The 72,089-nt window shown below is 39.4% G+C and overlaps 1 pseudogene; it reads right to left on the minus strand.

Moving 5' to 3' along the window:
• Positions 1-26,002: 26,002 nt before the first annotated feature.
• LOC110917422 lies at positions 26,003-49,571 on the minus strand (annotated as a pseudogene).
• Between the last annotated feature and the right edge of the window lie 22,518 nt (positions 49,572-72,089).

Consider the following 72,089-nt stretch of genomic DNA (forward strand, 5'->3'; position numbering starts at 1 on the left):
ACGCCGGTACAGCGGCGTATAACCCGTTTGAGCAACCAGCTTACCCGGGTTACAATTACTACAATGCCCCTAATGTTGACTCGTATCTCGAGGCGACGAACTACAATGCTCTTCACCCCCAAGGACCCTTTCAAGTTGCGTACCCAACTGGGTACCCAGCATATGGGTATCAATGCCCGCCACCTCCTCAACCTCAGCCGCAGCCGCCACAGATCCAACCACCTCAGCAGCAGGAAATCTTTCAGCGGTTGCACAAGGTGAAGCAGTAGGTAGAAGAGGAGCGTAGGAGTCGCCGTGGGTTACTGAAGGGTTTGGCAAACCTAATAAAGGGGAAAAAGAAGAGGGATTATTGAAATTCCTTATTTATTTGTTTTGTAATTTTAATTTCAATTAAGTCCCTGCGTGGACATTTATTTATGTATCCAGTCCCTGCGAGGACTTGTATTTCCTTTTTAGTCCCTATGTGGACAAATTATTTATTTAAAAGTCCCGTATAGGGTAGCGTTGTACTTCTTTCAATTTAAGGAATGCTTTATTTTAAAATTTCATTGTCATTATATAATTATGAATATATTATATGAAATAAATCAAATGTCATTCCAACTTAATAATTGATCTGCCATTTAAACAAAATCTTAAAGGTAAAAACCTAGCCCACATGTCATTGTAAGACAGGGCCATGGTGGTAGATCCTTCTAAGAAATAAATCCTTGTTAACATCTGAAAACATGTTAACACTCCTGACAACAGTGATACGATAAAATCACACTTGTCATCCTTATATTGGACTTTTCCAATTCCTTATTCTTATTTAATAATTTAAACATCCATTAATGATGAAGTGCCTACGGGCCATAATCATTGTCTAGTAAGACAAAAGACAGTTGTAGTCTATGACTCCCTGTCAAGAAAGGTGATGAACTATGTTCAAACCTAAATGCCTCGATTCAATAAAATCATGGCTTATGAATTAAAATTGTCCTTGTGACAAGGCCTTTTGTATGCCACCCTATTATCCATAATAGTTTATGACTGGATAAGTTGAAATAAAAATTTAAATAAATTAAACTACCAATATGGTTTATAGTTACCATGGTTAATGAATCGTCAAAAATGACAATTCCATAATAGACTTCTGAATAAATCGTTGTCATCATTTTTATGTAGCAATTAAGCTACATGGCTGAATCAGATGAGGTAAACAGTCACCCAAGAGAAAGAAATGATACCACCAGAGTTAATGTAGCTGGTGCAGATTTGCAAGCAATGATAGATAATCCTGTCACTCAAGCCATGGATAGACAGTTTAAAGAATCAAGCGGTACTCATAGTAGGACCCAATATGTACCTCATACGAAACCACCTTCCAAGACACATGTATCTCATAAGGACGATTCTCATCATTCGTCGAATCAGATGAGTGTTCCATCCAAACGAATTGTGCTCAATCAGGAGCCACGTGTTAAGACCTGTTCCTACAAATACTTCGTCTCTTGCAAGCCAAAGGACTTTACATGGGAAAAGGAGCCATTGATTGTATGACTTGGCTCGATGAGATGGATATTGTGGTTGATATCAATGGATGTGCTGAACAGGATATTGTGAAGTTTATGTCACAATCGTTTAAAGGTGAAGCTTTAGCTTGGTGGAGATCGTTAATCCAAGCTACAGGGAAGATCCCGTCGTATAATCTGACTTGGGATCAATTTGTTGCTCTAATCAAGGAAAATTTATGTCCTCAGCATGAGGTTGAGAAAATTAAGACTGACTTCTTAACTCTGGTCATGAAGATCTTGGATTGTCAGACATATGTTACGAGCTTTAACACCATGTCCCGATTGGTTCCTTATTTGGTCATACCGGAACCAAAGCGCATAGCTCGTTTTATTGGGGGTTTAGCTCCAGAGATAAAGGGTAATGTGAAGGTATCTAGACCTACCACGTACAGGTCAGTGGTGGATTTGTCTTTGTCTCTCACACTTGATGCCATCAGAAATAAGTCGGTCAAAGCTTCGGATGAAGGAAAGAGGAAACGGGAGGATGAGAGTTCTCATCACTCCGACAAGAAAAGGAAAGGAAACTCAGATCACAGGAAGAGTTCTGAGTCTAAAAAGGGTAACCAACAGACAGATGAGAAGCCTAAATGCAAAACCTGCCAGAAGAGCCATTTTGGGAAGTGCAGGTTCGAATCAAAATCTCAGGCACAGTCAAAACCGAGTGGATGTGGGATCTGTAAGTCCAAAGAGCATAAGACTTTGGATTGCAAGAAGTTGAAGGACGCAACCTGTTATGGTTGCAACGAGAAGGGCCATATCAAGACCAACTGCCCAAAGTTTGCAAAGAAGCCTGAAGAGGCTGAAAAGACCAATGCTCGGGTCTTCCAGATGAATGCTCAAGAGGCCATTCAGAATGACAATGTTATAACAGGTACTTTCCTTATCAATGATGTTTTTGCTAGAGTGTTGTTTGATTCAGGTGCAGATAAGTCCTTTGTAGACAATAAATTTTGTAAGTTATTAAATCTGCCTGTTAAAACTCTAAGCATAAAGTATGAAGTAGAATTGGTTGATGGTTCCATAGAGACTGCTTCAACAATCTTAGATGGATGTTTTATATCCATTAGGAATCACTCTTTTCCGCTTTCCTTGCTCCCATTGAAATTAGCAGGATTCGATATAGTGATAGGCATGGATTGGTTATCTCATAACCAAGCCCAGATAGTATGTGATAAGAAGCAAGTGGTTATCAAGACTCCTTATGGTGAGACATTAACAATTCAAGGAGATACACAGTATGGGTTGCCTAAGCAAGTGTCTATGCTTAAAGCATCGAAGTGTTTGAAGAAAGGTTGTGTCATTTACATGGCACAGGTAACCATTGATGAACCAAAGCCCAAGATTGAAGACATCCCTGTTATTTCTGAATATCCAGACGTATTCCCTGAAGAACTACCTGGGTTACCTCCAGATAGGCAAGTGGAGTTTAGGATCGATATCATACCTGGAGCAGCACCAGTTGCAAGAGCACTTTATCGGTTGGCGCCTACTGAGATGATAGAATTGAGAATACAATTAGATGATTTGTTGGCAAAGGGTTTTATTCGACCTAGCTCGTCCCTTTGGGGAGCACCGATTTTGTTTGTGAAGAAAAAGGATGGATCAATGCATCTATGCATTGATTATCACAAGCTAAATAAAGTAACAATCAAGAACAGATATCCATTGCCTAGGATCGACGATTTGTTTGATCAACTGCAAGGGGCAAGTTACTTCTCAAAGATCGATCTAAGGTCAGGTTATCACCAGTTGAAGGTCAGAGACGAAGATGTTCATAAGACTGCTGTCACACCCCAACCGATGGCGGAATCATCAGAGCGCGGCACTGGGCGAATCAGATTGCTCAAAAGAATCCATAACAACTATATTGCGACAGTATTTAATGCGTTCATTATCCCATACTAATAAACAATACATTCACATAAGTTATCACAGATTTCTTGTCCTCTCGAACAATACAAATCCGACAACATAGAATTTAGGTGAGTTTCTAGACTTCCTAGCTTAATTTGATGTAGACTGCGACTAAACCTGCAACATACATTAAAACAACGTCAACACAAAAGTATTGGCGAGTATGCAAGTTTTGATAGAGTAGCATAAAACAGTTAAAAGTGCTGCGAATTACTAAATACATAAACGGGCTACCTCAACATATATGCATATAAGACTGATACTACCAGCTAAGTCACTCGAGCTGCAATTGCGATTGCTATTCATCCTAACTAGACCCCGTCGGGTGCTATAGTACTATACTAGTTAAGGCGGGACCTCGCGAGTATAAGTCCTAACACATATGTAAGTAGCATCACGTATAAATATACATAACAGTTATTCGCAAGTGATAAATAGTTCGATTGAATAATTCGTTTTGATAAATTCTATTTAATAAGAACGTATGTTACACCCAAAATGCGATAAAAAGGGGTTCGAGTATACTCATAGTCAGTGCTCAGCAAACACAACTTGGTTGGATTGAAGGGAGCGCATCTGAGATTAGCCTGATTGCAAATTGATAGTGTAAGCGATAAGCGACGCGTAAAACGACGCAAAGTACAAGTGAGTCGGACAGCAGTTCGATCAGATGGTAATCCGATCGGACAGCCAGTCGTGCAAGTGGTAGTCCGTTCAGACGGTCGTCCGGTCGGATGGCCGTTCGAGTGGATTGTTTCTTCCTTTGGGAAAGATGTGTTTGTGTATGATGGCTTGACCTTTGAAGTTTTCGTTGTAGTATTTTGAAAACATTGAAGTATCTCTACCTTTCAGGTCCGTCGATCAGACGGCTGTTCGATCGGGCGACAACCCGATTGGTGGATACTTTAGTGAGAACAAGTTCACAGCAGTTTGCCACTCGATTGGAGTGTAGTCCGATCGGGTGACAATCCGTTTGTATTGAATATGTTGAAAATTGTTTAAGTGTTGAAGTCTGAACACCACATGGTAATCCAAACGGATGACAATCCGATCGGACAGCAGTCCGTTCAATGTCCAAAATCCAATTTGTTGAAATAAAAGTCAAGTGTGGGACCCAAGGTGTACCCGATCCGATGGCAGTCCGATCGGACGACTGCCCTGTCCGTTCGGACGACTACCCTGTCCGATCGGACGACTGTCCGATCGGACGGCAATCCGTCCAAATGATCTAGTCATCCTCGGCACTTGATTATTTTGAGGGTTTTTGGCAGTTTTGATCGAGACGGTGTTGTGACGTGCTAAACAACAGAACCCCATCTCGAACCAAGGGACCCGATCGGACAGGAATTGTAGGATCAGTTTTGACCACACTAATGAGTCAATCAGAGCTAGTGCTTACTGAAAATGTGGCGGAAACACATTTTCAGCATGATACGATGATAAAACTGATAGAAAGGAGTAGAAAACAGAGAGATCTACACTTTAATCACTTTTACTTCACTTGATAACGATTGCCAAACGGTCAGCAGTTCGACGTACAGCACAAGACAACGTTACAAATGAAAGGAGCACAGGGGTATTTATAGATTTCTGGAACCGCTCATGTGACATGTCCACATGAGCGATCCAGCTTGGGTCGCTTTTGTGGACAAATGTCACAAAAGCGGTCCAGCAACATAACATTCATATGATTACACTTTTAACCCCTGAGCTATTACAAAATAACCTATCTAGACCATATACGTTAATCTAACTTCACAAAGACGCAGGCTTTAGACATTATGCACCAACAAACTCCCCCTTGGATGAAGCCGCAGTCTTTGTCTTGAAGATTGGTCTTCAGATAGCAGCTTTGTAATGTTCTTCACGCCCTTTAGGCTTCCTGCTTAATGCAACTCTGATCTTTTCACGCTTTCGCTTCTCTGCCTTCTCTTCTTCCTGTTGTTTCTTCAAAAACTTTCCTCTTTTCTCTTCCATCCTACGATTTTCACGTTCACGTTTAGCTTTCTTCTTCATCTTTTCATCCAATGCCCACCAAGACGATTTCCACTTGCTTTCGGAATTGATTCCTTTTTGAAAGCACAATGATACAACGCGTTGGAACTGTTGAGCTTGATCTTTATCTTCTGCTTTATAACGAATCTTGTGAATAAACAAGCATTCGATGTCTTTTGCCAAACAATTCACCAGCCACATCGGATCATAGACACGAATATATCTCAGCTCACTACCAGCTCTGTATGTAATGATAGCTTCAGTTGTAAGACAGCTATACACCCAATCAATGAACCCTTTGTAAAAATCTTGTTCCATTTCTGGCATAGGAATTGTCGTCATGGTTCTTGGAGGCTTTACATTCAGAATAGTTTCCCTTACACCAGTTTCAGGATCTACTCTTTCAACCCGTCTTGGACGATGATGTTTCCATTTCAGATAACCTCTTAGAGTCTCATACTTGATATATCCCCACATTGCTTTATCATTCTGTCTCACCTGATACTCCAATGTTCTCACCTGAGATAACTCATCGACATCCCACCATGGTAATGACATAATGTCATATAAACGTTTAAAGTATTGGACACCATATTCTCTTCTAATTGCATAGGCGTTGACTTGAGGAAGAAAACCCCAACTGATGATATCACCAAGAGAAATAGATCTATCACGTTGGAAAAACTTCAAAGGCCTCTTGAACTTTCTCTCATGATTGTCTTTAAACCATTTTGAATGATCTTCTTTCTCAACATTTGATTGACTTTCTTGTTCAGCTTCTTTTCTCAAGCACTCGAACACATTTTCATTCACCGCTTCAGTCACTTTCTGACGCAACTCTTCTCTGTTTTCTGCTGCGAAAAACTCCATTAACGTCGGAAGTTTTGATGTATCTTCAGGGACATCCTAATTATCAGAACAATCCTCTACTTCAACCCTATCGTACTGATCTGCATCCTCAACATAGTTATACTTGTAATCTTTCTGTTTATTGATATCAAAAGATTCCAGATCAGCTTCAAGATCAATTGGATTCTCGGGATTTACATCATTTAACATCTCCCTATACACATCTAGACATAAGAACAACGGTTCATGATGTTCGACAATCTGATTCTTACTCGACTCCCCCTTTCTCTCAGCTTCCCCACTTTCTTCATTAACTGTATCGTTTAGCAGATCTTCAACGACTTTTTCTTTTGAAGCTTCAGTAACTCTCACACCAGAACCTCCTGCAGCGTCATCATCATCATCACCTTTCGAACTGTGACTGCTTGCAGAATAAACAAACTCTTCCTCATCATCATCTTCATCATCCTCTTCTTCTTCGCCACCAATTAACTTTGGCGATTGAATTTCTTCTTCAACTATACCAGGAACTGAGGATATAGGCACTGGATTATCTATCACCATCGAAGGCACAATAGTCATTACAGAACTTCCTTCAACAGCTTTACCTTTATCTTTCATTTGCCTTTCTACTTCTGCTTTACGTTCAGCACGAAGATCCTCTAACTTTAACTCTTCATACTTCTGATCCACTGTTGTTTCTAACATGCTTTCCACAACTCTATTCAGCATGTAGAACTTGTGTTCATGCAACGCTTTAGCAGCCATAAGCTCTTTATTCTTCAACTTATAGTACTCGTTTTCACTTTCTCGACGACTCTTCTCCTCTTCTAACTCAGACACTCGAACTTTCAAAACATCAATTTCCGTCTGATCAACTTCAATCTTCAGTTCCAACACTTTGTTTTCACCTTCTAATCTCTGCACCTTACCAGCAAGAGACTTTTCTCTATCAGCAATCTTTTTGCATTCATCTGCCAACTTTTTGTTTTCTGCTATCACCTCATCAATTCTCTTTTCCAACTTCAAGACTTGAGAATTGTTTGCAAAATCAAAATCAACATCTAGCAGATTATCATGCGGTATCGCAAGGCCTCTACTTGAAGAACCAAATTGGGCTTGAGCGATTGGAGGTGTGCCAAAAAGATCTTGAGAAGAATAATATTGTTGATGTGGAGGTGGTGATGGTGGAAACAGTGGAGATGGTTGTCGTTGAGGAGTAGGTTGTCTGGGTGGTGTTGAATGTGATGGAGGGGTAGGTTGTTTTGGTGAGTGTTGTGGTGTTGGTTGTCTAGGAGGAGATTGATGTATTGGAGATTGTGGAGGTGTTGGTTGATGTGGATGTGTTTGTTGACGTGGAGGTGTAGATTGTGTTTGCATGATCTTTTGAGGACGATTTGACACTTTAATCTTTGGAGTACCCTTCTTTCGACCTCCAGCTTTCTTTTTACTTTTGGGAGTAGACTATGATGCTGAAACATGCTCTGGAGAAGGTTCATAAGGTGCATCTTCTTTCTCTTCTCTCTTTCTCTTTCTGAGTAACTTCTCCTTTTCTACCTCCTCTCTCATTCGCCTTTCACGTTCTCTTGCATCAACTACTTCAAAAACAGACCCACTAGAAGAACTAGTAGTGTCTTTATCAACATCGTCGCCTTCAACATCATCTACCACTTTCTCTTTCTCCTGTGAAATGTCAACATTATCAGTAAATAAATCTGTATGAATTTCAATATGTGCTACACTAGCTGCCTCTTGTTCCTTTTCAACGTTCACCTCAGGAACTTCTTCTTCAGACTCATCTACTAACACAGTTTCAGCCTTCTTCTTTTGTTTCTTCTTTGGCTTTGAAGAAGAACCTTCACCTTCAGCTACAGGAGTTACAAGTCTACGTCTGCGCCCAGACTCCCTCACATACCACTCATTCTTTGTTGGTTTGAAACCCTGAATTATCTTCAACTCCACAGCATACAATGCTTCTTTCATTTCTTCTTCATTTCTCCAGTTTTGATGACTTTCTGGATCAAGATCCACATAACTTGCATCTTTAAGTAATCCGAAGTTTTCAATCACCAACTCTGGCTCTGGATGATGAGGATGGTACTTGATCAAGTTCTTCAACGAGATATTAGACATGTGTGCTTGAACAAGAAGATCATCCTTAATGTCTCTGTCAATACCAGGATAAGCACGGTCAATCATCATTTGAACAAAGCGTGGATATCTCCAGACTCTAACATCTGACGCTAGATTCTCCACCATATAATGAAAAATGATGTGCGAGAAGTTGTATTTCTTGTTCAACACTAAAGCAGTTAACATATTCATTTGATAATCCCTCATCTGGTCATAACTACCCTTTGTGTGACTCAGGGAAATCAAAATACAATGAATCAAGAACTTGAATGATTTCTGAAATTTTGACTTTAAGTAGTTCCCAGTATTCAGCGTGCTTCTGTATCCCAAACGTAGCATGCAACCCTTCACCATTCGTTCAGGAAATATAGTTGGGTAGTTGGCCTCATCAGGGAAATTCATAACTTCTCGAACCAACGCTTCGGTCACTAGTATAGTCTCTATCTTTCCATTCACTTCCACTTCTGCTGAAATCACCTTGTTTTCCTCGTCATACTTTGCACTTTTCCAGAATCTGCTGATATGTGATCGATACAATGGCCTCTGTTCCGTCATCGCTTTCTTTACTGGTATACGATCCATATAACTCAGAATACTGCTGAATTCAGATAACAGCGGATATTTCTCCACATCTAAATCCACAAAACTGTTGTGGACTGGATCGAACAACACATTCGTAGAAGCCTGCATAACAACAACAGAAATCAATACTTAGAAAATTTTGAACTTTTGAAACTGACCAAAAAGCGATCCCAGATAAGCGATCCAAACTCATTTCACCCATAAAAGCGGTTCATAAACTGTACAACCCTAAAGACGATCCATATCTTTTGACTAAAAAGCGATCCTAGATAATATTTACACAAAAAGCGATCCGCCCCTGGTCACATAAGCGATACAAACCTAATATGTCTTAAAAGCGGTCCTGGAATGTACAAAAGAGCGGTTCAACCAAATACACAAAAGCGGTCCTAGAGTGTGACTTATGAGCGATTCAAGATAGGACACATGAGCGATTCAAAGTATGTTTTAAGAGCGGTTCAGAACAAACTTACAGTAAAAGCGACCCTATACTCAAAATATGTAAAACATTTCTAAATCCTAAAATTGATGCTACAAACATATTCTACACAAAATTCCGAACCTAAGAGTGTCCTTTAATTTTGTTAAAATATCCTAAAACACCCTAGATCTAAATCTAAACACATTCAGTGCCGACAACCCTTATCAAATGATCAAATTTCATCAATTAGTATGTAATACTACATCTAATATCATCATACGACACTGAATCAACAATCATTTCACACAAACAGGCTTAAAACATGAATCGTTCACACAAACAAGCCGACTGACATGATTTATCACATTTAGAACTGAAATTAAAAGATGGCTTACCTTGCCCATGATGTAAAAGGTAGTAATCTAACATGAACAAGTGAAAACAAGGTCAAAACAGCACGAAATCTTGATGAACACGATAAAACAGGTGGAATCGCCCCAGAGACAATTGTCGTATAAGCGGTTTAGGGTAATGGCAGAATAAGCGGACCCTGTTCCTTATATATGAGGGTCTGAACCGCTTATTCGTCATGTCCTATAAGCGGTTCACAATGACCATTTGATAAAAAGGCGGGTCAAGAATGTCATAAAAGCGATCCACCCTTAACTTTTTTTAAAAAAAATCAATTTTTAATCATTTTTCAACTTGTTCGATTTCACATGCTTGCACCCAGTTGACCAAGTCCAAGTTAATGACCTTGGAACAACTGATTGATCTTCCAAGTCCAAGTTAATGGCCCTGGATGATCAGATTTATGAAGTACTTTGTCGTTTTGTTTCAAAAACAGTTCAACTTAATGAACTTTTCAACATTTAAACTATTTGCACATTTTATCTGTAAAACATCATACCAGATCTTTGTTTGCAATCACAGCTTAACCAACCCTCATCAGACACCGACATGATCTGCATACGGGCTTTGAACTTTCAATCCCCAGTATCAGTTGTCGAAAATAAAATGAGAAAATAAAATCTTTTTGGGTTTAAAGCTGTACAAACTGAAATATATACACACAATATTTTTTCGAGCGTGTTAGGGGATCATATCAGCTGCCGACAAAACACAAGCACCGTTAAGCTTATTTCATTTTAAACAATTAAACAATTCGCGTTGATTGTCGGTATATTGATCCACTTTAAATTCTCACAGAATTTTCAAACTGTTCGGGATACGTTAATAGTGTTTTAGAGACTTAAACGTCAACGTGTGTTCCCACCTCAGTATATACTCCCGTATCCGGATCCCAGTATTCAGTCTTACAGGTGAATATACCACAACTGATATCTGTTAGGGGTAGATGCGAAACCGTGAGAGCTCAGGTCAGAACTTCCGTTCAGCAGAGAGATGACGGCTCGACTTTTCGGTGGGTCCCCTTTAGAGGATCTTTTGCATTTCAACAGCAGCGACTATCAATTTTATTGTTTCATCAGCATGCTGAGGGTGAAGCTTATATTTCAAAGCTTTTTGCAAAAAGTATTATTCGGGGACTAGGTCAGTATTTCCATACAGCAGAAGTCCCGGGATAATACCCCAGATATCACCGAGTATAAAGACCTAGTATCTCAGAATATGGGACCTTTCAAATAGGATTTCAGGGGTTACCTATATATCCTGGAGGTGTTCCCCACGAAAACGCAAGTTAAATTTAGTTTATATCCCAAACCGATCTACTAATTTTGTAAGAACCTACCGGCACATCTTTAGCGAGACTGCTTAATTGCATTTTTCATTACATATCTTTAGTGTACTGTGCCTATCTAGCTGATGTACTATCATTTCCCCTATACTACACAGCTCTTTTTGCATTTTTTAATGTTTTTGGATTTTTATGATTTTATCATGTTTTTGTATTTTTCTGCGAATATCTCCCCCTAAAACTAAAACATATTTTTGTGTTTTTGTTTTTAACGAAAAGCAGGAAATACAACTGTACAAACAAACAAAAATTGACAACTCGATACAGTTCAAGTCAGATCGCCGCCCAGCTCGGCTTCACACTCGATAACCCTCCCAGATTGCAGATTTTTTAACCCATTTAACTTTAAAAGATAATAAAATCTCTTTTTATCAAACGGTTTCGTGTAAAAATCAGCTTTCTGATCATCGGTGCTCACATGTTCAATCCGTATTAGTTTCTTTTCGTAACAATCTCGAATAAAATGGTGACGGATTTCTATGTGTTTCGTTTTTGAGTGGTGAACCGGATTCTTCGTAACATTGATGGCCACTTCATTGTCCACAAATATTGGTGTATCCAAGAATTGCAGACCAAAATCGCGCATCTGCTGTTGAATCCAGAGAATCTGAGAACAACAGCTAGAGGCTGAGACGTACTCAGCCTCGCAAGTTGAGAGCGTGACTGAAGTTTGCTTCTTGCACTGCCAGGTAACGAGCCGAGTTCCGAAGAACTGGCACCCAGCAGTGGTGGACTTAGCATTCTGCTTACAACTACCGAAGTCTGAATCAGCAAAACCAGATAATGTAAAATCACCCGAGCGAGGGTACCACAAGCCGATGCTTGGGTAACCCTTTAAATACCGTAGAATTCTTTTTACGATTGTCAGGTGTGATTGCTTCGGGTTTGACTGATATCGTGCGCACAAACATGTCGGATACATGATGTCGGGCCGGGAAGCTGTAAGATACATCAACGAGCCGATGATCGATCTGTATAATGTTTCATCCATCTTCACACCTTGTTCATCTGGACAGATACCATGATTTTGTGCGAGGGGGGTTGATGCAGGACTGCATTCTGTCATGTCAGACTTATCCAGCACGTCCTTTACATACTTTGATTGATGAATGAAGATTCCGTCGGGTAGTTGTTCTACTTGTAACCCGAGGAAGAACTTCATCTCCCCCATAGAACTCATCTCGTATTTCTTCTTCATCACAACTTCAAACTCTTTGCATAGCTCGTCGTTGGTGGAACCAAAAATAATATTGTCGACATAGATCTGCACAATCAGCAAGTGGCCAGCTACTTCTTTTGTGAACAAGGTGCTATCTACTGTGCCTCTTGTGAACCCGTTGTCCAGCAAGTAGGTCGATAGCGTCTCATACCAGGCTCTCGGGGCCTGGTGAAGACCGTATAAAGCTTTATCCAGCAAATGCACCTTGTCTCTGTTTAGCGGATCTGCAAACCCCGGTGGTTGCCCCACGTAAACTTCTTCTCGAATCTTGCCATACAGGAATGCCGATTTAACGTCGAGTTGATAGACTTTGAAATCTTTCCATGAAGCAAAGGCTAGAAAAATGCGGATTGCTTCAAGCCTTGCTACCGGCGCATAAACCTCTTCATAGTCTATACCCTCCTGCTGGCTAAAGCCCTGGACCACGAGACGTGCTTTGTTCCTAACCACGACTCCTCTATCATCACGTTTACATTTAAACACCCATTTTGTTTTTATCAGCTTCTGATTCTTCGGCAGATCGACCAGTCTCCAGACGCCCAGTTTCTCAAATTGTTGCAGCTCTTCCTGCATTGCATTAACCCAGCTGTCTTCAGTCAACGCTTCTTTGTAAGTCCTGGGCTCTATCTGCGAAATAAAACATTTGTATGAGACTTCTTTCTGCATATTAGATATATCAGAATAAAAACATGAAAAAGCTTGGTCTATCTGATGTCTTGTTTTGACACCACTCTGTAAATCGCCGATAATTTGTTCTGAAGGATGGTAAGACAGTGTCCGTGGCATTGCAGTATCAGGCACCACAACTTCCGATTCCAGATTTGAAATGTCGAGATCAACAATTTGTTCAACAGCCTCCTCTGATATCTCATTTGGTTCCTCGTCAAAGGTAGGAGCGGGTTCCTCCTCTGAGTCGTCAGAAACGTCAAATGACGGAGCTGGCTCCTCTGGTTCCTCTGGTGGTATATGAACTGTTCCACTTGGTCCAGCTTCATCATCGTGAGTGCCCACAATTGGCGTAGGAACATCTAGCGGTCTAGATTCCGGCTCGTGCAACTGACTTTGCTGATACAGATACATTAGAGCAATTTCCTCCTCACTCGGCTCGGACGGCAGATGAAACGATTCCCAGAGTTTGTCGTAGTCAAATAGAAATCTTTGTCCGGGAAGTTGTTGTGACGGCGTATGCTTCTGACAATCCACATGATGGACCTGAATCACCTTCCCCAGACATGGAACAAACACCCTCTTTAACGGGCTGGCGTATCCTACGAAAAATCCTTCATTCGCTTTTGCTCCGAATTTACCATCAGCATCGATGAATGTACACGGAGAGCCAAAAGGTTCCAAGAACTCAAGATTTGGCTTATAGCGATGTAACAACTCAAAACACGTCTTTTTATATTTTTCACTGTCAAAACTCTATTTAAAGTATAGCAAGCTGCTGACACTGCTTCACTCCAGAAGAAAATTGGAAGCTTGGAATCGGCCAACATTGTACGTGCAGTCTCGATCAGGGTTCTATTCTTTCGTTCAGCTACACCGTTCTGTTGTGGTGTGTATGGTGCACTGAATTCATGTAGTATCCCCTTCTCATTGCAGAACTCGTACATTTTGTTATTCTTGAACTCCGTTCCGTTATCACTTCGTATTCTTCTGATCGGCAGCTTGTACACTGTTTCCATCTTTTTGAACAAAACCATCAAGGCATCGAATGTTTCGTCCTTCTTTTCCAAACAAACAACCCACGAAAACCTTGTATAATCATCTGTAACCACCAAACAGTAAGAGTCTCCACTGATGCTTTTGACGTTGACCGGCCCAAAGAGATCCATATGCAATCTCTCGAGAGGTAACCGGATTGTGTTGATCATCTTTAGCGGATGAGACTTCCTTACCTGTTTACCTTTCTTACATGCAACACAATCGTCAGATAAATGAAAATTTTTAACATTCACACCTTCTACCAAATCGTTGTGCACCAGAAAGTTCATTTTACGAATGTGTATATGACCCATTTTTCTGTGCCACATAATCGACTCTTTTTCAGTTGCTTTAGCTTTTGTTACAAAACACTGTTTTTGTGGAGTTGTTGGTATTGCAGCGCTCATGTCTAAGATGTAAAGATCATTAACCCTAGGGGCGCGCAACAGAACCAACTCGTCAGGGACTTTAAACCCTGGTTTTAAAACCAAACATTCTGTTTTCGTAAAGTGTACGCTAAAGTCTTTGTCACAGATTTGCGAAATACTTAACAAATTGTTCGTCAATTCAACAATATAATTCACTTTGTCAAAAGATATGATGCCGTTCGAGAGCATTCCCTGACCAACAATCCTTCCTCCTTGGTTACCAGCAAATCCAACGTAACTTCCATTAATCGCTTTGACATCGTATAATAGAGCTAAGGATCCCGTCATATGCCGCGACGCACCGTTATCCATTATCCATCTTGAGAGCACAGACTTGGGCAGCTCCTGCAATCAATTCACAAACACATCAGTTAAACAATCATGCCCACGACTTTTTAACTTCTGACACGGTACCAAAAACCACATTGCATTTCTCTGTTGTTTTCGGGAAGCAAAATGTAACATTTGACTCAATTTCCTTTTTATCTTGTTTCACATTGTTATGAAGTTTGGGAAATTCTGACAAACACTGATCGAGTACAAACTCACATTTAACCACATCATCCTTTACACACTGTGACTCATTTTCTAACACATTTTCCATCTTTTTAATCTCATCAGATGGTTTAGATTTCGCGATCCATGACTGATTTTCAAAAGTTTTTGCTTTAGGGTAAAGTATCGAAGTCCTGGGGGACTTAGAAGACTCGCCAATTTCGAAAGTCGATTTCGGCTTATCCTCCGACTTCAATTTTTCACCTCGTTTGAGAATTCGGATCGACGAAACCATCACCTGTTTATCTTTTGCAACGACCGGTGATTTTGGTCGAGGTTTTTGAATGGTCTGTTTTGGCACATATTTGTTTTTATCCTTAGGTTTTTCAACCTTCGGTTTCTCAACCACTTGTTTCTTAACCGCTTTTATCACAACCGGTTTTTCGATCACTTTCTTACACTGCTTCGCCATGTGGCCGACTTCATTGCAGCGATAGCATACCCGTTTATCATACTCGACAAATGTGCTATTAACAGTTTCTGCTTTTAGTTTCTGCGCTGCATTGAAATCGTCCACGGCCTTTTGACTAAAAATATAATCTTTTTCAATCTCAGTGCTCGGTCCACAAACAAATACATCATCGATTCTATCTTTTGACTTTACCAACTTCTTAGTCATTTTCTTCTCAAAACCAAGACCTTTATTTTTAAACTGATTTTTCTTGTTTTGGTTTACCCACCCCCTCTATCTTTTCTGGACTAGTAGGACGTGACGAACCAACTGACTTATTTAGTTTTGAAAAGAAATCGTTTCTCTTTAACTCATTTACGCTTAGCTCAATCAGCTTAAACACTTTCTAAACATTCTCAAATTTAACATTCTGAAGCGGAAACTCAGTGTTGGAGTAAAGTTTGTCAGATCCAACAATAGTGTAAGCCACCATAATTAAATCATCATCCACACTTTTATCCGTTTTTGTCAAATAACGATCTAAAAAGTTTCCGTCCTCCTCAGAATCACTATCAGACTCCACTGATTTTGCTTTCTCAGATTTCTCACTATCATCGTCCAACACCTGATCAATAACATTTTTGATTACCTGGGATTCGTTGTCAGTGTCAGACGCAGTGAAAGTTATATCAATGTTATCAGGTAAATCATTTTCAAGTGTTTTTAGTTTTATGTTTAATGCAGCTTCCACCCCATCTGGATATTTCTGTGTATAATGATTCCACATTGGGGGTGGAACTCTGTTGAAGACAGGTGAAGCATGTGGCTGTTGTGGTACTATTTGCTCTAACACATATGATGATGCCACATAACTCATCAATTTCTTATCAATTCTATCATTTTCAATTTTAGTCAACTCAAGCTCTTTTCTCAAAGATGCGATTGTGTCTAAATGAAAATTCACTTCTCTTTGTTTGTCAAATAAAGTTGATTGTGCCAGCTTGGTTGCTTTATCGTTTTCAAGACTTTCATTTTGGATCATTTTTATTGACCTAGACAATGTGTCGTATGCCTCTTTTACTTGCCCTAAGTCAAACTTCAACAGATCTGCATGTTGTTTCAGTTCCAGATACATGGTGTCTTTTTCAAGACACTCCGTGCATGGTTGTGAACAACGTTGACACGGTGTATCAGAGATTGAAACTTTTTCTACTATTATCTCATCATCACAAACAGTTTTACCAACAGGATTTGACTCCGACTCAGACGACTTGACCATGTTGACTTCTAAGACTCCAGATTCCTCTTCTAGACTTGACATTTTATCGACTGACTCCTGAATGTCTGAATCTACCTCTTTTAGTTTACTCATCAGTGCTTTATCCGCAATCTCCTTTAGAGTTTCTTCAGTCATTTCCTTCGATACATCAATCATCTCCTTGACTTCTTCTTTCTCTGCTTCAAATCTCGGGCACGTTCCGGTTCTTGGATCTTCAAAATAATCTGCAAAAGAACCAAACACGTTAGGAGGTAAAATTGATTTCATAGTGTAGACAAATTCCTCCCGTCGAGATTGAAAACTAAGAACATCAGATACAGATTCCACGGCTTTTGCAGATTCTTCCATAGAAACATCTTTAACGACCTCCGGAACCTCTTGATCCACAACTTTAATAACCTCTTCAGCCACGATCTCAGAAACAGACTCAACAGCTTCAGTAACTGCTTTATCAACCACCTCAGAGCCAGACTCAACAATTTCAGTAACTTCTTTACTCGTCTCAGTAATCTCCACAACTTCAGCCATCATTGCTTGATCGTCTTTTCCTGGAATATATTTGTCCCAACTAAAACCAGACACAACCTTTTCATCATCTTGGTTAACGATCAACGCCTTCTCAGGTTTGTTCTCGATCTGAGGTCTTTGAACTGTAGGCTGTTGGTTTGGGGGATGATATATAGCTTGTCTGTAATAGTCAGTGGTAAACGGATTCTGATGATTTTTCACCTCACGATTCGGACATTCACGCTTGAAATGACCTTTCTCTTTGCATTTAAAACATGTAACTTTGGTCTTATCGAACCCTAATTTCTGATTCGGACCCGACAAACTGTTTCTACCGGTGATTTCCATAAATCGTTGAGCTCTTCGGACTAAACTTGCCATACACCACTTAATATCTATCAATTCCAGTTCTTCCGGATCGATCTGATCGTAATCTTCTTTAGTCATATCAGGATTTCCGATCCTACCAGCAACCAACCCTTCATATGCTTCCAAAACTGATCCCAATAACGCGATGTGTTGTTTGGCTGCATTTTCGGTGATTTCATTTCCATTCTTGATGTTAATTGCAATGTTACACTGCACTCCGGACACAACTGTCTGTTGATTTGACCCAGTAGAGCTTTGAGGAGAATTTTGATCTGAGACTTTGACATTTGGCTCATAATTGGCAAAAGGAGTCGATTGACTTGACTGATAAGCATTTGGAGTAACAGATGAAGTGTTGTCTGCACTAAAACCAGTTTGAATTTTCGGACTCTGAACATTCGATACTACCGGATTACTCTTGTAATACAAAGATACATCCTGTGGCATATTCGTTGAATTCATCTTCTTGACTTTCACCAATTCTAATTCATGAGCTTCAATTTTCTCTATGAATTCACTCAAACTATAGTTCACGAAATCCGAACTATTTTTCAACATCATCACATATGTTCCCCATTCCTCATAGGGAAGTGCATCGCACAATTTCTCTATCCACTCTTCATGGGTCTTCTCGATGTCCAACCTTCTCATCTCTAACACCAGATGACAGTACCTCTCTATAAGCTGCTTTGTTGATTCACCCTTAATCCCTGTGAAGATGTCAAACTCTTTCTTTAGCAATGCCGTTTTACTTTTAATCATTGACGCGCTGCCTTTGAATTTTTTCTCTAATGCTTGCCATATCGACTGTGAACTATTTTTGTGCTGCAGTAACACTAAAATATCTTCTTTTATTGCTTGTTGTAAGATGCTGATCATCTTTTTCTCAGCTTTGAATTCGACCTGCTCGGCAGCTGTCAGACTGGCAATTGTCTTTTTTATATTCACCCCATCTACTGGAGCAACATATTCTTATTCGATTTTTATCCAACTCTCTAAGTGATTTGCCTGCACCCAATTTTTGAATCTCTCAGACCATCCTGAATATTCATCCAAACTCATCAGTTTCGGAGGTTTCTGCATCGTTCCAAGTTCGTTTTCTAAACTGACATTTTGCATGATACTTGTTTGGCTTTGAGTAGCACCCACACCCGAAAACATGTTATAGAAATCCTGACTTTCCATTTTCAGTTGTAACGGAAAAATTTCTCAAACAGTTACAATAAGCGATCCTGAAGTTTGCACAAAAGCGATCTAGAAAATTTCACTAAGAGCGATCCAGACAGAAACTTTGGAGTGATCCTGAACAATTCACCTTTGAGCGATCCTAGAATCTGACTAATGAGTGATCCAGGAATTATTTTTCGAGCGATCCACAGGTGATTCAAGAGCGGTTCAGAAGATTGAACAAAGAGCGATCCACAAATGAATTTTTGAGCGGTCCACACAAGAATTTTTGGAGCGGTCCAGAACCTATGCTATTTAAGCGATCCAAAAGAGCGATCCAGCAATCAAATAGACCATTTTGAGCGATCCAGAACAAAGAATTACAAGCGATCCAGCTAAGAATGTACTTAGGAGCGGTTCATAAAAGCGAGTCACAGATGACGTCAGAGCGGTCCAAACTTCACGAGTGTTTTAGGTCACTTATAGTCCAAATTTTGATCCGAAACTTTCAAGGGTTTGTTATAACTGTGTTTCACACCTACTGTCCAAGTCTCAGTCCATTTTCGCCGCTAAATCAGTCCAGATCTACAAAAGTCCGTGAAAACCACTTCGTATCTAGCAACTAACTCGCAACTGGCTCTGATACCAATTGTAGGATCAGTTTTGACCACACTAATGAGTCAATCAGAGCTAGTGCTTACTGAAAATGTGGCGGAAACACATTTTCAGCATGATACGATGATAAAACTGATAGAAAGGAGTAGAAAACAGAGAGATCTACACTTTAATCACTTTTACTTCACTTGATAACGATTGCCAAACGGTCAGCAGTTCGACGTACAGCACAAGACAACGTTACAAATGAAAGGAGCACAGGGGTATTTATAGATTTCTGGAACTGCTCATGTGACATGTCCACATGAGCGATCCAGCTTGGGTCGCTTTTGTGGACAAATGTCACAAAAGCGGTCCAGCAACATAACATTCATATAATTACACTTTTAACCCCTGAGCTATTATAAAATAACCTATCTAGACCATATACGTTAATCTAACTTCACAAAGACGCAGGCTTTAGACATTATGCACCAACAGGAATCACCCAAATCTGACCGGTTTACTGTTTCATGACGGTCATTCTTGGTTAACTCAAAATTGGTTGTCTCGTTGTTAGAAACCAGATCTTAAACCAACACGACACTAAGAATGAGTAGAGGGTCGGTACAAGCTCCGATTCTATCGGTCTTGAGTGCATTGAGTGTAAAAGAGTTGAAAGAAAGTTGGAAAACCATCTTTCAATCCTTCTAACCATGAATAGGTGTAGATTTATGCGAAAACATTGTTTAATCTTGTGGAAATCCTTCAGATCTGAGTTGTTCTTGGTGGAATGAGGCCAAAGCTTGAAGTTCATAAGAACTCCATGATGACATCATCCTAGAACACCCCAAATCCGCTGATTTCGCGGTTAAAAGTTAAGATTCAAAGGTGAAAAAGATGAAGAAGGGTACGTGGATCATAGAAGTACATGATTTAGGTTGAAAACTTACAAGAATCGCGAGAAATCGAGAGGAAATAGCCCCAAAGCGTGCTGGTCGAGTGAGAGCTATCACATCACTTAAATAGTGATGTGACAAGGGCTATTTATAGGCAAGAGAGGAGAGGAGGTGGTGCTGTGCATCGAATCGGATGGCTGTCCGATCGGTTGGCTTGTCCGATCGGATGGCTGTCCGATCGGATGGCTGTCCAATCGGAAGGCCATTCGATCAAAGTGCTATTCGATCAAACGCCTCCGGCGAGCTGAGTTTTGGCGTTCCGTTTCGTTTGTTAAACGTTGCGATAGTTTGGTTACACATTCTCATCCACATTTCCTTATATTTATTATAATTAGTCACGTTGGGTCGTATATACATATTCATATTTCAAAGTTGCGATACAATAACCGGGTTTCGTTTCGAATGTGCATTACTTGCGACGCTTCACGGTCATCGAGGAGGGTAGAATAGGTCCTCACTCAACGTCATCGTGAACGTTAATGTGTGTGATGCGATGTGCGTTTTGAGTAATGAGTTGCACTACGACACATCACGGCTCTCAAGGAGGGTAGAATTGGTCCTCACTCGACATCTTCGTGGTTGTCAGCAAGTACAATGTGATGTGATAGCGATAAAGTATGCGAAATATGCGAAAATACTGTGAAATAGCGATGTATGCGATATAGGTACATTATGATCTGAATCTCTGGTGCCAGGCGTAACGAGTATAACGAGTAGTAACAACGCACGAACGTGCGGGTTGTTACAGTCTCCCCTGCTTTAGGAAATTTCGTCCTGAAATTAATCCACAAGAAGGGTCGCGAGAGTTGATGCGAATGAGCGTACCGATTGAAAGTGACGAGATAGCGAGCGATAGATAGAGAATTAACGCGTGAGAGCATTACGAAGACTTAAGCGAGAGCGAAGAGTTTAAGCGATTCGTATGATCAAGGCGATAACACACACAAGAATGTGATTCCAAAGCGTTTTAAATTTTCGAAAAGTCGATTAATTAGAAAAAAAAACTTGCTTACGAAAATCTTCTCACAGTGCGGCGTTAAACTGTTTCGATGTTCACGCCATCCCTATGAGTGGGGTTTTATCAGGTTACTAAAAGATGTTAGGGTGTTTAAACCCGTTTTACGAAATTTTCTTACCAGACGGTAGTAACTTGAGTCGATTGCCACACCATCGTTACATGAAAATCTTGTTTTGTACAAAGTTTTGATCAAATTTTAGAAAAAAATTTTGTAAGAAAAGATCAGTTTAAAATTTGTGTAAACAAAGCCTTTTTAATAGTACCAAAAATTTAAATTTAAGGTCGGCCCCGCATGGCACTTTTCCATGAAAGTTCGACAATATGGTTAAAACACTTATGTATAGGAAGTACCAGCGGTGTATACACCATGCTTTAACCATATGGTTTCCGTCTCGTGAGGTAGTGTCATACGGGTCGACATAGTACAGACAGATTTGCGATGACTTGGTCCAGACAAGAAAGGGTTGGATCAAGTCTTGAAAGCGAACTGAGTGATGAAATCGTTTTCGAACTCAGTTTAGTGACATGAGCGAGTGCGATAAGTGTATGCGGAAATTCGATAGCATAACACAACATAACAAGCGAAGACGACGGCGATAAGCGAAAAGCGATAAGCGGTAAGCGATGGTCGATGCGTTGCAAGCGATGGAAACATGCGATTTGATTTGATTAGATTAAACAACACCACAAATTTTAACTAACATTAGACCCCACATGGCCTTTTTCCACGGAAGTCTGCTAATATGGCTAAAACACTTATATATAGGAAGTACCAGCGGCGTATCCACCATGCTTTAACCATATGAGTTTCGTCCCGTGAAGCGAGGTCATGTGTGCCAACTTAACACAGATAGCGCAGATATTGGTAAGCGATAGCGATAGCGATTGCATTAAGCGTTACACGATGGAGCAATACACAAGCGATAGAGTGATACCCATGATACGCGATAGCGCGATGCACATAATAAGCGATTGAGCGAACACACAATAAGCGATTGAGATTACGAAATACCCATAATAAGCGATAGCGATGGCGAGGTAGATTCCAGCGATAATGCGGTTGCGAGCGTGTTGACTTGCGAATAGTCTTGCGATTACACGCCTTGGTTTGCGATTGAGATTGTTACGCCTTGCGATGTAGTGTAGTGTGTCAAAAATAACCACAATAGCATAATAGGTCTACGTTCCAACTCCACATGGCACTTTCTTCACAAAACTTCGGTTGGCACAAGGAAACACCGTCATATTTCAACCATGCGCCTCTGTTCCGTGAATAGGTGTCACACTTCGTCAGACATGGTCAAGACGCTTATATATAGGAAGTACCAGCGGCGTATCCACCACGCTTAACCATGCCCTGAACGTTAAGGCATCATTGAAACTCACTACGATCTTCGTGCACTAACCAAAATAATCCCGTGTGCACCCATGATTAATTTGATTCTTGCACGTTTATCGTACCTTATCTCAAGAACGCATAGTAGGGGTAAAATACATTATATAGTACATAGTGCCAGCATTAGATTGTGCGCGAGTACAAGAGAGAAATAGAATCCACATGTGTCGAGAGTTAGGATAAGTTCCACACAAAAAAGAAATTAACGGTGATAAGCCGTATTATTACATCAACATTTGAAGCAAAATAACGTTGTTGTGGAGTACTTTTGCAGAGACTGCGGTTGCTGCTGAAATTCCTCAAGGTTGCGGTCCCGTGCGGCAGTTCTGAGTAAAATGACCATACCAGTTGCAATTGTCGCAATAGCGACAGTTAGCTCCTGGCGGGTGATGATACGTACACATGAGGCACAGGGGATGGCTTCCGGTGTAGGTGCGCTTCACAAGAACGGGAACAAACCGTAGCGGTGTGGGGTTTGGAATTTCAACCACGCTTGGTTCCTTTCGCTTATGGCTGAGCTCGTTGCGATCCTGAGATGATGCAGTGTCGTTGGCGGATCCGTCTGATGATTCGCTGGAAATATCATCGGAGGAATCTTCAGAAGAATCGTCGGTAGAATCGTTGGATGAATCGATGACGATTGCTTGGTGAGCCTGCTTGACAGGATTCTTGGAGAAGGATCCGTCCAATACTCGTTTGTCGTTGATTTTTGCGGCCAAGCGATAGGTTTCTCTGATGGTAGCGGGTCTTGCAGCTTTGACAAAGTCGCCCACACATTCAGGCAAGCCGCGAATGTACTTCGTGATGGCTTTTTCTGAAGTGTTGACTTGACTTGGGCAGATTACGCTAAGCTGTTTAAACCTTGGAGTGTAGCCAGCATTGTCACCTTTGATTTGTTTAATTTCCCAAAATTCATCTTCGAGTTTCTGGACTTCGTGGGGAGGGCAGTACTCGTTCTTCATGAGCTCTTTCAGCTCATCCCAAGAGAGAGCGTAAGCTGCGGAGATCCCACGTTTGTTACGTTCAGCGGTCCACCAGTCAAGTGCTCGCGATTGAAAAATCTGGTAGTGCAAGTGGTACGAAAACCACCGGGACACCCACTCTGACGAAGGGTAACTTCGATAGAATCGAACCACTGGAGTAGTTGGGACACACCTCCTTCACCTGTGAACTCCATTGGGCCACAGGCTTTGAAGTGTTTGTAAAGGAAAGCAGATTGCGGCGCTTCTGTCTTAGAGTCTTTCGGGGTTCGAGAGTTGCTGAGAGAGCGCACTTGGGCAACAATTTGAGGAATGACCTTGGCCACTTCCTTGATCACAAGCGAGGCAATCCTCTTCTTGGCACTTTGTCTGGCTCTCCTCCTAGCTGTTCTTCTCGAGGTAGAGTTGTTGGAAGGCATCTAGACAGAGAGAGATTTGGAATGAGATTCGATCATAATGGTTTTGAGTTTTGCGATGCGATTGAGCGCGATCAAAACTTGTAGCGAGTAACATAATAGATTTCACATAGGAGCCACATAGGAGACATGAGATTCCTAAGTTCCCACAAAATTGATTTGCTTATATATAATTAGTTGTAGCTTATTCTCGTACATATACATGTCAGTATAGAATGCGCGAGGACGCGTTGAAAGGAGAAAGCGAGGGCGAGCAATTAGACATTAGTTTTGTTGCGAACATTCATTTTTCGTTTTAGATTGCGATGGTTGTGCGAGTTGTGTGTTTTGTAAAACAAGGAGCGAAAAGTGATAAATCGAGAAATCGATAAGGTGTAAAATAAGCACGTAAAGCGTAGTTAAGTTCATTAAAGAGTAAAACCGGCGAGTCGTATGCTAGAAAAAAATAGATAGAGTGCCTCGGGTGTTTAGGCGTCGACTACCCAAGGTAACCTAACTATACCCAACAAGTTCGCGCACGTGCGTTGCCCTAGAAGACTCATGCTTCCACTGGGATGTAGCTCATGGCATTCGTCTTCCTAGTCATCGCGTGGCCCGAGTTATCGTTATAGACGAGTCCTTGGTGAGAGCTTTTGAAACCCGTTTTATAGAGAGTGGAACGGTTTGTTAAGATACGGGATTCACCCCTAACTTAATAACTTCGCTCCTAATTGTGGTTATGCTCTTCGAACAAATTCGTGAGTTCCACTAGATTTCGAAATGGAGACTTTCGCCGAGATGTGGATGTCACTCCTAACTCGATGAAAGGTTCTCGTGCTAGAAAAATGCGCTGAGTGAGCGATCCCATCAAGAGTTCTTGGTTTTCACACCTTGTCTCGGCTGGATCACTCGGTTTCGTTATGCGAGTATTTTCGAAAACGTGTGCATTGTGTCAGCCTTAGGAAAGGCTAAGTAGTATTTCAGCCTTAGGAAAGGCTTCTTCGTGTGAAGCTGTAGTACGCGGTGTTCACACAAAGCTGTAGTTTTTAGCAATTTCGATCGAGAGCATCAAGTAGGCCCATACAAACCCTACTGGGTTCGTACGAGTAGGCCCGTTGGTACTTAGACTATAGACTAGGTCGTTTCTAAGACATTGACCCGGACTAGGTCAACTCTTGCCTAATTCCCTATAGTTATGGCTCTGATACCAATCTGTCACACCCCAACCGATGGCGGAATCATCGGAGCGCGGCACTGGGCGAATCAGATTGCTCAAGAGAGTCCATAACAACTATATTGCGACAGTATTTAATGCGTTCATTATCCCATACTAATAAACAATACATTCACATAAGTTATCACAGATTTCTTGTCCTCTCAAACAATACAAATCCGACAACATAGAATTTAGGTGAGTTTCAAGACTTCCTAGCTTGATTTGATGTAGACTGCGACTAAACCTGCAACATACGTTAAAACATCGTTAATACAAAAGTATTGGCGAGTATACAAGTTTTGATAGAGTAGCATAAAACAGTTAAAAGTGCTGCGAATTACTAAATACATAAACGGGATACCTTAACATATATGCATATAAGACTGATACTACCAGCTAAGTCACTCGAGCTGCGATTGCGATTGCTATTCATCCTAACTAGACCCCGTCGGGTGCTATAGTACTACTAGTGGTGAACCCGCGCATTGCAGCGGAGTCGACAGTATGGGGCGAAAACATAACTCAAACCTTAAACCTTAGTTAAAACGATGAAAAAAATCATATCGGAGTTGTATATTTATATAGAAGTACCTGCACTTCGCGACAAGGTACTCAAAAATAATATACATATAAAAAGGTTATATATTAATACACCTTTAAGGTTATAACACCATAAAAGATTTATGAACATATTGTACAACAGAAACTCAAATAATTAATCAAACAAGGTGACAAAAAAAACTGAAAAAGGACCTCAGTGTCTAAAGAATGGTTGGGTCTTTGTATCTCTTGAAGATGGTTTCAATATCCGCCATCACATCCGGTGATAATGGTCTCTCGGTTGTCAAGAAAGCATCCATATCCTCCTTTAGTTGTTCCAAAGACGTTGCCCCAATGATTGTGCTCGTCATAAATGGTCGGTCCCTCACGAGAAGAAAAGTAGGGACTGGCATCTGGTTTGTTCTGCAACGGAGCAAGTGTGGCAACAAGATATTTGGTATTGGGTCGTTCCCTCGGTTCATACTGCAAGAAACGCGAAGCGAGATCAAAACAATGGTTGCTTCTTCGGTTGAAAAGTTCCCCTCCAGATGTGAATCCATCAACAAAAGAATGTTTTTGCCCCGAAGCATTTCAAGCGCCTATAACAAACATCAAATGTCAAAATAATTAACTATTAAAAGTCAATTGACACAATTAGAGTTGCCTACGTGACTCGGGGGAATATTTTTTTCCACTCAGAAGATCCAAGAGAACAGTTCCGAAGCTAAAACTAACACTTTCGGGCGTAACTCTCCCTATTAGAAAAAAATAAAACATAATTATCAGGCAACAATGCGTATAATATGACACCACTTAACAGTTATTCAGACAAATTCATCAAAACAGGTGGCGATTTCAACTCATTTATGTCAAAATGTCACATTGGATAATATTTTACTAACAAACTTTAACAGCTTTTGCTAGAAAGAAACCTGTCATATGGTTGAAAAGTCATCCAAGTGTTTACAGTCAAGTAAACCGCTATATTTAATAAAAAAATAGATAATTGGTTTAATAATAATTTTGGAGATTATATTTGATATTATTAATCAAATAACAACTTTATGAATTGAAAAAAGTAAAATTACCAAACTGTCCCTAACGTTTATACCCTATTTACTAACTACTTATCTTAGTCTATTTGATATTATTAATCAAATAACAACTTTATGAATATGTACACATGTAAAAAAAAAATTGGAAGTTTGAAACCATGTACCGTTTTTTAGATACTCAGGAGGAGTGTATGCAAGATTTGTGCTGTAACTTTTTCCATCCCTACTATTTTTCATCAAACCAAAACATGAAAGACGTGGATCGCCATTCTGCCATATATTCCAACAAATTATCAATTAAATTCCCAAAGAAACAAAGAATTATTTTTTCATCTCCAAAAGGGTATCCATGTTAAGTACTTAAAGAGTTAAAGATAATATATTTTACTACCGAACACATTGTTAATATATGAACTGGAAAAACTATAGCACCTCATCAAAGAGAACTCTATATGCATTCAAATCATGATACAATGGACGGCCTGTCACACCCCGACCACGTAAAACAACAAAACGTGGCGGAAACGTCGGGGAGTGTTGTAACAGAATCATTGTTTCACAACCATGGATTAAATAGTTTTGTTTTATTGAATTATTGAATTCAATGTTTTGGTACAATTTAAAATAAAAAAAATAATTGTTTCTCAGTTTTAAGTCGCTAAGGCACAAGTCCATCCTATATGTAGCGTGCATCAACAATCATCACATAGCAGTACCTGAAACATATATGAAAATATGGTACGTCAGCATAAAAATGCCTGTGAGTAACATAGGATTTTGTGTATTAGATTCATGGCTTTAGATAATATGAGAAAAGGTTTTATGTTTTTCAAAATAGCCATGAATCTAATGTAAAAGTTTTGTTTCTGAAAATGTGTCGTTTTGGAAAACGGGTTTATAGTATAGACAAAAATATACTTTGGTTTTGAAAAGTTTGTACAAATAGTATATCATAGTATACTTTAGTTTTGAAATAGTTAAATGGATAGTATATCAAAATATACTTTAGTAATTAAAATAATAGTTTCGGTAGTATATCTCAAATATACTTTGGTTTAAGAATAAAAGTATTGGTAGTATATCAAATTATACTTTGGTTTGTAAATAGCATATCAACTATGCTTTGGTTAAAAGTAGCATATCAACTATGCTTTAGATAGTATATCAAAATATACTTTAGTTTAAAATAACAAAGTTGGTAGTATATCAAACTATACTTTGGAAAACAGTAGCATATCAAACTATGCTTTGGGTAGTATATCAAAATATACTTTAGTTTAAAATAACAAAGTATGTTAAAACATATGTTGGATTTTGTACTTAGTATATCAAAATATACTTTGGTAGATCACATTTGAGAGCACATCAAACTGTACTTTTGTAGTATATCAACATATACAAAGAGAGTGTGATTTGGTATTCAACAAAGCCTTAGTGTATCAAACTACACTTTGGAGACTATAGAAATACCACGAAGGCAATTTCTATTTGGTTTAAATTTGGTTTCTGACATTCCATACAACAGGAATGGGGTGTCTAGTCCTATAGCGCTATATCATACTACCAATCGGCTGGGTGAATGTATAAAAATGGTACAATCCAACAATTTGTTTATTAAGTTTTGGAAAAAAATCAGTGTTTAAACCATAGGAAATCGTTTAATTTGTCAAAAGAATGTGTACTAAACATGTATAATCATGTAGTTTAAATTCAGGAAAATAACAGATAGGCATATATGTTTCACCCCAAAACATTTGAAAACAGTAAAAGAGGGGACTATGTACTCACTTGAGATTGCAAGTATCCTTGATTAAGTGTCCTAACAAAGCTCGGGAAATCAAGGAATCAAGTGGCACCTAGTATGGATCACTATATTAAACAATCGGATCCTAAATCGGAAGATAGGATAGAATGAGGTTCTATAAATCAAATGAGTATTTGAACTCATATGGTATGATTTAATAGTCCCAACATTCTGATTGAAAGGCCTACCTAAGTGCTTTTGACCCGTTTCGACCCATTATGGTAGTATAAGCCACTATAATGCGTCGTTTGCGTAAAACTAGGTTCGGATGGTGTTAGAGCTTATGAGATCGTTGGTACTTGTGCTGGATTAGTTTGATAGTAGTTTGTATGTATTTTGAATGTTTAGGGGGTTATTTTGTAATTGTCTAGAAGTTGTGATCCTGACTTAGTGTAGTTAAGATTCCAGCAAATTTATAAATTTGCTGGCAAGTCAGGAGTCTACTATAAATACCCCAAGCATTGTAACTTATTCAAGCTTTTGGCTCTTGGTTGAATCAAGTGTTGTTTACATTCATATTGTGCTTAGATCTGACTTCCAAGGTTATTCATTGCTATATCTTACTGTTTGGATTCAATACAACACTAGTTGTATTCATCAATCCATTAGCTTCATCTTCATACTTGATCTTTCTTGACTCTTCATAGCTCAAACACTTAATCAATAGGTGTTTTGGACTAAAACAACCAACCACTGTGATCCGGATACGTTTTGGGATCTACAATTTGGTATCAGAGCCTTTGTGCTCTTGGTTGTTGTGTTCTTGTTGAGATTTTTCATTGTTTTGAAGGTTTTTCAAAGTTTCAAGGTTTTTCAAATTTTTGGGCTTAAAATGGATTGATTTGGTGTGTTTAATCGATATGTTGTTGTTAATACTTGATTAGGGAGTCATTTTGGTCATTTTGGTGCATCAAAACATGGTTTTTGGGCTGTTTTTGAGTGATTAGATGGTTTTAGTTCGTGTTAAACCCTCTGTCCAGCGAAATTATCTTGAAGACAGCGAAGAATATTTGAATACAGCGAACTTATCTTTTGAATATAGCGATCTCAGCGTTGAATATAGCGAAATAATTCAAATCGCTAAGTGTTTTATCGCATAATCAACAAATTCGCCGACTATCGTTCGAGCGAATTTGCTGATCATCAGCGAAATAGCACCATTTGTCCCTTAAGCGAAATTATCGAAGGCGACTTCGAGAACCGTGCTAGCGAACCAAAGTGTTCCTATCACGGTTACCGGCAAATTTAACCTAACCCTGTTTGTGTTTGATTTGTCAGCGTAGATAAAGTGATCGCTCGTGCAGGATTCATAACTTATCAGCGAAGGTTAGCGAACCAGTCAGCGAAGATCATCAGTCGTTATAGCTCACTGGCGAATTTAAGTTTCTGTCGGCGAATTTAACTCTGTTCAGCTCACGTTTCTCAAAAACAAAGAAAAATGTCGCTAAATCAACTAAGTCCAATCGCTCAAGCGGAACTTGAAACTGGAACCACAACCCGCCCACCAAAGTTGAAAGGAGCGGAAGACTTTAGCACTTGGAAAACTCGCATTCAATCGTTCTTCGAGTACACGGATTACAATCTGTGGCTCTCTGTTACCGCCGGACCTCACGTTCCAACGGTAGTTAGAGGAGATGCGGTAGTTACTAACAACGATGCTACTACCTTCACTGACGAAGACAAGGCCCTCATTCAACGTGATCGTCGTGCACACGCTGCTCTAACCATGGCTTTATCAACAAACGATTGCAACATGTTTGAAGAACACCGAACTGCAAATGCACTCTGGAATGCATTGATCGAGTACTGTGAGGGAAATGAAGAACTGATCGAAAGCAAGAGAGATATGGTGCAGAAGCAATACGACATGTTTTGCGGAGTCCGTGGAGAAAGCTTGTCTGATCACATTAGCCGCTTCCTAAACATGATGACCAAAATGAAGAAGGCAGGAAATCCTGTTACCAATCGCGCTGCAATAAAGAAGCTGCTTGATTCGCTCCCCAAGGAATGGAGCCTGCAATGTATGATGATCAAGAAGGATTTCCTCAACAATCCTAATCCTGTCACTCTGTCAGATCTGATCAACACCCTAAGAGCCTTTGAAATGGATGTTAACAAGAGAGAGATGAACACTGCTGGATATCAACCTAAGGCAACTCAACCTTCAGCTGGATTGAAGAATGTGGCATTCCTCGCTTCAGGGGGCATCACTCCACAAGCTTCTGACTTAATCTACGCAAACGCTTCCGCAAGCGCATCTAAAGCTCCACAACTTGTTGAGAAGACTATCACTGTTGATACTCAAGCGTTGAAAGTATCCACTGAAAATGTGGCACTCTTCAACACATTTCTGAGCAGCTACGAAGCCCTAATGTCTGGGGAACTGAAGAAGGAGATGTTTACTGCTGAAGACATGTATCAGGTTGATCCAGATGATATGGAAGAAATGGATCTGAAATGGCAAATGGCCATGATCACTCTGAGGTTAAAGAAATTTCAAGACAAGACAGGCAAGAGATTGGGTCTTGGAAAAGCTGGTTTTGACAAATCTAAGCTGAGGTGCTACAACTGCAAGAATCTAGGACACTTCAAGCGCGACTATCCGTTGTTGAAAGAAGGAAACAGTGAAACTACTCCTGCTGTTAAACAAATCACTGTTGAAGAGAACAAAAACAATGCATCTCCCAGCACGCCAAAGGCTTTAGTTGTTGAAGACTATGATTGGAGTGAAGAGATCACTGAGGCAAAGGAGCAAGTCAACAAAGCCCTGATGGCCAAGATCACAGGTGAGTCATCCGCTAGGCAGTTTGAGAAGCAGACAACAAGAATCCCAACTGGAGACAATGATGCTGACAAGGGATTGAAAAGTATTCTTTCTTCAGTGAAGCCTGGTGATCAAGCTGAAAAGGATGCTGCTAAAGAGACATCTGAGAAAGGGAAGGATAAAGTTCAAGCTACAGCCATGAAAGCAGATTCATCAAAAGAAAAGGCTGACAAGGACTTGAATAAACTCCAGAAATGGCTGCGAATGCTCATGGAATACATCTGGCACGTAGACAGCGGATGTTCAAGACACATGACTGGATTGAAGGAACTACTGAAAAACTTCCGTTTTATTGATGGTGACTTCGTGTCTTTTGCTGGCGATGAAAAGGGAGGAAAGATTGTTGGAGTAGGAGATGTAGTGTCCGAAGCCCTCACGCTGGAAAATGTCAACTATGTTCCTGAGCTGTGCTATAATCTCATGAGCGTTTCTCAAGTGTGTGATAAAGGGATCTCGGTGCTGTTCAATGACATGGAATGCTTGTTCCTGAAGCCCGGTTATGTTGTTCCTGCAGAAATGATCATGCTCACTGCTCCAAGACAGAACAACACATATGTGCTCAACATGAAAAACGCCAAGACAAATGACAACTTGACATGCTTAATTTCTAAAGCGTCAGAATCGGAGTCACTGCTTTGGCATAGACGACTGGGGCATGTTAACTTCAAAAATATGAATAAACTATCTAAAATGAACTTAGTTAGAGGTCTTCCAATCAAAGAATTTCCATTTTCTGAAAAATGTATTGCATGCGCCCAGGGAAAGCAGCATAAGAAACCACACAAGTCCAAAGCAGTGAACACGATTTCTGCACCACTTCAATTGTTGCACATGGATCTTTTCGGTCCTATCAGTGTTAAAAGTCTTGCTAAAAGCTCTTATTGTTTGGTTGTAACAGATGATTACTCTCGATTCTCGTGGGTATATTTTCTTGAAGCAAAAAGCGAGACTGCTGAAGTGTTAAAATCATTCATTCCCCTGATAGAGAACGTGATCAAGCTGAAAGTGAAGTCTATAAGAAGCGACAACGGGTCTGAATTCAAAAATCAGACTTTCATATCATTCTGTGCAGAAAAAGGAATTCATCTTCAATACAGTGCAGCCAGAACTCCCCAACAAAATGGAGTTGCTGAACGTAAAAATAGAACGCTGATTGAAGCTGCAAGAACCATGCTGGTGGACTCCAAGCTTCCAATTATCTTCTGGGCTGAAGCAGTTAATACGGCATGCTACGTTCTGAACAGGGTGCTCATCGTGAAACCTCATGGAAAGACAGCATACGAGCTTCTCTTCAAAAGAAAGCCACTTATAGATTTCTTCAGGCCATTCGGATGTTCGTGCACTCTGTTGAACACTCAAGAAAATCTCGTCAAGTTTGAAGCAGTGGGTGATATCTGCTACTTTATGGGGTATTCATCCACACAAAAGGCTTACCGTGTTTACAACAAACGAACAAAGATGGTGATTGAATCGTACTACGTGGACTTTCAAGAAGGAAATTACACCAACACTGGCAGCACTCCTGACTGGTTCTATGATGTGAGTGTGATCTTCAATAACTTTGAAATTCCGGAGATTGCGTTAGACCCTGAGCCAGTCGAAGACACTCAAGTTGAACATTTGTTTGACTCGTCTGACATCGGTTTGACTCCTTTTACCACCCGATTATCTCCATCATCTGCTGATCCGATTCTGGCTGTAAATGAAACAAATGGTGACACTTCGCCTGAGAACACCCAAGACAATGGTGCTTCTTCTTCACAGGCGAATGTGAATGAACCAACTCAAGAAGATGATCCACCAATAATTTATGTCGACGAACACTTCACCAACCTTCCGCAGCAAATTGAATCTCTGACAAATGCAGGATACAAGACAAATAGAAATCATCCTCTTGAAAATGTCATCGGCGCAGTAGAAGAAGGAGTACGTACTCGCGGGCAGTCAGCAAGCATCAACAAAGGTCTCTTCGCAGCTTTTCTATCACAATCAGTTCCACGCGATATCGAAGACGCTATTCAAGACTCCAGCTGGGTTCAGGCAATGCAAGAAGAATTATCTCAATTCAGGAAGCTCAAAGTATGGGAACTTGTAGATCTACCTGAAGGAAAGTTTCCTATCGGTACTAAATGGGTCTTTCGAAACAAGATGGATGATCGTGGGGTGGTTATCAAGAACAAGGCTCGATTGGTGGTGCAGGGTTTTCGACAAGAAGAAGGGATTGACTACGAAGAGGTCTTTGCTCCAGTCGCACGTTTGGAGGCAATCAGAATATTCCTGGCGTACGCCTCTTATAGAAACTTCAAGGTCTTTCAAATGGATGTCAAAAGTGCGTTTCTGTACGGAAAAGTCAAGGAGGAAGTTTACGTATGTCAGCCTCCAGGGTTCGAGGATCCTCACTTTCCAGGCCGTTATTTTAAATTGGATAAAGCACTTTATGGCCTTCATCAAGCTCCACGCGCATGGTACGAGACTCTGTCTACATACTTGCTGGAATGTGGTTATACCAGAGGAACGATTGACATGACTCTCTTCACCAAGAAAATAGGGGAAGATGTTATGTTAGTCCAGATCTACGTGGATGATATTATCTTCGGGTCAACCAATGAGGCCTTGTGCAGAGAGTTCGAAACAATCATGAAAGCAAAATTCGAGATGAGCATGATGGGAGAGCTGAATTTCTTCTTGGGATTAGAAGTGAAGCAAAAGGAGGACGGAATTCTGATTCATCAGGCTAAATACATTCGGGACATTCTCTCGAAGTACAACATGAATGACTGCAAAGTTGCAAGCACTCCATTCGCCTCGCAAACAGAACTCACTCTAGATCCTCAGGGAAAGCCAGTGAACAAATCCTTCTATCGCTCAATGATCGGTTCTTTGATGTACTTGACAGCCAGCAGACCTGACATCATGTGGGCAGTTTGTCTTTGTGCTCGGTTCCAAACAAATCCCAAGGAATCCCATGAAATTGCAGTAAAGCGCATCTTCCGCTATCTCAAAGGAACTCCAAAACTAGGGCTTTGGTATCCTAAAGATAGTAATTTTGATTTGATTGCATATTCTGACAGTGATCATGCAGGTTGCAAAGTAGATCGCAGGTCCGTATCAGGAGGATGTCAATTTCTGGGAAACCGGTTGATTTCATGGCAAAGCAAGAAGCAAACAACAGTATCCACGTCAACAGCTCAAGCGGAATACACTGCGGCATACAGTTGCTGTTCACAAGTCCTTTGGATACAAAATCAGTTGCTGGATTACGGAATCAACATCATGAAGACTCCGATATTCATCGACAATGAATCGTGTCTGGGAATTGTGAAGAATCCCGTGCACCACTCAAGAACCAAGCACATCGAAATTCGCATTCACGCAATTCGAGATGCTTATGAAAAGGGATACATTCAAGTGGTGCCGGTGGATACCACACAGCAACGAGCCGACATCTTCACGAAAGCGTTTGACAAAACTCGTTTTAACCAGTTGGTAACCTGGTTAGAAATGGTTAATTTCCTTGACTGGAAATGAATCTTGTGTTGATAAAAAAAAAACTTTTAATTAAAAGAAATATAATAAAGTTTTTGCTGGTTTTTGCTGGTTGAAAATAAAACTAGTATTGAAAGACGTCGCCCACCAAAAAGATTTTCTGGTTAAAATTTTATTTTCGGGCAAATGGACTCACGAAAATAAAAATTTTAGGGGGGATATTCAGAAAATTCCTAAACAAATGCTTATGTCAGACTCCCGGTAGAGGAAGTGATAGAAAAATGCTAACACTTTATCTTTTCTTTGAACAGAATACAATATAAAATCAGGGTACCAAGCAACGACGTGTCGGTAGATTCAGCAACACCGACGAGTAAACTGCTGTTAGGGAGCCAAACATAATGTCTACACAAGAATTCTGGCTTTTCTCAGGCATTACGTATTTCAGTGGGTAACACGTTGCGGCATATGGCTTAATGGTCTTGAATCTTGCGTTGACGGATTGCCAAAGTCTGAGATTTCGGGTCTTTATATTGGTATTTCGTTCGGAGGATATCATAGGTGCTCTTCTGCTGTACGGTGGTACTGACCTAGACGCTATGATATTCTCTTATTAATAAGTGCCTAAAAAAAAAGGCCAAACCCTGTATAATAAGCGCCATTATTGGCCAAAATCCATAATAAGTGCCATCTTTGGCCAAATTCTCTGATAGATCAGTAGGCAACTCTGCTGTACGGTAGTACTGACCTGTTGGCCGAACTATCTATCTTAACCCTCGATAGTTCCTGGAATCTCTGTTGTACGAAAGTACAGACCTGATCTCCGTTCTATCGTTGAAGAGAATGAATCCAATATACTCACCCGTTATGAGGAATCTTTGTGCATACCTTGATCGCGGGGGTATGTCATGATGTGGGACTCACGAGGGCGTAATGATTCTATTTTCAATAGCTTGTGTGGGGGCCATCGAAGACTTGTCAATATTACCGAAAACATGATAAAACACGCTCTCCGAAGGTATGTTGAAAGAAGGATGCATGGATTTAAGCGGACAAACATACTGACAGTTTTTCTTGTGCCCTGGTTAGTAATATAATAATAATAATATATAAAGAATGTGGCGAGTGTTGGCAGTATGATCCTCTGCAGGTAAGTTCGGTAAGTGTCAGACATTTCAGGAAATTCTGAGTTAAATGAATCCTCGCAAAGCAAGAAATTTGAAGTTCGGAGTCAAAATGGCCCAAATTTTAGCATTACTGTGAATATTCCAAAATAAACAAGGTTTTCAACAAAGTCGGGCACGTTTTTCGAGAAAGTTTGAAATCAACACGCAAAATCGGAATTGATTTGAAAACATAATAAGGGCGGCGAATTTAAGATACCAGCGAACTTACAAGTTCGCTGGTTACTTTTAACCGTACACATATATACCGTTTTTACAACTGTCAAAATTTTCAAATCTCACTTTTACTTCATTTCATCGCCGGTCCTGTTACCCTCCTTATTTCCGATTTGCATTTGGTCATCAAAATCATCAACACAAGGTTCATTTTTAATCAAGATCTAAAGGTAAGCTTTCATGTATTGTGTATCGTTCAATGATCTCAGTTCTCGTGTTTATATTGTTCATCACAGTTGTAGTATTTAAGGGTTTTTGATTGAGGTTTGGGTTGTTCATTGAAAATTGCTTGTTTGGGATGATTGTTTGGTTAGATATATATATGATGATCATGTTCAGATTCTCATCAATATATATTCCGATTCCATTCGATGTCAAAATGTTTAATTTAGACTAACTGATAAGGGGATAGTTTGAACATAAATAGTTTAAGGGTTTTTAAGAGGGTTTTATAAGAAATATTTGAATGCAGCGAAGATAATATGATGACGGCGTAGTCAGCGAAATTAGGAAAGGGACAACCAAAAGTCTCGAACGCGAGTTCGAGCGACCAAGCGAACGATCTAATTCGCTTGGTTAGCGATTTAGATCGACACCTTCGCTGGTAGACCATTATCGGAAAGGAAACGTTGTCTTCGCCATGTTCGCTAGCGACGATAGCCTTCAAATCCTGTCTGCCTTCCAGCGAACATAGCGAAGTTATCGAGAAGTTATCGGGGTCAGTTGTGTTGGCGAAGTCAGCGGTGCTCGTTCATCGCTGACCAATCCAATACCTGATCTCGGCAACTCATGTCGAGCAATATCAGCGAAGACCACAAGTCTCGAACGCGAGTTCGAGCACCGAGTCACATGATCTAATTCGCTCGGATGGCGATATAGGTTGTGATCTCCGCTGACAAGTCTGTTCCGAGTCAAGACCATGTCTTCGCTATATTCGCTAGCGAATTTATAATGATTATCCGGTAATCAGTGTCAATGATCATCATCAGCGATGATGCTATCTGATCTGGCAGCGAACTTGTCATATATTCAAATTTTTTTTATTTTTTTTATTTTACCGTTGTAAATTCCATTTTGTACATAGTTTATCTAGTAACCACACATTCTAACTTGCCTCGTTTTCTGTGCAGCATGGTGAAAGTACTGGAATGGGATAAAACCCTCAAGCATAATCAGAGCATAAATCTTGATCTAGTGCCGACTGACTTCGAAGATGTATCCAGATGGGTACGTGATAGCAGAATCGGTTACGCGGTGGAGACATACGTTCCTGTCTATCCCCTTCACATTCAAGAATTCTGGGAGAACGTGAAGCTGGAGTCTATAAACAACAAACCGGGAATCTCTTCAACCGTGCGCAACAAAAGAGTGGAAGTGACAGAGGAAAGGATACGTCAAGTTCTGAAGCTTAAAGACAACAGTGATGAACCGCAAAGTCTTAGTCAAGATGATATTCTTGACGGTTTTAGAGGAATGGGATACGCTGGGGATTTCAGAAACAAGAAAGAAATCAAGAGGGGCGGTCTCACCCGGGATTGGAGGTTTATTGTTCACGTGATCTCAATGAGCCTAGCTCATCGAAAAGGCGGATTTGACGGGCTGAATCTAGAATGGTCTGCAGCCATGCTAAGCTTGTGTATCAATCAGAAATTCAATCTCTCCGGCCTCATATTCAATTATATGCGAGAGAATGCAAATGGAGCAACTTGGGCGATGTACCGGAGATTTATTCAAATGCTCATTAATGATCAACACAAGGACCTCCCGAATGACGGAAACACCTACAAGTTTCACGTGCCTACAAGCAGACAGTATACAGAAATCAAAACCAACGAATGGGTTTTGCTGCACGATTGGATGTATAGAGCTGAAAGACTACCAATCGTTAAAGCTGCATATCAGAAATACAAAGAAGGTGTCAAAGCTAAACAACAGAAAGCTGCACAGGCTCAGGCCGAAGCAGCTGCCAAAGAAGAAAGAAGCAAAGGAAAAAGAAAAGACAAGCAACCTGCTGAAGGAGAACCTCCAAAGAAGAAAAAGACAACGGAAGGTTCTGAGCGTCTCATGAGTTCAGCAATCAGGGCGGCAGAAACTGAAGAGCATCGTAAACATATTCAAGATCTGAAAGCCATTCATGCAATGCAGGAGAAAGAGAAAAGAGAAAAGAGTCTGAAGCGTAAAGAAATATCTTCATCTGAGATGCCCGAAGTAGTTCCTGAAGAAACTCAAACTCTCAATGATTTCGTTGACCAAATTCTTGTTGATCCATATGAGGCACAAGCAGGTCAAGGCACATCAAAGGTATCCCCAGTCAAACCAACAAGAATTTCAAAGCCTCCAGTTGTTCCACAAAGGCTCCGTCCCTTTCAAGACTTGTATGACCGACTGATTAAGGACACCGGGCCTTCTGTGGCGAAAGAAATTTGTTTATTAAAGAATCAAGTTAATGATACAAACATCCTGAGAGAAAAACTCAAAGATCAGAGAAAGAAGAACAAGGAAATGACGGCATACATGGCCAAGCAAGCCAAGTTTGTCAGGTTTCAGCAAGCGGTCTTGGAGAAACTCTACAGGATGATGCGCGGGATATGTGAAAAGATGAAAATCGAGCCGATGTTTACATTCGATGAAATCTTCGACTTTGATGCTTTCATTCAGGAAGAAACAGCTCGCAAAGAAAAGGAAGCTGAAGTAAAGAAAAGGAGATTAGAATATGTTGATAAAGCATTGGAGGGAAATGAAAGCGAAGAAGAGGAGGTGGATCGAGAAGTCATGCCACCGACCTTTATTGAATGGGGGCTCGAGGATGATGTCCTATATGAGCAAGAAGACGGCAAAACATTTACTCCAGAGCACCCCGAATGGTTTAGAAAGGAACGAGAAAAGGTTCCTGATCTTCATCAAGTGATAAGAGTTGTAAAATCTGAGGAAACTGAGAAAATCATCAGTTGGATGTATGACAATCTCAGAGGCATGTTTGTAGTAAAGAGACGTGGTGGAGTGATACAGTATTTTGAAACAGGATTTGATCTCTTCACTCTCCCAAGGTGGGATCTGAGAGAGCTTGGGCGTCTGAATCTGCTAAACCATGGTGACAGAGGTATCGGAAGGGATTTTGAACGACTAATTGCGAAAGAATGATTTTCCGAATCATGCCCCGCAGCGCCCAAGACGCCGAGTGTCAAAAACTACCTTCGATCCAGTAACAGGCAAAGGAAAGGTGACGTGGGTGGTCAACCCTGCAAAAGTTGTCACCAGAGTCAAGCTTCCAGAAGAAATCCCTGTAGCCCTCAAGGATTTCAAGAAATGGTTTTATGATAGTCAAACCGGTGAAGCTGTAATCAGGTCAAACGATAATGTTGATATTCGAATTCTGGATCCTATGGACGTGTTTAAGTTCGGGCTCTCAGATCTCACCATGCTGAATGCAAGTCGTATTAACGTCGGAGCTGGCAATGCCAATCTTGAAGAGGCAGCACTGTTTCAACGAGCAGTGGAGCGTGCCTGGAGATTAAAGAGAGATATGCTTGACGTGGTAGACAAAATGGAGAAACGAAAAGAGAAAGAACAGAAAAAGAGAGAAGCAAGAAAGAAAAAGAAACACGAGAAAACAGTGGAAGGAAGCTCTACTTCAACAGCAGATCCAACCACCACCACCTCTCAAGCAACACCAACACCTCCGGCCTCATCCACATATGAGGCCACAAAGGAGGACCAAACATCAAGTGAAGCTAATATTAATCAGGAAACTCCGAAAGCACCAACGGAGTCTGTTGAACCACCAGAAACGATAGTTCTTGAAGAAAATCCTACCGAGCCTGAAAAGCAAGCTACGGAGGATCCAGCGGTTACCACGGAAGAATGAGAAGACAAGCACGCAACGATCTAGGGGGGATATTGTTAGAGCTTATGAGATCGTTGGTACTTGTGCTGGATTAGTTTGATAGTAGTTTGTATGTATTTTGAATGTTTAGGGGGTTATTTTGTAATTGTCTAGAAGTTGTGATCCTGACTTAGTGTAGTTAAGATTCCAGCAAATTTATAAATTTGCTGGCAAGTCAGGAGTCTACTATAAATACCCCAAGCATTGTAACTTATTCAAGCTTTTGGCTCTTGGTTGAATCAAGTGTTGTTTACATTCATATTGTGCTTAGATCTGATTTCCAAGGTTATTCATTGATATATCTTACTGTTTGGATTCAATACAACACTAGTTGTATTCATCAATCCATTAGCTTCATCTTCATACTTGATCTTTCTTGACTCTTCATAGCTCAAACACTTAATCAATAGGTGTTTTGGACTAAAACAACCAACCACTGTGATCCGGATACGTTTTGGGATCTACAATTTGGTATCAGAGCCTTTGTGCTCTTGGTTGTTGTGTTCTTGTTGAGATTTTTCATTGTTTTGAAGGTTTTTCAAAGTTTCAAGGTTTTTCAAATTTTTGGGCTTAAAATGGATTGATTTGGTGTGTTTAATCGATATGTTGTTGTTAATACTTGATTAGGGAGTCATTTTGGTCATTTTGGTGCATCAAAACATGGTTTTTGGGCTGTTTTTGAGTGATTAGAGGGTTTTAGTTCGTGTTAAACCCTCTGTCCAGCGAAATTATCTTGAAGACAGCGAAGAATATTTGAATACAGCGAACTTATCTTTTGAATATAGCGATCTCAGCGTTGAATATAGCGAAATAATTCAAATCGCTAAGTGTTTTATCGCATAATCAACAAATTCGCCAACTATCGTTCGAGCGAATTTGCTGATCATCAGCGAAATAGCACCATTTGTCCCTTAAGTGAAATTATCGAAGGCGACTTCGAGAACCGTGCTAGCGAACCACAGTGTTCCTATCACGGTTACCGGCAAATTTAACCTAACCCTGTTTGTGTTTGATTTGTCAGCGTAGATAAAGTGATCGCTCGTGCAGGATTCATAACTTATCAGCGAAGGTTAGCGAACCATTATGGTAGTATAAGCCACTATAATGCGTCGTTTGCGTAAAACTAGGTTCGGATGGTTAACTATGTGCTATGTCAAGTCTTACATGCCCAATTATCCCTAAACATGTTACTAATTCAGATTATATGTCAAAAATATGTTCACATAATCAAAATACGGATTTTAGCTTCAAAAGGGCATTTTGGTCATTTCCTATGGGCATACAAGCTAACTAGCATACGACTAACCAATCCTATGTGATCATAAGGTATAACCTCAGTGGTTATTCCCTATACAACTATGATCACTAACTAAGCTTGGTCGGATCCTAAAGATCGACCAAACGGGTCGGGTTCGAAAGGCTAAGCGGTGGTTTAGACCGCTTACCTCACGACCCTAAACAAGCACAAACTAATAGTGTCGTGTTAGACATGTCAAAACATGTCTAACCTACTGATTTGGTATCAAAACAAAGTGTTTTGATACCCTAAAGTAGTTCTGTTGCAAAATGCGTGCTAAAACGCATTTTGACCGAAACTTTGACTCGACACTACAACTAGTTAACGTGGTAATCAGCGGTTATAATCACGAAGGATTATAACTATCGTGATTACAATCACGTTTCAAAGTTCAATTGAACTTTGACTTGACCAATTGATGGTCAAAACCGAAAGTCAAACTGTTGGCCAAACTGTTTGACTTTCTGCCCTAACATAAGGAAAAAGCAATTAAAGGAATGAAAGAAGGCTCACTTAAGTCCTTGCTATCTTTTCTACAAAGAAGACAAGTCCCTAACTCAGTTGAGAGAGCTCCAAAGCAGATGTAGAGAAGATAAGAGAGGAATGAGCAAGGAATGAAGTGAACTTGGATGGCTATTTATAGTGTTCATGAATTCACAAGATCATGACACTTGTTTTGCTTGGTCATTAAGCATGAAATCCTAGCCATACATTTGTTTGATGCAGGTGCAAAGCCTTGGAGAGGTGGTAACTTGGTTACCACACAAAGAAATTGCAAGATTGGCCCCTGAATTTACAAACTGTTGCTGAAAACACACTTTCTGCCCAGATGTGGCACTCGCGTAGCGCGACGGCATAGGCAGGAGGGCTCGCGCTACGCTACGGTGTGTCTGATTCAGCAAAGTTTCAAAAATGGCAGAAATGGTCCCTGCACGCGTTTAAAGCCTTTTTCGATGCGTTTAAACCTCGTTAACCTCATTTCAAGGCTCTAAAATGAAGTTAAAGTATAGGGGACTCAAAACATGCTCAAAAATATCTCGGATGTCGGTTCGTTTGGTCGTACGATCGCGTTGTTCGGTTAATTACGACGGAACTCAAACGGATGCGAAAACGAACCAAATTAAGCGACGAATGGAATTTTTGCATGGCGATCACTAAAATAAAAATATTTTAGTGTGTACAAAAATTTTGGATGTCCAGATGTGTCCAGAACGTAAGATATGCGCGAAAATGCAAACTTACGTCGTTTTTGACACTTTTAGTCCCTGAAAGATCATATAAGCATGTTTTCGCACACCGAACCACTCAAAGCTTGTTTCTAAGCTATGATTAGGTTATATATGGTATGTTTAACTTATGATCAAGTTCCGGACTGTTCGACACCATACGAATCGGTATAGTTTCGTAGTTTGACGCAAATAGTCCCTGCGATCGAATAAACTTGTTTTTGCCATACCAAACCTTTCAAAACTTATTTCTAAGTTATGTAAAGGTCATTTAAGGTATGTTAAGCCTATTTCACTATTCCGGAGTGTTTGTCGCACTAAACTGATTACGTTTACGCACCAGTGCGCATATAACTTTCCAGAAAGCGATTTAAAGCTCGGAATTGAACAAGAATTGATATGTGCAAAGGATACACATATTTATACAAATCCCAGGTATGAAACACAATGTTTCATAGGTTTGGCATTTGTTTGGTGTTCGTGGTGACACAGGTGTCACAGTCTCCCCTACTTTAGGAAATTTCGTCCCGAAATTTAATTCTAGAGGAAACTTGTGAAGACAACTGTGATCGTTTCGCTTTCAAGTGAATCCTTCGTTTCCCGAGTAGAACTCTAGGTCACGTTTGGATTCTTAACGAATCTGTTAACTGCCAAAATGTTGCAGTAACAAACACATGGGGTTTCGAACGACGGATAGGAGGATGTTTCCTATGAAGACTATTATAGGAAACTTGTGTGTGCTCGAAATCAGAGTCGGAGAATGCAAAATAAGATTGACATTGGTCAAGGTCCAGGACTTCTAGCAATTTAAATAACGCTACTTTCGCAATGTAATAAGGAACACTTATATATAGGAAGTACCAGCGGCGTATCCACCATGCCCTTTTTACATTGTTCCCGTCTCGTTATTCTTATCACTATAGGTCTTAACACATGACAAAACTTGCTGTGGTTTCTGTGCACTGAATTCCATAATTACGTATGCATCCATAATTACGACAGTCCGCACAGTTCATCTCATAATGTGTAGGGTAAAATCAATCGAATAACCATGAAATGACTTGACTAGACCACCAAAGGATCTTTTTAACTAGATCAATGAACGATCCTTTTAACCAGATCAACACATGATCTTCCTTAACTAGACCGTTGTATGATCTCTTTAAATAGACCACTTAAGGGATCTTTATAACTCGGAACCAAATAATCGTTTTGAATCAGCACTTTGGAATCCAAGGTTCTTACTATTTGCATAGAAGCCCCTTAAGGATTTAAGACAGTACTTTGAGTATCCTTCTGAGAATCTAACATATGAAAATACGGAAGATTCCACCAGGACTTAGATAACGAGCTTTGGAGTTACACATAAACATAAAATCACCAAATTGTGTATTCGTTAATTTAGTTATTAGCTCGTTTGTGAATTTGAAGTACACTAGAAATCCAATCACGGACTTCAATTAGTACTTTAAAATATCCTCAAGAATCTAACTATGAAGATAGGAAGATCTTATAAGGATTTGGAATTTGTTTATGTCGTTTTATAACATTCGTATTAGGATAAATAAAGAATCCAATTAAGGACTTACGATAGCACCTTTATCAAATCAAAGATTTGAAATGGTACTTCAAGTATCTGATTGAGGATTGCACCTGTACTTTGTTTCTTAAAAGAAACTAGTACTTAGGATTTTTGGGGAGATCACAAATGATCATAGAATGAAGGAACCATACGAGTAGTTTGTTCTGGAAAGAACATGGTTCATTGGTGTTGATATTGTAGGGGTATGTCAACACACACACAATCGTATCAGTTTTAGAAATAAAATTGGAATAACCATTTTATTTATAATAACTGAATTATCTCAAATGTCAAAAGATAACAACAAAGGAAATACAAAAGACTAATTGTTCACTGCTGCGTTGTCATTCGCGTTTGCCTCGTTTATGTTAAATACTCGTCCGCGTGCTGGATTTGTATTAACAAGTCTTGGGTAATTGTTCCGGTAGTGAGTAAGATCACCACAGTTATAGCACGATCCAGGAGGAAACTGTGCTCGAACAACAGCAGGATTTGCAACATTTTGGTTTTGGATAACATGGCGACATGTATTGACCAAATGTCCCAATCGCCCACAGTGGGTACACTTGAGACACGGTGTTTGATTCACATGGTGACGGTTGCATTTGTTGCACAAGGGTGCAGTACCAATATAGTTCTTCCTAGCACGAGGCTGTGCTGGCTGATTTGGTGCAACCTGATCATTCTGAGCAACTACTGCGAAGTTTTGTGAAGCCTTACGCTTCTTCGACTTCTTAGAGGACTCGGTCTGTTTATCCTTTGGTTTATCTTGTGTTGTCTTGTCAGACGGTCTTGGATCGCCTTTTCGGAAAAGCTTACCCTTCCTAATTTGAGATTCAGTCAGGGTGGCAGATAATTCAATGGCTTGTCTGACGGTAGTAGGGTTGCTACCAGTAACAATATCCTGAACTGGGTCAGGAAGACCATCGATGTATCTTTCAATCGCCTTATCCAAGGGCGTAACCATGGTAGGACACAACAGACTCAATTCCTCGTAACGATCAGTGTAGGCTCGATGTTCACCGCTGTCTTGTTTGAGATCATCAAATTCCCATTCCAAAGCCCTAAGCTCATGACGAGGACAGAATTCCTTCATCATTAGAGCCCGAAGCTCTTCCCAGGTTTGTGCCATTGCTACATCGGCACCTCGATCCCTCATTACGCCATTCCACCATGTGAGTGCTCTTTTCTGGAACACACTTGACGCGAACTCAACTTTTCGCTCGTTTGGGCATTGCACATGACGAAACGTGCTTTCGAGACTCTCAAACCACTGTAGGAGCCCCGTGGCCCCTTCAGACCCAGTAAATGTGAGTGGCTTAGCTGAGTTGAATGTCTTAAAGGTGCACTGAACATTGTTATTGTTTGCCTGATTTATCTGGGTGATAAGGTTCGGGAGTACAGCAGCGAATTGCTGAGCGATTAAGGCTGCCAAGGCGGCATCCTGAGCTTGATCACGTCGAGGAGGCATATTCTAAAAGGGCAAAGAAACATGAGGGAAAAACGAGTGAGATGTCATTGGATATTCAAAACTGGATGTTAAGAATATCGACAAGGCATAAGGATTGTGACCATTTGTTCGTTACTTAAAGCAAACAAATGACACCATGACAAATCAAAGTAAATGGGTTAACATAATGTATCACTGAAGACATGCTCGCCTATAAGTGAACACTCACCCCAAGAGTTCCCAGGTAAGAGTGACTGGTCCGATACTGCGGATTTGTACGAACACTCTAGCCTTAGACAGAAAACTCAGGGTACAGGCATTCACTCTTCCAGTTTGCATGTGTTCACATTATGGTAGTATAAGCCACTATAATGCGTCGTTTGCGTAAAACTAGGTTCGGATGGTTAACTATGTGCTATGTCAAGTCTTACATGCCCAATTATCCCTAAACATGTTACTAATTCAGATTATATGTCAAAAATATGTTCACATAATCAAAATACGGATTTTAGCTTCAAAAGGGCATTTTGGTCATTTCCTATGGGCATACAAGCTAACTAGCATACGACTAACCAATCCTATGTGATCATAAGGTATAACCTCAGTGGTTATTCCCTATACAACTATGATCACTAACTAAGCTTGGTCGGATCCTAAAGATCGACCAAACGGGTCGGGTTCGAAAGGCTAAGCGGTGGTTTAGACCGCTTACCTCACGACCCTAAACAAGCACAAACTAATAGTGTCGTGTTAGACATGTCAAAACATGTCTAACCTACTGATTTGGTATCAAAACAAAGTGTTTTGATACCCTAAAGTAGTTCTGTTGCAAAATGCGTGCTAAAACGCATTTTGACCGAAACTTTGACTCGACACTACAACTAGTTAACGTGGTAATCAGCGGTTATAATCACGAAGGATTATAACTATCGTGATTACAATCACGTTTCAAAGTTCAATTGAACTTTGACTTGACCAATTGATGGTCAAAACCGAAAGTCAAACTGTTGGCCAAACTGTTTGACTTTCTGCCCTAACATAAGGAAAAAGCAATTAAAGGAATGAAAGAAGGCTCACTTAAGTCCTTGCTATCTTTTCTACAAAGAAGACAAGTCCCTAACTCAGTTGAGAGAGCTCCAAAGCAGATGTAGAGAAGATAAGAGAGGAATGAGCAAGGAATGAAGTGAACTTGGATGGCTATTTATAGTGTTCATGAATTCACAAGATCATGACACTTGTTTTGCTTGGTCATTAAGCATGAAATCCTAGCCATACATTTGTTTGATGCAGGTGCAAAGCCTTGGAGAGGTGGTAACTTGGTTACCACACAAAGAAATTGCAAGATTGGCCCCTGAATTTACAAACTGTTGCTGAAAACACACTTTCTGCCCAGATGTGGCACTCGCGTAGCGCGACGGCATAGGCAGGAGGGCTCGCGCTACGCTACGGTGTGTCTGATTCAGCAAAGTTTCAAAAATGGCAGAAATGGTCCCTGCACGCGTTTAAAGCCTTTTTCGATGCGTTTAAACCTCGTTAACCTCATTTCAAGGCTCTAAAATGAAGTTAAAGTATAGGGGACTCAAAACATGCTCAAAAATATCTCGGATGTCGGTTCGTTTGGTCGTACGATCGCGTTGTTTGGTTAATTACGACGGAACTCAAACGGATGCGAAAACGAACCAAATTAAGCGACGAATGGAATTTTTGCATGGCGATCACTAAAATAAAAATATTTTAGTGTGTACAAAAATTTTGGATGTCCAGATGTGTCCAGAACGTAAGATATGCGCGAAAATGCAAACTTACGTCGTTTTTGACACTTTTAGTCCCTGAAAGATCATATAAGCATGTTTTCGCACACCGAACCACTCAAAGCTTGTTTCTAAGCTATGATTAGGTTATATATGGTATGTTTAACTTATGATCAAGTTCCGGACTGTTCGACACCATACGAATCGGTATAGTTTCGTAGTTTGACGCAAAAAGTCCCTGCGATCGAATAAACTTGTTTTTGCCATACCAAACCTTTCAAAACTTATTTCTAAGTTATGTAAAGGTCATTTAAGGTATGTTAAGCCTATTTCACTATTCCAGAGTGTTTGTCGCGCTAAACTGATTACGTTTACGCACCAGTGCGCATATAACTTTCCAGAAAGCGATTTAAAGCTCGGAATTGAACAAGAATTGATATGTGCAAAGGATACACATATTTATACAAATCCCAGGTATGAAACACAATGTTTCATAGGTTTGGCATTTGTTTGGTGTTCGTGGTGACACAGGTGTCACACGGCCTTTGGTACTGGAGTAATCCAATGCTTCAGCAATACATAAGGCAACCCGTAAACGCATTGCCCATTCGATTGTTTGATCTCCCCTGTGAAATACAAAATATTCTTTCCTTTATGAAGATCACAGAACCAATATTAGTACAATAACAAACTAAATCAACATATAAAACAACTTTGGAGCACGATGATCTAACCAAATATTAAAATATTTGTCTATATAGCCAAGATTTTTGAGAGAGAGCTCAAAAAGCCTATAGGAGAATGAAATGAAGTTTGAGCCTGAATATTTTGAAAATGGAAGAGGAAACATATAATAGTGTAATAGATATGAAGACATACAGTGAAATAAATGTTTGGCTAAAGTATCATTAGGCATATACTCTGCAACAAGCAGCCTTTCATCCCCATCACAGCAAGATCCGATCAAATTCGCAACCCTCTTATGCCTTAGTTTTCCAACTCCCTGCTTCATCCTTGCAAAAGAAAAACAACGCAGATTCAATAACTATCACTCTCTACTAATTAACATGAAAAAAGCTATCGATTTTCAAAACCAAAAAAACCAATACTACACTTTGCACAAAAGAATGACTTTAATAAAACATGATATTATGATGGTTTTTTGGCATTTGGATTAACACGACTTGTTCAAAATCACTAATTCTCAATTTTTTTTACCAAAAAAAGGTAAATGCAAATGAAAAACGAGTATCTAATGTCCATATATAATTACCCATTTAACAAATACTGCAAATTTTAATTGCAAAATTTCAAATGAGCCATATACTTCTGCTGGTTATGAAAACCTAAACTGTAATCTAGACAATTTAAAATAACAAGTTTCCCTCAATCACTCGAGGCACTATAAACTCAAGATATTCCAAATTTCAAACCAAATAAGACCTAAAATAGTAACAATCGAAACATTAACAAAGAATAAACACTAACCTTGGAGTGTTCATTCGAAGAAAAAGCTTTTCAATTCATCCAAACAAGGTCTCATCTACATCTGCATCATTTCACCTTTTTTCTTCATGAACCCTAAATCCCCAAATCTTCCATGGCCACATTGTCATGTCAAGTACGACTAACCGGAACACCACCCCGCTGGTGTTGAGTATCTGGCGATGAATATACATGCCAATCCAAGTCTACAGGAATCTGTAAGAATTAGGGTTAGGGTTGACAAACAATCAAACAATCGTAAGTGATGGAAATTGTGGGTGACAGTACCTTGGATTCCTTTTCAAATATATTGAGGTCGTTTTCAAGGGCGGCGACAACATCGGTCTTGGTGGAATCGGAATCGGAATCGGAGCCGGACTCCCCTTCATACGTTCGCTTCCTCATCAATTCATCATTCTGAGATACGGTTTGTATCGCTTACAGATCCAGAAAGAAACAAAGGGCACCGTGAAATCCCTTCCTCTCCTCGCCAGTTTTGGAGATTTATTCTAGATTGTCTCTCTATATGCATAAACTGAACATGAATTGAAACTTGATTGAAGGAGCTGAATAGATTAGAAACGGAAGCATTGAATAGGAAGGCTGAAATCTCCAAATTAACCCTATAGTGTCTTAAAAAGTTTGGTTGAAATAGCTTAAACATCCTTGTACATGGTGCTTCGTAACTTGTAAATATGGTAAAATTACAATTCAGTACATGGGAAATGCTTATATATAGTATATAGATACTAGTTAAGGCGGGACCTCGCGAGTATAAGTCCTAACACATATGTAACTAGCATCATGTATAAATATGCATAACAGTTATTCGCAAGTGATAAATAGTTCGATTGAATAATTCGTTTTGATAAATTCGATTTAATAAGAACGTATGTTACACCCAAAATGCGATAAAAAGGGGTTCGAGTATACTCACAGTCGGTGCTCAGCAAACGCAACTTGGTTAGATTGAAGGGAGCACGTCTAAGATTAGCCAGATTGCAAATTGATAGCGTAAGCGATAAACGACGCGTAAAACGACGCAAAGTACAAGTGAGTCGGACAGCAGTTCGATCGGATGGTAATCTAATCGGACAGCCAGTCGTGCGAGTGGTAGTCCGTTCGGACGGTCGTCCGGTCGGATGGCCGTTCGAGTGGATTGTTTCTTCCTTTGGGAAAGATGTGCTTGTGTATGATGGCTTGACCTTTGAAGTTTTCGTTGTAGTATTTTAAAAACATTGAAGTATCTCTACCTTTCAGGTCCGTCGATCGGACGGCTGTTCGATCGGGCGACAACCCGATTGGTGGATACTTTAGTGAGAACAAGTTCACAGCAGTTTGCCACTCGATCGGAGTGTAGTCCGATCGGGTGACAATCCGTTTGTATTGAATATGTTGAAAATTGTTAAAGTGTTGAAGTCTGAACACCACGTGGTCGGGTGGTAATCCAATCGTATGACAATCCGATCGGACAGCAGTCCGTTCAATGTCCAGACTCCAATTTGTTGAAATAAAAGTCAAGTGTGGGACCCAAGGTGTACCCGATCGGATGGCAGTTCGATCGGATGACTGCCCTGTCCGTTCGGACGACTGCCCTGTCCGTTCGGACGACTGCCCTGTCCGTTCGGACGACTACCCTGTCCGATCGGACGGCACTCTGTCCAAATGATCTAGTCATCCTCGGCACTTGATTATTTTGAGGGTTTTTGGCGGTTTTGATCGAGACGGTGTTGTGACGTGCTAAACAACAGAACCCCATCTCGAACCAAGGGACCCAATCGGACAGGAATCACCCAAATCTGACTGGTTTACTGGTTCGTGACGGTCATTCTTGGTTAACCCGAAATTGGTCGTCTCGTTGTTAGAAACCAGATCTTAAACCAACACGACACTAAGAATGAGTTGAAGGTCGGTACAAGCTCCGATTCTATCGGTCTTGAGTGCATTGAGTGTAAAAGAGTTGAAAGAAAGTTGGAAAACCATCTTTCAATCCTTCTAACCATGAATAGGTGTAGATTTATGCGAAAACATTGTTTAATCTTGTGAAAATCCTTCAGATCTGAGTTGTTCTTGGTGGAATGAGGCCAAAGCTTGAAGTTCATAAGAACTCCATGATGACATCATCCTAGAACACCCCAAATCCGCTGATTTCACGGTTAAAAGTTAAGATTCAAAGGTGAAAAAGATGAAGAAGGGTGCGTGGATCATAGAAGTAGGAGATTTAGGTTGAAAACTTACAAGAATCGCGAGAAATCGAGAGGAAATAGCCCCAAAGCGTGCTGGTCGAGTGAGAGCTGTCACATCACTTGAATCGTGATGAGACAAGGGCTATTTATAGGCAAGAGAGGAGAGGAGGTGGTGCAGTGCATCGAATCGGATGGCTGTCTGATCGGTTGGCTTGTCCGATCGGATGGTTGTTCGATCGGATGGCCATTCGATGGAAGTGCCATTCGATCAAACACCTCCGGCGAGCTGAGTTTTGGCGTTCCGTTTCGTTTGTTAAACGTTGCGATAGTTTGGTTACACATTCCCATCCACATTTTCATATATTTATTATAATTAGTCACGTTGGGTCGTATACACATATCCATATTTCAAAGTTGCGATACAATAATCGGGTTTCGTTTCGAATGTGCGTTACTTGCGACGCTTCACGGTAATCGAGGAGGGTAGAATAGGTCCTCACTCAACGTCATTGTGAACGTTAATGTGTGTGATGCGATGTGCGTTTTGAGTAATGAGTTGCACTACGACACATCACGGCTATCAAGGAGGGTAAAATTGGTCCTCACTCGACATCTTCGTGGTTGTCAGCAAGTACAATGTGATGTGATAGCGATAAAGTATGCGAAATATGCGAAAATACTGTGAAATAGCGATGTATGCGATATAGGTACATTATGATCCGAATCTCTGGTGCCAGGTGTAACGAGTATAACGAGTAGTAACAACGCACGAACGTTCGGGTTGTTACAACTGCATTCAGAACACGCTATGGTCACTATGAGTTCTTAGTGATGCCTTTCGGGCTCACTAATGCACCTGCAGCGTTCGTGGATCTCATGAATCGTGTTTGTAAACCGTATCTGGACAAGTTTGTCATTGTTTTTATTGATGACATACTTACATATTCGAAGAATCAGGCCGATCATGAAAGACATCTCCGGTGCATCCTTAAACTTCTTCAGCAAGAGAAGCTCTACGCCAAGTTTTCAAAACGTGAGTTTTAGCTTCGTGAAGTCCAATTTCTTGGACACGTTGTGAGTGAGCGTGGTATCCGGGGGAATCCCGCTAAAATTGAAGCGATTATGAATTGGCAAGCGCCGAAGACTCCTACAGAGATTCGCAGCTTCTTGGGTTTAGCTGGATATTACAGGCGTTTCATCGAGAATTTTTCAAGGATTGTTGCACCTTTAACTTTGTTGACTCGCAAGAATATAAAGTTTGATTGGGGTCCCTGTAACAACTCTCATCAAAATTAATAATTAGAATGATAATTAGTCAATAAGGAAACCCTAATTAAGACACCCGAATGATTTGGCACTAACCCTAAAATTTTCAAAACAATTGGAATCAGGATCAGGGCCCCTAAAACTAAGGGGGGGTAAACCCTAGTTATAATTATCTACAGAAAACGTTGTAAAAATTTTGAATTAACACGAAATCAACTCAGCAAGCCTAGAGGGGACACAAGGCTACCCTAGGGTAGATTGCTACCCCAGGCGTGTCGCGACAGAATCAGGGACACCTCCCGCGACTCGCGGGAGGTACCAAATTTGGGTATAAATAGGGGGGTCTGGGATTAAATCAGATTGCTCACTTCGACGGAAAAATTCACAATATACGTTGAGTTATGCTTAAATTACTACCAAACACACACTAATATCGAATCGCTGCCACGGAACAGGGTAATTACTCGATCGCTATTACGATTCATTTCCGGGATCAATACATCCAAAGAATGTCTAAGTGCCGCCCACATTGGGCTATGCTTTGTCGTTTGTCGGTAATCCGATAAATGAGTTGAAGCATTGTACTTTGTCGTTGTCGAGAATTCGATAATGAGTTGAAGTACTATACTTTGTCGTTTATCATTTTGATAAATGAGTTGAAGTATTGCACTTGGTCATTCATTGTAAGAATTGATCTCGGGAAATTATCGTAACTGCTGTATTGATCACTAACTCTGTTTTGTGTGCATTATTGTTGAAATTAGGTTAACAGGACTAAATTCATATTCTGTCAGTACTAAATTTGCAATGTGAGTTATTCTTCTTTTATAAACTCTTTTCTCACCATTTGTGAGTTTTAACTATTCTACAATACTCCAAAGTAATTTTTCCGAGATTATAATATCAGTGATTAAGTTGATGTAATCGCCAAATTACAGCCAGTATGTGGGGTATTGTGCACATTACTACAGTTTAAATCATGTTAGGTGGGCGAACCTAATTTAATTGATTTACGTCATTCATTGGGGCAGCCAATGGTGATATGACCACTGTCACAGATCCGGTCGAGTGACAAATACTGTGGGTAGTTGTTTGATATCAGAAACATGCGTAAAAGATCTTAACACTGTGAATAATCATAAAATGTGTCGTTTTCAGTAACTAGAATAATTCACTCAGTATTTCCCGCTGACAAAATCTTTTTCAAACATGTTTCAGGTGATCTGCTGTAAATCAGGAAAAAGTGCTGAGGAGCATTTCAAGCTTAAAATAGTGGCTCGATATAAAATAAATAAAGATGTTTTGAAATAAGGATTTATCAATAAACTTATGTATTGTAAATTATCGGGGTTCTATCCCGAATTGTAAAATAAAAATAATCGGGAAAAATTTTAGCTTTACAACGATCCTGATGTTAAAATTTTCCGCTGCAAAACTCAATTAAACAAATATCACGGGGTTTCTGTTCCACGGCTCCGGAAACAGGTCAAACCGGGTCGGGGGCCGTGACAGAAACAAGGTGGTATCAGAGCCACTGAGTTAAGCTAATTAAGTATTTAAACGATACTTAATTTTCCTGATTACTATTATGTGATTATGTGTTTATGTGTTTTAACTGATTATTTGTTAGTTACAGTATGGGTAAACAAAAGTTGCAAGATATCTATCTTAAATTAGATAGATCAATTTATGAAGAGGGAAGTTCGTCTAAAACTAAAATTTCAAAGCTCCCTACGATTCCTGAGGAAGGAATATTTGTGCAAAAAGCGAATTATGAATATCCATTATCTCCTAGAAAAAGGAGTATGATTATTAAGAAAAGTAAGGAGCAAATCCGAGAAAAGAAGATTAAAAAGGAAACCCAGGAGTTACTTAAGAAATCACCTTGGGAAGATAAACTCGATGAAAAATGGGCAAATTTGTATATGCTAGCCACTGTGGCTGAACATGCAAATCTCTAGATGCCCTAAATCTAGCGAGCAATACTTCCCAATAAGTAAATAAATAAAAGTTAGTAAAATAAAATTTGAGTGTGTTTTCCTGTGTTTTGTACAAATAGTGTGCAATAAAACTTCCATGTTATTTGTTAAACTTTATTCCAAAGTTTTAACTTGATATTTTGTGCATTTTGCATATATGCTACACAGCATGAACGAGATATCTGAAGCTTTTCAGAACCTCAATCTGTACCCAGTAAACATAGAAGTTTCTTATGAATTCACGGGATATCTTGCTGATGTGGACCAACCTGTAAAACTCCCTACTCCACCAGTGACCAAACCAAAAAGGAAGCCAAAGAAAAATTATGTATGGGGAAGCCGTATACGTAAGAAAAAGTCAGTTACAAAAACCCCTAAAACTAGTAAACCTTTAGACAAAGGAAAAGCGATTATAATCCAGGAAAACCCTAATCCGCAAGAACAAGAAACTGAAGCTAATAATGAGGTTAGGAAAATGGAGGAGCAGTTCGATCAGTATTCTCAGGAAATAGAAATAGAAATAGGGCAAGGTTCTAACCCAACTCAGGTAGAAGTTGGAGAGAGTTCTAATCAAACCAAAAGAGTTACTTTTCAGGACCAGATAGATATTTTACTAGAAAAATGTGAAACTATGCAACCTGCCAACACCGGTATCTTTACCTATCCTACTGAAAACCCAATTCCTATGAATTTTGCACCAACAATCACCGAACCAATAATCCATGACCAACCTGTAGAAATGGAAGAAGGGTGGACTAACGATTGGCAATTTCAAAATATTGTCAATAGCCCTTACTCGTTTCTTCCACAGTTCGACCCAGAACCCCTACCCAATCCACCAATGAGCAATGAGAATTTGGCTGAACTTCGCCATTTCGGTGAAGAGTTGATGGATGCAGGGAATAGAATTAGGGAAATAGGGGGACAGATTGCCTGGAAATACGACGAGAGGGAATTCCGTTTCTAGAATAACAACTAGGAGGATGGGAAAGTTATCTTTGTATAATAGTAAAAGTAAATAGTGAAACCAGTTGTAACATAATGAATAAAACGTTGTAAAATATCGGTGTGTATTGATGCATACTATACTGATATAAAATGCCATCGAGAAATCGATAATTTTGGCTTTATGTGTTATAACTTGTTTAATGATTTGTATAAATTGTTAATTGCTAATTATTCATAATAACTTATCATCAGATGGCAAATAACGATAACGAACCAGTAAATGAAGTTAATCAATCGGAGCAACACCCAGAAGATCAATATATGACCAAACAAGATATTGAAAATATGGTTGCCCAAGGAATAGCCAACGCAATTCCAATGTTCGTTGCTGCTATGAAAAATCCAACCGATCCGCAACATATCATACCTAGAAAACATACTATCGAAGATAATTTCAGTAATAGTATAAACGGGGGCAATGATCATATAAATCATGACAATGAATCTCAGCACACGCAGCGCCTTAAGAAACGAAAGGCTGCAACACCTGGTTGCACTTTCAAAGAATTTCTTGCTTGCAAACCCGCTGAATTTGCAGGCAACGAAGGAGCAACTGCAACACTGCGATGGTTAGAGAAAACCGAAGCAGTAATTGCAATAAGTAAATGTGCTGAAGAAGATCAAGTCATGTATGCCTCAAACCTGTTCAAGGAAGGAGCACTAGAATGGTGGAACACAGTGCTACAGGCAAAAGGCAGACGGGTAGCTTATGCTATGACTTGGGACGAATTTAAAAATCTTGTCGAAAGAAAATTCTGTCCTGGGTATGAAAAAGAACAGATGGCAAATAAGTTCCTCAATCATCGAATGACCGGGGTAGATTGTCGTGGTTATACTTCGACATTCTTCGAATATGCGAGAGTAGTACCTAACCTGGCTTCGCCAGAACCAGTACTTATTTCTCGTTATATTTGGGGATTAATTAGTGAAATTCGCAATATCGTTAAGGCTGCGAGACCTCGCACTATTGACGATGCCGTAGAATTAGCTAACACCTTAACTGATGAACTGATACGCACAAGGGACGAAGATAAGAAGAAAGAATTAGCTCAGAAAATTACCCAAGGATTTAAGATGGGTAATAGTAGTAATTTCAAGAAGAGAGGGACAGGGCGATCTGCAACTGTGCCATTCTATAAAATTTGTCGTAAGAACCATTTTGGAAGATGCAATAGAATTTGCAATTTTTGCAAAACAACAGGACATCGTGAGGAAAACTGCAGGAAGAAATCTGTAATTTGTTACCATTGTGGGGAAGCTGGCCATTTCAAAACTGAATGCCCTAAGTTAGTTAACCCAGTAGACAACAAACCCAAGGCAGCTGAAGGAACTACTAAAAAGAATGCTAGAGCTTTCCAACTAACTACTCAAGAAGCAGAACTCATTCCGGACGTGATCGCCGGTACGTTTTTAGTCCACAACGTCTATGCAAAAGTATTATTTGACTCTGGTGCAAACCAAAGTTTTATAAATACTTCATTCTGTCAAGCTCTTAAGTTACCATTAACTACAGTTAGGCAGATCTTTACAGTCGAAACTGCAGATGGGAATTCCATAGAAATTAATCAGGTTTTGCAAAAAGTAGAAATAGAACTCTTAGGTTATAAATTTACTGCAAACCTGTTGCCTATGAAACTAGCCGAATTTGATGTCGTATTAGGAATGGATTGGTTAATAGCCAACCATGCTCAAATCATTTGTGATAAGAACTCTATAGAAATTCGAGCACCTAATGGACAGATAATTAAGATTGCAGGAAATAAACCTCGAAAGCCAGTAAAGTTCATATCAGTAATGAAAGTTGCTAATTATGAAAGGAACCAAGGAATAGTATATATGATTTTAGTAATCATTTGTACTAAAGACAAAGAACTCAAGGAAATACCTGTAGTCTCAGAATATCCAGATGTATTTCCAGAAGATTTACCTGGGTTACCACCAGACAGAGAAGTAGAATTTAGGATTCATCTAATTCCAGGAACTACACCAATAGCCAAGGCACCTTATCGATTAGCTCCTACCGAAATGCTAGAATTGAAAAAGCAATTAGATGAATTACTAAGCAAAGGATTTATACAACCTAGTTCATCCCCTTGGGGTGCACCAGTGTTGTTTGTGAAAAAGAAAGATGGATCAATGAGAATGTGTATTGATTATAGAGAATTAAATAAAGTTACAATTAAGAATCGATACCCATTACCTAGGATTGATGATCTTTTTGATCAATTACAAGGAGCTAGGTATTTCTCTAAGATAGACTTAAGATCTGGATACCATCAATTGAAAGTTCAAGAAGAAGACATACCTAAAACTGCTTTCAGAACTAGGTATGGTCATTATGAGTTTACAGTCATGCCCTTCGGATTAACCAATGCCCCAGCTGCATTCATGGACATGATGAACAGAATCTGTAAACCATATTTGGATAAATTTGTGATCGTATTCATTGACGATATACTTATTTATTCCAAAAGTCAAGTCGAGCATTGTCAGCACTTGCATGCACTCTTAACTTTGTTAAGAAAAGAAAAGTTATATGCTAAATTCTCAAAGTGTGAATTCTGGCTGCAAGAAGTGCAATTCTTAGGCCACATGGTGAATCACGAAGGTATTCATGTAGATCCTGCTAAGATCGAAGCCATTACTAACTGGAAGATTCCACAAACTGCAATGGAAATTAGAAGTTTTATAGGATTAGCTGGTTATTATAGACGGTTTATTAAGGATTTTTCCAAGATAGCTGTACCATTAACTAAGTTAACCTGTAAAGCCACTAAATTTGAGTGGGGACCAAAGCAAGAAGAAGCCTTTAGAATCTTAAAGCAGAAATTAACTAATGCGCCAATCTTAGCCTTACCAGAAGGAACAGAAGATTTTGAAGTATATTGCGATGCTTCAAAACTAGGATACGGATGTGTGTTAATGCAACGCAAGAAGGTAATTGTATATGCTTCCAGACAATTGAAAAAGCATGAAGAAAACTATACGACTCATGATTTAGAATTAGGAGCCATAATTTTTGCCCTTAAGATTTGGAGACATTATCTGTATGGAAGTAAATTTACTGTCTATACAGATCATAAGAGTTTAAGGTATATATTCGGGCAAAAAGAGTTAAACATGAGGCAAAGAAGATGGATGGAAGTCTTGAGTGATTACGACTGTGATATTCAATATCACGAAGGAAAAGCAAACGTAGTCGTTGACGCCTTAAGTCGTAAGTATCATGAAAAACAAAGGCGAATCCGTGCTCTTACAATAAATCTACAAGTAGATTTAAGAGAACAAGTGAAGGAAATCCAGAAAACGGCAATCAAGGACGATGCCGAAGGAATGAGAGGTTACCTAAAAGAATTGGAACAAGGAAATGATGGAATTTGGAAATTCCACAAAAGCAGAATTTGGGTACCTAAACAAGGAAATTTAAGATCGAAAATCTTAGAAGAAGCTCATAAATCTAGGTATACTGTACACCCAGGAAACAATAAGATGTACCAAGATTTAAGGAAGAATTTCTGGTGGATAGGAATGAAAAAGGATATAGCCGAATATGTATCTAAGTGTTTAACCTGTTCACAAGTTAAAGCTGAACACCAGAAACCCTCAGGCTTACTACAACAGTTAGAAATGCCTATATGGAAATGGGAACTCATAACAATGGACTTTGTTACTAAGTTACCCAAAACCAGAAAAGGTAATGATGCAATTTGGGTAATCGTGGACCGATTAACCAAATCAGCTCATTTTCTACCAATAAAGGAAACCTTTAGCATGGAAAGATTAGCCAAGCTATATGTGGATGAAATAGTATCCTTACATGGAGTTCCGCTCTCCATTGTATCGGATAGAGATAGTCGTTTTACCTCTCGATTTTGGACAAGTTTCCAAGAATCAATGAGAACTCGACTCAATTTAAGTACTGCATATCATCCACAAACAGACGGACAAAGTGAAAGAACGATCCAAACTCTGGAAGACATGCTCAGAGCATGTGTAATTGACTTTGGAGGTAATTGGGATAACCATTTACCATTGATTGAATTCTTCTATAACAATAGTTATCATTCAATTATTGAAGCCGCTCCATTCGAGGCACTGTATGGACGCAAGTGCAGAACACCCGTGTGTTGGGCAGAAATAGGAGAAAGTCAATTATCAGGTCCAGAAATTGTGCAAGAAACCACAGACAAGATAACTCAAATCAAGGAAAGATTGAAAACCGCTAGAGATCGCCAGAAGAGTTATGCAGACAATCGTCGCAAACCGCTTGAATTCCAAATAGGAGACAAGGTACTTTTAAAAGTATCTCCTTGGAAAGGAGTGGTAAGATTCGGTAAGAAAGGAAAACTGAGTCCCCGATATGTTGGACCATTTCCAGTGATTCAACGAATTGGACCAGTTGCTTATCGCTTACAACTACCAGAAGAACTAGCTGGAGTACATGATGTATTTCATGTATCCAACCTTAAGAAATGTTTATCAGATGAATCTCTGGTAGTACCTCTTCAAGACATAGAGGTAAATGAAAAACTGAAATTCATAGAAAAACCTTTACAAATAGAAGACCGGAAAGTCAAATTCCTCAAACACAAGCGACTTGTGTTGGTAAAAGTCAAATGGAATTCCAAGAGAGGACCGGAATACACTTGGGAATTAGAGTCAGAAATGAAGCGCAAATATCCTCATCTATTCCAGTGAATCTCGAGGACGAGATTTTTCCTAAGGTGGGGAGGATGTAACAACTCTCATCAAAATTAATAATTAGAATGATAATTAGTCAATAAGGAAACCCTAATTAAGACACCCGAATGATTTGGCACTAACCCTAAAATTTTCAAAACAATTGGAATCAGGATCAGGGCCCCTAAAACTAAGGGGGGGTAAACCCTAGTTATAATTATCTACAGAAAACGTTGTAAAAATTTCGAATTAACACGAAATCAACTCAGCAAGCCTAGAGGGGACACAAGGCTACCCTAGGGTAGATTGCTACCCCAGGCGTGTCGCGACAGAATCAGGGACACCTCCCGCGACTCGCGGGAGGTACCAAATTTGGGTATAAATAGGGGGGTCTGGGATTAAATCAGATTGCTCACTTCGACGGAAAAATTCACAATATACGTTGAGTTATGCTTAAATTACTACCAAACACACACTAATATCGAATCGCTGCCACGGAACAGGGTAATTACTCGATCGCTATTACGATTCATTTCCGGGATCAATACATCCAAAGAATGTCTAAGTGCCGCCCACATTGGGCTATGCTTTGTCGTTTGTCGGTAATCCGATAAATGAGTTGAAGCATTGTACTTTGTCGTTGTCGAGAATTCGATAATGAGTTGAAGTACTATACTTTGTCGTTTATCATTTTGATAAATGAGTTGAAGTATTGCACTTGGTCATTCATTGTAAGAATTGATCTCGGGAAATTATCGTAACTGCTGTATTGATCACTAACTCTGTTTTGTGTGCATTATTGTTGAAATTAGGTTAACAGGACTAAATTCATATTCTGTCAGTACTAAATTTGCAATGTGAGTTATTCTTCTTTTATAAACTCTTTTCTCACCATTTGTGAGTTTTAACTATTCTACAATACTCCAAAGTAATTTTTCCGAGATTATAATATCAGTGATTAAGTTGATGTAATCGCCAAATTACAGCCAGTATGTGGGGTATTGTGCACATTACTACAGTTTAAATCATGTTAGGTGGGCGAACCTAATTTAATTGATTTACGTCATTCATTGGGGCAGCCAATGGTGATATGACCACTGTCACAGATCCGGTCGAGTGACAAATACTGTGGGTAGTTGGTTGATATCAGAAACATGCGTAAAAGATCTTAACACTGTGAATAATCATAAAATGTGTCGTTTTCAGTAACTAGAATAATTCACTCAGTATTTCCCGCTGACAAAATCTTTTTCAAACATGTTTCAGGTGATCTGCTGTAAATCAGGAAAAAGTGCTGAGGAGCATTTCAAGCTTAAAATAGTGGCTCGATATAAAATAAATAAAGATGTTTTGAAATAAGGATTTATCACTAAACTTATGTATTGTAAATTATCGGGGTTCTATCCCGAATTGTAAAATAAAAATAATCGGGAAAAATTTTAGCTTTACAACGATCCTCATGTTAAAATTTTCCGCTGCAAAACTCAATTAAACAAATATCACGGGGTTTCTGTTCCACGGCTCCGGAAACGGGTCAAACCGGGTCGGGGGCCGTGACAGTCCCAAGCAACAAGAATCTTTTGAGATTCTTAAGCAAAAGTTGAGCAATGCTCCTGTATTGACATTGCCAGAAGGGATTGAAGAGTTTGTTGTGAACTGCGATGCATCGCACATTGGCATGGGCTGTGTGCTTATGCAGAAAGGCAAGGTTATTGCCCATGCCTCACGTCAATTAAAGGTGCACGAAAAGAATTACGCCACCCATGATTTGGAGTTGGGTGCCGTTGTATTTGCACTAAAGCTTTGGAGGCATTATCTTTGTGGAACAAAGTGTATAACCTATTCTGATCATAAGAGCCTTCAACATCTGTTTAACCAGAAGGATCTTAACATGAGGCATCGTCGTTGGATGGAGACTTTGAATGATTATGATTGTGAAATTCGGTATCATCCTGGCAAGGCAAATGTAGTCGCTGATGCCATGAGCAGAAAGGAAAGGATCAATCCTATTAGAATCAACGCCAAGAGCATTGAACTAAAGAACAACTTGAATGAAAAGTTGTTAGCCACTCAGAAGGAAGCTGTTTTGGAAACTAACTTTCCGAATGAGAAGTTAGGTGTGACTGCCGATCAATTGTCTTGTGGCAAGGATGGAATCCTAAGATTGAATGGTCGAATCTGGGTTCCAATCCATGGAGGGCTTAGAGATGTGATTCTTCAAGAAGCTCATAGTTCAAAGTATTCAGTTCCCCCAGGCAGTGACAAGATGTACCAGGATTTAAAGGCAAATTATTGGTGGATAGGTTTGAAGAAATCTATAGCCACTTATGTGGCTAAATGTCTGACGTGCGCACAGGTTAAAGCCGAGCACCAGAAGCCGTCAGGATTGCTACAACAACCTGAACTTCCCACCTGGAAGTGGGAAATGGTAAATATGGATTTTATCACTACGTTACCAAGGATGAAGCGTGGGAATGACACGATATGGGTTATAGTCGATAGATTGACCAAGTCAGCTCACTTCTTGTCGATTAAAGAAACGCACAGCTCCGATAAGCTAGCTCAGCTATACGTGGATGAGATTGTATCTCTCCACGGAGTGTCAGTGTCTATTATCTCTGATAGGGATACAAGATACACATCGCATTTTTGGAAAAGCTTTCAGCAATCATTAGGCACTCGATTAAATTTCAGCACTGCTTATCATCCTCAGACGGATGGGCAAAGTGAACGTACAATTCAAACACTTGAGGATATGCTAAGGGCTTGTGTTATAGACTTGGGTGGAAGTTGGGATGACCATCTTCCTTTGGTTGAATTTTCGTGCAATAATAGTTATCACTCAAGTATCCAAGCAGCGCCTTTTGAGGCTTTGTATGAAAGGAAGTGCAGAACGCCAGTTTGTTGGGCAGAAGTTGGAGAAACTCAACTATCAGGACCTGATATAGTCCTAGAGACGACGGACAAGATTGTTCAAATCCGTGATCTTCTGAAAGCTGCAAGGGATAGACAGAAAAGCTATGCAGACATGAGGCGTAAAACTCTGAAGTTTGAAGTTGGTGATAAAGTGTTACTTAAGGTGTCACCCTGGAAAGGGGTGATGCGTTTGGGCAAAAAGGGCAAGCTGAGCCCAAGATACATAGGACCATTCGAGATCATCGAATGTGTCGGAACTGTAGCTTACAAGCTAAATCTGCCAGAAGAGCTTAGTGGAATTCATAATGTATTCCACATCTGCAATCTGAAGAAATGTCAAGCCGATGAGTCGCTAGCAATGTCACATAAAGACGTACAGATAGATGAGAGCTTGAAATTCGTTGAAAAACCTTTGTCGATCGAGGATCGACAGGTTAAGAAACTTCGGAGAAAGCATGTGCCGATTGTGAAGGTAAGATGGGATGCCCGTAGAGGCCCAGAATACACGTGGGAGGTTGAATCCACAATGAAACAGAAGTACCCTCATTTATTTTAGTAAATCTCGAGGTCGAGATTTCTTTTAAGGGGGTGAGGATGTAACACCTCGCAAAATCATGTCCAATATAATAAAGACACGTGTCATGGACTTTAAATGTGTAATGAATTGATTCCGAGGGACTAAAATTGTCAAACAATGTAAATATGTAAGTAAAAGGATCCAAAGTGTCAACATGCCATTCTTGTGCCTCTGATTGACCTCACACGACGTTCGTATTCTTTAATGAAAAAATTGTCGAACATAGAAAGTCGTTTATGCTTAAATTGAGGATTTTAAGAAACATAGGGGTTAAAAATGTCAACATGTAAAAAGTTACCTCTGAATGACCTTTTAACGATCCAAAAAACATTGTAATATTAGTATATTTTGCTCTCAAGAATATTGGATAGTAATCTCATGGAGTTTCGATAAAATCAAGACTTTTCGGGTGATCTCACAACTAACCGGGAGCTTAACGGAGTTAATTTATGACTTAAGGCACTTGTTAGTTAACTATGGGGGTCATAAGTGCAATAAAAGAAAGTTAAATAAACTTTAAATGAGCAGGGACTGAAATGGAAAAGTTTGGAAACTTTTTACCGGAATAAATGGTTCTCGCGGGCCGCGTAGACTCCCTCTAAAGTCTACGCGGGCCGCGACAGAAGTGCCAGCGAGCAAAAAAGGGACAGCTGCATGTTGCAGCGTATTCCACCGCCATTGCATGGCTGATTTCGATACCAGTGTCTGAGCAAATGGTTTTTCATGCAGTAGGGACACTTGTGAACATCTGAAAACAACATAGGGACAAATGCAATGATCCTAGAACCTCTAAATTCCTATATAAGAGCTTGGGTTTTCACTTGTTCTTGCACACACTTGAAATTTTACTCTCAAGCTCACTCTCTGAAGCCTCCTGGTGCTAAAGGAAGCTTTCTCAAGTTCAATATTCGCGCTAAGGACTATAGTAAGTGTTCTTAGCTTCCTTAGTTAAGGTTTAATGACCGAAAGTCAAAGTTGTCGTAATTAAGCTTTGACTTGGTGATTAATCACTAACGGTGCAGCCATTATTCAAATTGAAAGTGGCTATGTGTTGTTAATTATGTAGATGTTAAACCCTTAAAAGGGCACCATCTAATTATCATATTATCTCAGTCAATTGTCGGGTCAAACTTATGAATAAAAAGTCAAACGGGTCAGTTTTTACAAAATAATTCATAACTAATAATGCAGAAGTTATGGAACATGTTTTAACACTTAAATAGCTTGGTAAATAATATAAGAACATGTTTAGGCATGTTCAACCCGACAATACTGAGTTTAGGCTCGGTTCGCAACCGAAAGTCGCAAAAGTAGACTTTTGCTTTGACTTTCAGTTCTGACCCGATTTAGCTTAGTTTAGTTATTCTTTAGGGTTCCTTTGGGACCACATTACATGTTAGTATAACCCTCTGAGATTATACTACATGGTTCCTTAGAAATCTAATTCATTTGCATGTTCCCGTTAAATGCTTAAAATGGACCATTACGCCCTTTTACCATTAGAACGAGATTTTTGAAAATGTGAGAGGACAAAAACCTTTATTACTGATATTTAAGTATGTCCTAAAAATTTCACATCAGTTTATGGTCTGAAATGAGAGTTATGCTCGATATCGTAAAATGGAAGCTTTTTATTAATTAAATGGCATTTTTGACATAAATTATATTTAAACCCAATTTTTGGCACCAAACTTTCTATCAACTGTTATAATATAATATTTTGGGATTTTCAGAAATTTTTGTCAAATTTTATACTGACCGTAACATAGAGTTCTTTCATGGACTCGGTAATTGACGATAAAGCCCTTTTTGTTAATAAAATGAGTTTTAGGCATCATTTGCATGCCAAACCTTTTTCTATTGATATCATATGTTAAATAAAATATTTTAAGCAGTTGAGAGTGATCAAAAACTCAGATTTCCTTTTTCAACTCGATTATTGTCAAATACCGACTTTTATGCGATTTAGGCGCATAGTATGGTTTAAAACCATATTTGGCACCTAGGACTTGTTACCTACTGATGTTATGGATAAATTTTTGTACTTTTCTTGAACTCAGATTTCCGAATTGACCCTTAAAGCATATGTGAAATGACCAAAATGCCCCTACGGTGCATAGTTTGGCCATAAATGATAAATTTCACATATGTATGATATCTTACTGATATAACTTATTAAAATAAATATTTTTATTGATTATGTTAGACCAGAACCTCATATTACTATTTAACCTCTTTTATAAATCTTAAAATGATCAAAATAACCTTTCAGGGCTTAAATTGGTTTTAAATCCGTTTTGGGCATAATGGAAGATATCCTACTGATATCATAACATATTTAAAGCATATTAACCTGTGGAACTTGTACATGACTCATTTGGTTACCCGTTATGCATTTTTCGCGTTCGGTTCAGTTTATGTAACTAGTTTACATAAATTAAACGAAACGGGTCAAACCTTATCATTTTTACTTCAAAATCCAGAATGTGTTTAGTTTACCCACTTTATACAAGTCTCCATACTTGTTGGGTCTAAATCTCATTCTAATCCGGTCTTCGCTTAATCTTGCGTTTCGTACCGTAAATCCTTCTTTAAAACTAACCGGTCTAAGTTATAACTTAAATAAGACCCGTTAGGAATCTAATAGGTTATTAAAACCTTCGTTCCGTATTAGGAGCCCAGTAAAAGCTACTTGTACTTGCTGATTTGATATACGGCTGGGAATAAAATTTTATTTTTGCTCAGGTAAATACTTTTAACTTATTTTCCGTTATACGGGCTTGGATACGGTATTATAATAATACCGCTTGGTCGGGTATTGAATGTTTAATCGATTAGTGGTTAAACCAATGAAATAACCCGTTTTAATATGTCTTGTTTGATGCAATGCCTTTGGGGGTTAATGACCATGTCCTGGATATCCTCGACTTATTCATTAGAAATGGCCACGGCTTAAGCACGGGGTGTAGGCATACACCTGACAGTTGTGTATGTATAAACGGTATCTCACTCTTGTGGGCCTATACGCGTGGCGTGTCTATTAATCTTGACTCGGCTCTTCTAACCTAGCACTGAATGGACGACAAACATATAATCTGCATACAAGATTATTTTTAAATAATTGTCCCAATTTATAAAAGATTATTTGTGCCTTGTGCATTTAAATCAATTTTCTTAAAATGTTTTCAAATGAGTCGGTTAATTGTATTTACCAATGTAAACTGACGTATTTTCCAAAAAGGTTAAGTGCAGGTACTAAGCGTAATGGGCTGGAAACTCCGGGTATTAAATAAAGAGTCTTGCAAGCTTTAAATACTTAAAGTCTGTTGAATAGTATTTTATTTTATGTTTTAGATCCGCCTGTGGATCCATTTACAACCCGTTGTGTAATATTTTATTATACTTTCAAATCGGTTTGTATAATTACTTTTAGACTTCCACTGTGCATTGAACTGCGATTATTTGACTATGATGATATCAACTACGTCACGATACTCCCCACCGGGCCCACCGGTAATACGTGGACATATCGGGGTGTGACAGATAGGTAGTATGGTGTGGTGTGGTGTGGTGTGGTGTGGTGTGGTGTGGTGTGGTGTGGTATGGTATGGTATGGTATGGTATGGTATGGTATGGTATGGTATGGTATGGTATGGTATGGTATGGTATGGTATGGTATGGTATGGTATGGTATGGTATGGTATGGTATGGTATGGTATGGTATGGTATGGTATTGTATGGTATAGTATGGTATATGTAGTATAGTGTAGTGTGGTATATTATAGGATCGTATCGTATAATGTAGTATAGGATCGTATTTTACAAGTAGTGTAGTGTAGTATACTATATGGTATGGTATGTTATGGTATGCTATGGTATGGATGGGTAGTATGGTATGGTATGGTATGGTATGGTATGGTATGGTATGGTATGGTATGGTATGGTATGGTATGGTATGGTATGGTATGGTATGGTATGGTATGGTATGGTATGGTATGGTATGGTATGGTATGGTATGGTATGGTATGGTATGGTATGGTATGGTATGGTATGGTATGGTATGGTATGGTATGGTATGGTATGGTATGGTATGGTATGGTATGGTATGGTATGGTATGGTATGGTATGGTATGGTATGGTATGGTATGGTATGGTATGGTATGGTATGGTATGGTATGGTATGGTATGGATGGGTAGTATAGTATGATATGGTATAGGCATGGGATGGCATGGTATAGTATATTGTATCGTATTGTATCATATCGTAAAAGATATGTACTATAGTGTTGTATTTTTTAACATTATTTACTTTACTAAAACTAGTATATAATAATAACTTTTTTTTGAGAAAAAAATTGTAGCAAATACAAATTTGTAGCAAATTGAGCCAGTTTGCTACAAATTTCGGACCAATTTAACATTTTATTTTTTAAAATTATTCACTTAATTAAAATTAAAAATAAGAGTAAATTACAAGTTTTGTCCTTTATGTATGTCCCAAATTGCAGGCGCTGTCCTTTGTCTTTAAAATTGATGAGTTTTGTCCTTAATGTTTGCAAATCTTGCACGTTATGTCCTTTAGGCCAAACCCAGTTAATTTTTTTGTTAAATCTGGTCACCCAGGGGTATTTTAGTCTTTTTACCATGTTTACTTATGTTTATTAAAAAATAAAAAAAAAATAATTTTAGTCTTATTATTATTATTATTATTATTGTTATTATCATTATTATTATTATTATTATTATTATTATTATTATAGGTGTGTATATATACCATATATATAACCATTACCACAACCCTTCACCGCCATCTCCACCTCCCACCACCGTCACCGTCACCACCACCCTCCATTGCCACCATCACTACGGCCACCATCACCACCACCGTCACCTGCCGCCACCTCCCACCACAACCACCATCCCGCATAACCCACCTCCACCGCTTCAATAGTGCAACCCAAACCAGCACCCTCCACCGTCACCACCACCCTCCACCTCCACCTCCATTGATTTCACTTTTGCAATGTAACAGACAAGTTCCAGACAACAATATAAATACAACTGCAATGGATTATTATTCTTCAGGCACGATCTAAACAAGATCATCAAGAATAAAACAGATAAATTAAATACGATCTTAACCTTCATTCAAAAGCTAAAATGAAGCAACAAAACTATATCGAACGACCACCACCCTCCATTTCCACCGTCACTACGGCCATCAACACCACCACCGTCACCTGCCTAAATTCCAAATCAAAAACCCCCAATCAAAAACCTAAATTCCAAATCGAAAACCCCCAAAAATCCCCACAATGTCAAAACAGACCTATAATCACCCACAAACCTGCAACAAATCCTCTGTTTCCGGCGAAGGTTCCGGCTAGCCGCCACCGATTCTCCGCAACCCACTACCGCATCCACCATCACAAACCCACCACTACATCCGTCTTCATCATCCACAAACCCACCACCACAAAAATCCAGATCTGCGAAAACACCGATTCTCCGCAACCCACTACCGCATCCACCATGAACACCTCCATCATCGCCATCGTTCTCAGACACCTCCATCATCCCCGTCATTCTCAAACACCTCCACCGTCGCCGTCGTTCTCAAACACCTCCACCGTCGCCGTCATTCTCAAACACCTCCACCATTGTCGTCATTCTCAAATATACAGAGAGAAGAGAGAATATACAGAGAGAAGAGAGAAAGAACATGAGAGAGAGAGAACATGAGAGAGAGAGAGAAATGGCAGATTTTTGTATTTATAATTTTTTTTATTTTTTTTACAAACTAGCCCCTAAACATAAACTGTTTTATACAATAGCCCCTGAAGACATGAAATGACAAGAATACCCTCATGTGCCTTGCACATGATCAGTTTTAACCAAAAAATCTATCTGGGTTTGGCCTAAAGGACATAACGTGCAAGATTTGCAAACATTAAGGACAAAACGCATCAATTTTAAAGACAAAGGACAACGCCTGCAATTTGGGACATACATAAAGGACAAAACTTGTAATTTACTCTAAAAATAAATAATTTTGTTGTCGGAAACCTGTAGCAACCTAACTCAATATGCTACAAATTTTGGACAAAATTAGCATTTTATTTTTTAAATTATAGTATTAATTTAAAATTAAGAATAAAAAATAATGTAATTGTTGTTTTGTCGGAAAACTGTAGCAACCTAACTCAATTTGCTACAAATTTTCAACATATATAACATTTTATTTTTTAAATTATAGTATTAATTAAAATTAAAAAATATAAAATAAAGTAAGTTCTTTTTGTCGGAAAATTGTAGCAACCTAACTCAATTCGCTACAAAAATTCGACAAAATAAACATTTTATTTATTAAAATTATTTAATTTACTAAAATTAAATAACTAACTTCATTTTATGGGAAAACCATAGGAAAGTGGCTCAATTTGCTATAAATTTCCTACAAATTAATGTTTTGTGGCGATGTTGTCTGAAAATTGCGGAAAAGTTTTAGGGTTTTTTTTTGTTTCTCTTTTTTGTCGCAAATATTGTAGGAAAGTTGTAGTAAAAATTTAGTTGTAGAAAATTTGTGGGAAACTTTTCTAGTAAAAAAATGATGATTTCTAGTAGTGTTTCGTCCATAAAGTGCTTCAAATGGGGCGGCATTAATGCTTATATGATAAGTATTGTTATAGGAGAATTCTATTAATGGCAAGTGGTCGTCCCAACTTCCTCCAAAATCTATTACGCATGCCCTTAACATGTCTTCCAGTGTTTGGATTGTCCTTTCAATCTGTCCATCTGTTTGAGGGTGATAAGTTGTACTTAAATTTAGTCGTGTTCCCATCGCTTTTTGGAAACTTTTCAAAAAACGAGAAGTAAAACGACTATCTTTATCGGACACAATGGATAATGGAATTCCATGTAATGAAACTACTTCATCTATATATAGCTTAGCTAATCTTTTCATACTAAAGGTTTCCTTTATGGGTAGAAAATGAGCTGACTTAGTTAGTCGATCCATAATCACCCAGATTGTGTCGTTACCTTTCCTTGTTTTGGGTAATTTGGTAACAAAATCCATTGTTATTAATTCCCATTTCCATGGCATTTCTAATTGTTGAAGTAAACCTGGAGGTTTCTGATGTTCAGCTTTAACTTACGCACAAGTTAAACACTTAGAGACGTAACTAGCTATATCCTTTTCATTCCTATCCACCAAAAATTCTTCCTCAAATCTTGATACACCTTGTCACTACAAGGATGCGTCGTATACTTAGACTTATGAGCTTCTTTTAAAATTTTATTTCGTTGGTTTCCTTGGATAGGCACCCAAATCCTCTTCTTATGGAATTTCCAAATTCCATCTGTTCCTTTTTCTAATTCCATTATTATTCCTTTTAATCCTTCAGCATTATCCTTGATCGCTGTCCTTTGTACTCTTCAACAGTTCCATTAAATCTATCTGCAGATTTAATCTGAGAGCACATACTCGTCTTGGCTTCTCATAATACTTACGACTTAAAGCATCAACTACCACATTTGTTTTACCTTCGTGATAGTGAATATCACAATCATAGTCACTTAAAAGTTCCATCCATCATATTTGTCTCATGTTCAATTCTTTTTACCCAAAAATATATCTTAAGCTTTTATGATCTGTAAAGATGGTAAACTTATTACCATACAAATAATGTCTCCAAATTTTGAGGGCAAAAATTATCGCTCCTAATTCTAAATCATGAGTTGTATAGTTTTCTTCATGCTTTTCAGTTGCTTAGACGCGTAAGCAATCACCTTCTCACGTTGCATCAGAATATAACCTAATCCTAATTTAGAGGCATCACAAAAGATCACAAAATCCTCAGTTCCTTCTGGTAATGCAAGTATCGGTGCGAAGATATGGCATTGAAACAAGCCTTTAAGACTCACATGGAGTCAAAATTTGCCTTCCCCATGCCCACCAACTTTATGAGACAAGAATGAACGTGGGTAAGGTGGAAGTAATCATTAAAGAAGTCCAAATTCCCAAGAGTGGACTTTCTTTCACAAAGAGACAACTTTCAAGACCTCCTGACAAAATGAAAGTTAAAAGGAAAGCTCATGTCATAATGAGAGCATGTGAAGAGAAAAGACAAGTGAAAAGACCTGGAGCTTATCTAGAAAAAGAGACTATGAAAAGAGGATGAAGGAGGGATGAAAGGAATCAAGCTTCAACAAATCTTTAAAAAAGTTTTCTATGTAATAAAAAAGTGGGTTGTATTTTCCTTTGCTTTTGTATCTTTTCTAAACATCATCCATTGTAAATCATCCATCG

The sequence above is a fragment of the Helianthus annuus genome, chromosome 16, assembly GCF_002127325.2.
Source record: "Helianthus annuus cultivar XRQ/B chromosome 16, HanXRQr2.0-SUNRISE, whole genome shotgun sequence".
NCBI lineage: Eukaryota > Viridiplantae > Streptophyta > Magnoliopsida > Asterales > Asteraceae > Helianthus > Helianthus annuus.